Source organism: Leptosomus discolor, chromosome 9, assembly GCF_034619465.1.
Source record: "Leptosomus discolor isolate bLepDis1 chromosome 9, bLepDis1.hap2, whole genome shotgun sequence".
NCBI lineage: Eukaryota > Metazoa > Chordata > Aves > Leptosomiformes > Leptosomidae > Leptosomus > Leptosomus discolor.
In genome coordinates, this window is record NC_141399.1 from 27094943 (window position 1) to 27165499 (window position 70557).

The 70557-nt window shown below is 47.3% G+C and overlaps 2 protein-coding genes across 4 annotated transcripts; both read left to right on the top strand.

The window, feature by feature from the left end:
- Positions 1-259: 259 nt before the first annotated feature.
- Positions 260-11011, top strand: LOC104347995 (V-set and immunoglobulin domain-containing protein 4). 3 transcript variants are annotated; one of them, XM_086469857.1, is made up of 9 exons: positions 260-324; positions 2184-2540; positions 3164-3469; positions 4320-4388; positions 5070-5147; positions 5440-5508; positions 6249-6362; positions 7758-7779; positions 8876-11011. In XM_086469857.1, the coding sequence occupies exons 1-9, from the start codon at positions 270-272 to the stop codon at positions 9072-9074; spliced, it is 1269 nt and encodes a 422-aa protein (XP_086325983.1). In that variant the 5' UTR covers positions 260-269; the 3' UTR covers positions 9075-11011. The 3 variants fall into 3 exon arrangements, with proteins under 3 accessions (XP_086325983.1, XP_086325984.1, XP_086325985.1); XM_086469858.1 differs by lacking the exon at positions 4320-4388 and having other exon boundaries at positions 3164-3445; XM_086469859.1 differs by lacking the exons at positions 4320-4388; positions 5070-5147 and having other exon boundaries at positions 260-327; positions 2166-2540; positions 3164-3445.
- Positions 11012-15645: 4634 nt separating this feature from the next.
- LOC104348003 (V-set and immunoglobulin domain-containing protein 4) lies at positions 15646-22066 on the top strand. The gene is made up of 6 exons (XM_086470349.1): positions 15646-15700; positions 18319-18675; positions 19328-19620; positions 20393-20507; positions 20974-20995; positions 21837-22066. The coding sequence occupies exons 1-6, from the start codon at positions 15646-15648 to the stop codon at positions 22045-22047; spliced, it is 1053 nt and encodes a 350-aa protein (XP_086326475.1). The 3' UTR covers positions 22048-22066.
- The last annotated feature ends 48491 nt before the right edge of the window (positions 22067-70557 follow it).

Consider the following 70557-nt stretch of genomic DNA (forward strand, 5'->3'; position numbering starts at 1 on the left):
TTAAAAAACAGAAGGGGAAAAAAAGCATACTCAGCAGGAAATACAAAATAGAGTAGAAGTAATTCTTAAACTTTCCTCTTTTCACCCTCCCTTAGGACTTCTGATCTGCCCACACCTCTGACAGTCATCACTGAGACGCTTTTTTTCTGAAAAAGAGGAAGGAAAAGCCATCAGCAGGCATCCTGGGTTCTTGATGACAGGGAGTGTTCCTGGTTTGGAGAGTGGAGGTCTGCTCTACTTGAGAGGGAGAAGCTGCAGCCCTGGGAAGGATGGCTCTGCTGGTGAGAGCAGCTGTGCTCATGAGTCCTCTCCTCTTCTGCAATGGTGAGTCTATGGAAAGGTCTCCTGTGCGAGGCAGTTCCTTCCCTGGCATTGGTGTGCCTGCGTGTGGTTGTATGGGGGTGGTTCTGTTTCAGGAATAGAAATATGGCAAGAAGGCCAATGTCTTTGCTCGCTGCTGGCTTGGTGTTCAGTTGTTTCAAATCCAGTGGCTGCGGAGTACAGCAGTGTATGATGGCTGTGGAAGAACTGCCCATGTACTTAGAGTACAAAGATCCCATATACATTGTGACGGTTGTTTCAGGGAGCACAACAAGCAGCCCAGCATGAAGGGTCTGCTTAGTATATGTGTTCCCAGGAAAGGGGAGTTTTGAAAACCTGGAGAAAAGGGTAAAGAAGTGTCTACGGAAGCACAGGTTGAGCCCTACAAGTGACAAAAATGTACTGGGACAAAGGCAACAGACCTCACTTTTATAGGAAAATGTAAAGAGTTTTAGACTTCTTTGATCCATTACTTAAGTTGCTTAAATTCAGATTAGTCTGATAAAGCAGTGCCTTTCAGAAGGATAAACAGGCAGTGGAGGAGAGAAACCCATGAAAACTGTGGTTTGCTGTTAAGATGAGGTGCTTCCCAGGAAAGCCCCAAGAGTGTGTGAAGGACAGTCTGATTTATGGCCTTCAACAACTTGTCTTGCAGATCTTATGTATGTGTCTTGAACAAAAGACACATATTTTGGTTTACAGTGCAACTTTTATGTATTAGCCCTAAAAACAGCCTGCTTTGCAAAAAACCAGCCTGCTCCAAGGAGATAAAAGAGGGTGGAGCAGTGTTTCCCCTTCAGAAACTTTACTTGGGATGATCGATAAGGGGGTTTCAGTTGGAGCAGCTACCTAACCTCCCCTATCCAAACGGACAAACCCTGCAGAAGAGGGGTGTTTCTGGACTTGGGGAGGCCCACTCCTTCATCTGCAGGTGTACACTGGACTTGAGAAGGTCCACTCCCTTATCTATAGTGGACAAAACCCCCTTGGAACCCCTAAAATGTTGCATACTGCACCTGTGTCCTAATTATCACAGAAACAGAGAAGAGGAGGGGATAATGTGAACAGGACTCATGAATACTGATGAAAAGGGACAATAAAAATACCAATAATCAAGACACTGGTGTGCACCCACCCTCGAAGCACCAAAGATCAGACAGGACCTGCGAGACATTGCTGGAACCCAGGAGTGGTGATCTCTTGCACTCTCGCTCTCTTTTTCTCTCGCTCTTTCTCTCCATATTATTAGATAGAATTAGGGAAAGCCATACTTTTATCCGATCTGTGAAGTATTATTTTATCCGATCTGTGAAATACTACTACTAATAAAGCGTGTTATTGCTGCCAATTTACTGACCAAAGAGGGTTATTAACTCGCTACCTTTGCCAAGCAAAGGGTCTCTGCCGTGCAGAGAGGATACAAAGGATTCACCTACCCCAAAACCCACCAACTGGGAGGGGAAAGAGTGACATTGGGTGGTGGGGGCAGCTGCCAGCTGCGACTGGGGGGGCTGCACAACTCCACTTGAGACAAACTCCTTCCCTCAGGTCCAAGTTGTCCACTCATTCTGATCTGTGCTCTGCATGGTGTTCACTGGCTTGCAAGTATGAGAGCCAATCTGCACATGTGGCACACACTGGTGAGCTGGCAATCAGGGGCCCCCATCTGCCTTCCTCGTGCCACGTTGCTTTTCGCTTATCCCATCCCAGAACACATCATCCATCATTGTCTACGCTGACTGCCTGTGCTTTTGATTTGGTGGATTCCACTGGCTGATGTTCTCACCACTGCTTCATCACCCAGAAGCTGCCTTCACCATGATTACTTACTTTTAAATTTTCTTTCTCCATTCTTCCTGCAGCTTTTCCAGACCTGGCTGGCCCCAATGAGATCACAGGCATCTGGAGGGGGTCTACCACCTTGCCATGTACCTATGTGCCTGAGAAGGACTTTGTGCAGCAGATGGTCTCATGGACTGTGGTACGTGACCAGAACTCTGGCACCATCTTTCAGAGGGATGGCTCTGGCGACCACATTCTCCTGTCCGAATACAGGGGCAGGGTCAGTGTCCTGAAGGACACCCCAGGGAACGTGTCTCTCCACATCCTGAACCTGGAGGTCTCCGACAGGGGAACCTACACTTGTCAGGTCACCTGGAGAGCCAGCAACAACAGCCTGATAGCAAGAGAGATCACCACTGAAGTGAAGGTTGTTAAAGGTAAACCCAAAAAGGAAGCTGCACAGGAGTGGAAGGTTTGGCTTGGGAAGGCTTCTAGGAAATGAATAGACCAGGCAGGCAGTGACCACCCGCTTCTGATGCAAGAGCGGTGCCAGACCCCGGCAAGAAGCAGCAAATAGGTCAGAGAGAGGGGTTCTGCCCACAGTACTGTGCCCCACGGTTCGGGGCTGGGGGAGGATTTGTGGCGCCTCGCTTACCAGTTTGTCCCTGGCACTACTCATATCTGATGGCTCAATGTTTCCAAGGGACACACACCAGAGGGGAAGTCCCTGGGATATTGCATTGCCTTTCTTTGGCCGAACTTCAGCAGCACGTGCCCAATCTCCCTTTGCTTAGGCAGTGGTGATTTATAGAGGAATGGAGATGGTACCAACCCAGCAGAGCAGGCCTTCATGTAGGAGGTGCAACGGGTGACATAGCTGGTACAGGCACAGCTAAGCCAAGCTTAACCTGTGCAGAGCGGTGACATGAGAGCAGTGCCCCTCTTCCTCCTGGGAAAGCACTGAAAGCCAAAGCAAGAACTGCCATGGCGGGGGGGGGGGTGACCTGCCCCACCACAACCAGGACCAGCATGACCTGGGCCCATCTGCTTTGTCTTCCAGTGGCAGCGACCAAGCCCATCATCAGGGCCGGTGAGCTGGGGCTGATGGTCCCAGCAGGAGCCAGCACCAGCCTGAGCTGTGTGGCCAACGGGTCCCCCCCCATCAGCTACAGCTGGTTCAGGAGCACCCCGGGAGGGGAAGCCCGGCTCCTGAGCAGACAGGCCGAGCTGGTGTGGGACAGCCTGCGGCCCTCCGACACCGGGACGTACTACTGTGAGGCAGAAAACAGGGCCGGGGCCGGGGCCGTGCAGCAGAGCGACGCCGTGGAGCTGATGGTGAGAGGTGAGTCCCCAGAGCCACAGCTGGGTGCAAAACATCTGGAGTCGTTCCGTACAGGGACACAGCAATGGTCCTACTTCCCTTCCCTGAAAAAACAAAACACAAAAAGCCTTGGCCTTCTGCACTCTGAAGCACTTCTCACCCCTGGCTGTGGCTTCCCATTCTTTTCTATTTCCTCTATTCAATTTCCTCCCTCCTCTTTAGCAGAACTGCTCTTCTCTGGTGCAAAAGCGGTTTTTGCATTTAAAATGCATATTTATTCCTCTTTGGCTTTTTTGAAGTTCTTACTGGCTGCGTAGAGCTGCCTGTTGCAGTTTAGCAAGTTTAGATGAGGAATCAGGACTTCATTTTGAGAAGGAGGAACGTATGATTTGTAATTAAATAAGTGAAAAAATCAAACTGGCCCTTGTTCGTTACGACTGGCCACGTGTTTCAGGAAAACACACTGCACTTCACACATATGCTGTGCTCTGATGTACCCAGGCTCTGCAAGACAGTGCATGATGGATGTCTGGTGGAAGACTCGCTGCTTTCCTTGGCTGGTAACTCGGTCATCAGAGCCATGAAGCCTGTGATTGCAGAGCCAAGCACAGATACACACGGTGACCTTTGAAAAAGGCAAAGTGATGAGCTCCCAGTGGAACAAAGGTCATGGCTGAAATGTGGGGGTTTTCATAGCAATTGCATGTGAGAGCGTACACCAAGGGAACAGGAATGAATGATGGCCAACGCTGCTAGCATGCAGTCCCCCACCTCTCCTCTGCATGGTGGCTGGTTCCTCCTGGTCTTATCCCACCAGTGGAGAAGTTCTGTATTGCACCAGCATCACAAACATGGTCAAACTCCTGTGTGAGCCTCTCTTTCCTTCACCTTGCAGATCTGCCCACAATGACAGTGGCCTCTCCGAGGGATGGAGGAACCTCGGGGAGACAGTGCCCAACCACAGGTTGGGGTAATGGCAGTTACAGCTGACAGCAAGGACAAGAAGTTGGGGGAGGGTTTGACACCAGTGCTTAGCAGTGAATTTTGTTGCCAGGGAATACAGTCTTGACAACATTTTATTCTAGTCCACATGCCTCAGTTTTTAATCCAGGTGCTTCTGAACATAGAACATCTTCCTCTCAGTCTCCAGTCCACAGAGGGCTTTTAGCTTCCTCGTGGGGAGGTTGTGTCTCTGATGAGAGGCTCTGGATGTGTCTTAGGGCTGCTGGAAATACCATTTCCAAACTTGTGGACCATATAGGATGTTCTGGATTCTGTTCTTTTTTTAAAGAACTTTTTGCTTGTTTTCTGGACTTGATTGAAAGCTGCTGGAGTGAGAGGCAGAGATGGTGTCTCTAGTGGCAGATAGAAGTGATGCAAAAGCTCCTTCAGACCTGACTGGAAACAGTCTACCTTACCAAGGACGGTTGTTTTGAGGGAGTGCTTGTGATTCCCAGTTAGTTTTTGTGGCATGTGAGAATTCAGACCTGGGCTACAGCAGGTCTGCTGGTGGGAACTTTGTATTTTGGGTTTATGTTTCATTTGAAGTTTTAGTGCCCCACCAATCATACAGCTGGTTGTGGGAATCTGCATCAGTGGCCAGAAGCTAAGGGAAGATGTTGACAATTGTTGACTATTCTTACAGAAAAAAACCAAACGGAGCTGGTGTTCAGAGGTACCACAGCAATCCCTTGGACTCCATGGGTCTCCACCACTATTACAGGTGTGTATGTATATACACTGGATATATTTGTATGTCTATATACAGTTTGTGTAGACATAGTTTATATAGTGTATATACACTACATATAGTATCTCTCTGATGTGTACATATAGCACTGCATACCTGTATATTATATATATAGTACTCATTTCTAAAATTTGCCTGTTTTCACTGCCTTGTAAAGGTAATGGAGACATCTTCCTTTGATGCTACAGCTGTAATCCCAGATCTCCTCATGCTAAAATGAGGACTGGAAATGACTGTGAGCCTCTCACTCCTGTTTATTTTGCAGGTCTGCCCACAACAGCAGTGACTTCTGAGAATGGCGTGGGATATCCAGAAAAGAATTATACAACTCGGAGTAAGTGGAAAGCAAAATAAAGCAACGAATGAGATTAAAGACAGTAGTCAGTACCTTCAGCCTCAAAATCAAATTTGCCCTTTGGCTGCAAATTGTACTAATGCCTGTTCTCAAGGGACCTAGATGATTCATGGTGACTCTTCCAAGACTTCGGGTGGCATTATGGGAAGGAGGAAAAAAAAAAAGCTTTTGTAGTTGGAGCATTCAGAGTTGTTGCTGTGTTCCCAAACACTAGCCCATTTTGATCTTTCTTTTGAGTGTCAAAGCTGGAACAGCAAAAAAGCCTCAGTGTGCAACTTAAGCAGATCTTCTGTACCTCCTCTAGCTTTGCAGTGCCATGGTGGGTTTAAAAATGTTCCAAACACAACTGAACAGTATCCTCGAATGAAAAGCTGAGACCCTTTATTTCATGACACATAGTGCAACTATTCTACCCAGCTCCTGGCCTCAGCCTCAGCATGGAGACTCTGCTGGTTGACTTTATGGCCACAGTCCCTTGGTGAGGTGCATGCACAGAGTCTGGCTGGTTCACACAACTGTGCCTGTTCAGAGCCCTGTGAGCACGGTGCTGTCTGAGTGGGGACAAGCAGGGAAAGGCACATGCGGTATAACCCTGCATGCCCATGATGGGCCAGCTGCTGCTGTCCTCAGGGGAGTGGTCAGCACCATGTAGCTGCTGCTGCTACTGTGACCTGAGGGGGGGATTCTCTGTTTGAAAGCCTTCTGCTGTATTGTTCTAGATTTCCATAGGACTCACCTGTCCCTGTACCTGGTCATCCTGATTGCTGTGGTTTGCGGTGCTGTGGTTTTCCTTGTCGTTTTTCTTATCATTTGCATTAGAAAGCCCAAAGATGGTGAGTAGAATGTTCCGGGAAACTTGAATGTGGCGTGCATGCCCAGCTCAGCTTTACCTTTAAGGGTTTTAGGGAATGGGGATGGTACTGTGCTCACAGCTACTGGGAGCAGCTCTGGCACCTTGTCATGGTTTAACCCCAACCAGCAGCTCAGCCCCATGCAGCCACTCACTCACTCCCCCCATGGTGGGATGGGGGGGGAGAATCGGAAGAGTAAAAGTGAGAGAACTCGTGGGTTGAAATCAAGACAGTTTAATAAGTAAAGCAAAAGCTGCACACACCAGCAAAGCAAAACAAGGAATTCATTTCCCACTCCCCATGGGCAGGCAGGTGTGCAGCCATCCCCAGGAGAGCAGGGCTCCACTACGTGCAATGGTTACTTGGGAAGACAAGCACCATCACTCCTAACGTTCCCCGTTCCTCCCTCTTCCTCCAGTTTTATATGCTGAGCATGATGTCATATGGTCCGGGATATCCCTTTGGTCAGTTGAGGTCAGCTGTCTCAGCTGTGTCCCCCCCTGCAGCTCCTTGTGCCTCCACCAGCCCACTCACTGGTGGGGTTGGGTGAGGAGCCGAAAAGGCCTTGGCTGTGCAAGCACTGCCCAGCAGTAAACAACACAGCCCTGTGTGACCAGCGCTGTTTCCAGCACAAACACGATTCCTGGCCCTGTACCAGCTGCTATGGAGACAATTAACCCTGCCCCAGCTCAAACCAGCATGCTCCCACATCACAGGCAAAGCCCTGTCTCCTCAGGGAAAACCAGCCCCAGCAGCTGGAGTGGAGACCTGCACGCAGTGACCAAGCCCAGGCCAGGGCCGCCAGCAGCGCACACCAGGGGCAGCCGCTGCTCAGTGCCACCCTGGCCCGGCAGTGAATCCGCCTCCGCAGCGCCCATCCCCAGGCCGGTTGCGGGGGGATCTCGGTCTTTGCCCCACCAGGCCATCCCTGAGGCTGCTTCCCTCCAGTCCTCGCGGACACCTGCGGCTCCACTTACCTGCCCGATCGCAGGTGTCGATCAGCTCCACCAGGTATCTGGTGGCCAGTTACTCTTGTCCAGAATAACCTCTTCCTAAACTATTATTTACTGAACTTCTAATGAACAGGAAAATTGTTGGAACGGGGAACTTCTGGTTCCTAAACATAACTTTACCTTTGACCTTGGGCCAGCTATTTCGACCCAGTTGTGCTACAGCTGGGATATGGGTTGTTTCCATTTTCTTGGACTGAATCCTGGGAATAGTAGTCATCACCCACCCAACATGATCTCTAAGGTTCCTGGTTTTGTTCTGCCTTCAGAGGTCAATTTCTTATATCAAGAACAGACATGGTAGAAATTCTTTTTTGATAATATAAATTCAAATTATTGACATGCTTTTCTGATTATTCTTTTCCAGCTCAAGTCTATGAAGTAGAATTGTGAGTATAACCCTTTACCTAACATGTTGATGAGTCTCTGGGGACTATATCAGAGCAGAAAAAAACAAACGCAAATGGTGTTACTTGGCTGTCCAGAAGAACAACTTCTTTAACAGTGTGGATGAAGAGGTTTAAGTTAGTTCAGTAGTACATTGTACTGATGACCTATGGGCTTTCCACATCAACACACAATGGATGAACACAGATCTTCTCCTTTGCAATATTAGAATCATAAAAATGAGCGAGAGCTGTTTATTAACTCCTCAGCCCAATGAGGCCTATTGAAAATCAGTGCCAAGGATAAATTCCCAGTGTTTTTTTCAAATGCGAGGAACAGGAATTCCCCTTCTAGAGAGCTAAGGCTCCTGATGCACAGATCATGTTCTGATTTATCCCTGAAATACCCTTGGCTAAACTTGCCTCTTTCAATCATAGCTGTGGCAAGAAGTTATAGCTATTTCTAAACTCAGGCTTCAGAATCCTGATCTACTTGTAACCTATGGAAGCTATACTGAAAAGCCTAATGATCCAGTAAAAACGTACGAGGAGAACCAGTTATAAATTAAAGTGCTGATGACTTGAGTACCATGGTAGAACACGCCAGTGGTGTTTGCCTGGGCGCTGTGCCTCCCAAGCAGTTTATGAAGTAGCATGTTAGGTAACAGTTGAACTCTGAGCCACTGAACAAATGGTGATGGCATTTCTCCTCAGAGGGTTTACCTTCACTTTAAAGATACTAGATGTCATAAACCACGTGGTGGATGTGGGCTGCGTTCAGTTCGCTATTTACCGTTCCTCCACCACTTTTATCTATCTATCTATCTTGCAAAGAGAAGTTGCCTGGTTGTGCAGTTCTCAGAAATGATGGTAATCCTGTGTTGCTCACACATCTTTTGCTGCCTCTGAAACTCTCCCCAGATTGGAGGCAATGCTGCCACCTGGTAGCAACAGACAAGATTATTTCTTTCAGACTACTGTCATAATCCAATAGCCCAGGTTTACATGGGTTTGAATCACAATCTTGCTCAAAATCTTGATGGCCAGGAGATGTCTTCTTTGGTTGCAACTCTTCTTTCATATTGTATTTTGATTTCAGCCATACCTCGAGAGCAGCAGCTTCTTCAAGGTGTGAAAGTACAGCTCACTATGAGGAACCCATCTCCTCCACTGAAAACCACTATGAGATGGAGCCCTCTGAAAACAAAAGATCTGAAGAAATGGATGTGAAAAAGAATGACTATGACTGTGTTGGAAACACCCAGGAATCTGAATATGAAGTAGGGGACACTGCATGAGAACCAACAGTGCTCTACAGGTAACAGCCCTGAGGAGTACCTTCATCCAGCCAAAATTTGTCTTCCTATTCACCTTTGCCTCCTCCACAATTTGTGGAGCCTTCATGATCTCTGCAGTGAAAATGCAAACCTCTTCAGGAGCTTCAGTTACAGACTGCTGTAGAGACCTTCTGAGTTTTCTTTTCTTGGTTCTCCTTCACCACCTCTGTAGAAGGCGTATGTAGTGTATGCAGATCCCAGGCTAAGAGCACTACACTAAACTTGCTGCTTTATATGACCAAAACGATCTGTGTTCGCAGCCTTCGAGTGCTGGGAGTAGAGCCAGCACCAAGAGCTGCTCAACATCCCCATCATCTTTGGGTAAGAAGCACAGAATGAGGCTGGCCTGGGAATGGGAATTTCTCCTCCCATCTGCCAGAGTGCTGCCTAGGTGGTAAGGTGAAGAAGCCCTTCAAGAAACACTCAAAGCCAGATTAAAGCCAGGATAAAAGCAAGAACCTTACCACACTAGGAGCAGCAATACAAAAAGAATAAATGTCCTTTGCACCCACCATACTGTACTCACTATGCCTTTATGCATACACGTTTTCTATAGTTTTGGCACTGGACAGCTTGGGCCATTCTGACACTGCAGCAAGGCGTGTTCTTTCTGAATTCACCTTCTCTACTCATTCTTTAATGCATGTTTAGAATTTGAAAGAAATTATATACTCTTCCATAAGTTTGTGGATAGGATTGCTTACACATGTCTAAATTATTTTGATATTAATATTTTTGCACTACAGTCTCATCTTTAAAATGCCAGCAAGCACTCACCATTACAGCTCCTCAGTAGATACTCATGAATTACCTTCCTCCCGGCTTAGAAGGTCTGAAGTGTAAGTAGGGAGCTGAAAATCTTCGTTATTTGTAATTTCTACCTCCCTAAGTAAATCTATAACATGGACACTGCAGAGTTATGGAAGAACCTTTTTGTAACAAGTGATATGGCAATATCATGTCTGATGAAAAGCCATGCAGACAGATGTAAAACAAAAGGAGTGATCAGAGAGGCGAGGGGGATATCAGTGACACAGATACAGGACTAGTGGGCCCAAGATTTGCTGGTTGTGCTCGGGAAAGATCTGCAGCTGCAGTTCTCTGCAAGCATCAGCTCAAAATTCACCAGCATTCAAAAAGAGTATTGGGTGCTATTAGGAAAGACGTTACAATGAAATAGAAAACAGGATTGTGATACTGTCAAAACCCATGGAGTGTTTCCGTCTTACATATGTGTGTAGGTGTCACCTCCTGAAAGGGTTTAACAGAGCTAGAAAAGTGACTGAGAATGATAATAAAGGATGATTAGTGTCATGAAACTGCTTCTATGCAAATGCATTATACTTTCTCAGCTTGAAAAAGCGAGAACAAGGCAAAACAAGCAAAGTGACCAGTGCGGAGAAAATAAATAGGTATTACTGGTGTACGGTTTGTTCAAGGAGAAAATGAAGCAGACATCAGCTAAAATTATCTGGTTGTGCTTTTAAAAGAAGAGAAAAAGTACTTATGTTATGCAATACAGAAATAAGTGTAGAACACAATGCTATTCATCCAGCGCTATGAAAACCCAAAGTACACAGAGGTCCAATGAGAACTTAGAGCAATGAATGATATAAATGTTCATCAAAATTCACAAACGGCCAGGCACACTCTACAGGTACTTATCAGTGACCTTATACTTTCTCCCTGAATTTCCTGTACCACAAGTTTTATGCTTCTTTGTCAGGAACATACTTAAAATCAAGGGCTGGGAAACCTTGACTTCAAAATGGAAAGGGAACAAACAGCACCTTTTGTTGGTGATGATGTCTTGGAAAAAATTGTCGACAGTTACATGCAGCTTATTGGAAATGTGGAGAAGCAAATGAAAATCATTAAACTTCAGGACTACAAAGTTAGTAGATTTTGTTATAATTCCCTTTATTTTGCATATAAAAGTGAGTGTGCGTGAATGTCAGTGTGTGCCCAGCAGCTACACTCCTAGGAGCATGTTAGGTCCCTCTACTTGAAAGCGGAGGAATTACCGTGAATCCACTGGAGTTTGGGATATATTTTGGTGTTGCGTCAGGTGTTTGTAGGCTGTAGTCAGCCACAGTTTAGGGAACATGCAGAAGTTGAGCTTCTGAGCTTCAGAGCTAATGAAATGAGGCGTTTAGGATGTGAAAGAAAATGAGTTCTATTAGGAAGAGCATAAAAAGCCCATGAAGTCTGACAGTCTTTCTTCCTAAGCAGGAAGGTGAGGAGGGAGGAAAGCTGTTGCAACAATATTGCAAGGTACGCAATTATTCCTAAAAGGGTTTTGCGGAGAACAGAAAAATCATGACTGAATAGTGTGTTAACGTGATGACAAATTGACAGTGTTGAAATTTTCTGGGAAACTGTCATGTTTGCTCAATCTTTCAATTCTAGATGAGGTTGCAGTTTTTGGAGCCCTGCAGTCATGTTCTCATTCTTTAAAAAAGGGTTTTAAAAAAGTGTGTGTGTGTGTGTGCGTGCGCATATGTTTGGTATGAGGAGGGGTGAAAAAGGAATGTCTCTGTTACTGGAAAGCAGCCCACCTGTCTCAGCTCCATCCCAGAAATAAACTTACTGCAATAGGAATATGGGGCTTCAGTGCTACGTGGAGCAACTGGAAAGCAGAGGTACTGCGAAGTCAAGTGATAGGGTGAACATCCAAGCAAAGAGGCAGTCATGACATGTGCTGCTTGGAGCATAAGTAGAAAAGAGCTTGTCCTTTCTGTAAGTGGTGTGATGGATACAGCCATCCAGACCAGTAGACCTGGCTCCTCAAGAAAGAGCTGAACAACGGAACGGCAACGCAGCCAGCACCATGAGCTCTTCCCTCCCTGCCTGTATTCCACCACTGCTGGTCTTAACCTAGCTGGGAGAGACCCTTTGTAGTGTGGTAGGCTGAGGCAGTTATTTTAAGCAATGTCAGCCCTGCTGTCAGCTCTCTCAGGGGTTAGCTTGCTTTCCTGTCTCCCTTCATCCTTGTTTTCAGAAAGAAATTGTGGATTTTGCGCTAGATGATGAAACGCCCCTAAAGGTTCTAGGAAAGTCAAAGTGTCATCAAGTCGAACCAAGACACCCAGCGTGTCAGTAAGCATGCTGGGTTTGCAAGGTGTGTGTGCTCGGGTGGGAGCAGAGTAATGCTTGACACACACAGTGTACCTCAACATGACTGCCTTGGCTACCCGAACGGGGACTTGGCTGCCCGAGAGGACGCGCAGTGCTGTTCATCTGAGGTGGTGCAATGTGGCCAGAGGTCCAGCCTGAGAAGAAGCACTAAGGCAAGACAGAGGTATGGAGACAAAGGGCTTTCCGAGGAAGGACAGGCTGGTCACAGTGCGGTCTGTGCATATCAGGCATTCTTACTGTTGACACTCTATGGACGATGGCTGTCAGGTATCCCACAGCTGTGCCACAAAATCAAAAAATAATTCCATTCCGGTTGCATTGCAAAGCCACAGGCAGTGCAGCTGTACAAACATGGATAAATAGCTGGACAACCACAACCAGGAGCTGGTGATGTTAAGTAAAACTGTTTTTAAGGCAACCAGTAAAAGGCAAGCTCATGAAACTGGAAAGAAACCCATGAACTAGTTTGTGTGTTTTGTGTCTGCACATGCTGTGGGACAGCTGGACAATGCAAGGCAGGGCTGGGATCCTAACTCAGTGTGGGGTATCGCTGGCAAAAAGGGCAGTTGCTGTGCACCTTGTGCAGCACATCAGTGGCATACAGCAGCATGCCAGGAAGACAAACAGGTTAAGGCAGATCTTCCTAGACCAGCACTTGTGTTTAGCAAAACCAGAGCTCAACCAGCCTCCATGGAGCCACTAAAGGAGGAACTGGGAAGCTTGCAAAGGGCGAGTATTGTGATATCAGTGAGGCTACCAAAAGCACAGGCAATGTAAAATCTGTATTGTTCTAATAGCTGAATTTGTGAAGCCTGTCTGTAGCACCAAGTAGGAAACGAACACTCAGATGACACCACATAAATGGGTCCCTTTCCTAGTCCTAGGAAGTACTTACAAGGATTTGGCTGAGATAGTGGGTAACCCAGAACTGATGTAATTGGCCTGGAAATTCCTGGGAAGGGAAGCTAATTCTCAGAAAAAGCACTTGTATGTCCCATTTCTGTCACACAGGCCTTGAAGAAGATGCTTGTTTACACTAAATTTCTGCTTCTTTAGGTGGAACAAAGGTCATGTTTTCATGACTGTCTGTACGATTGTCTGGTGTATATGAAAGAATTGTGGTGTACATGGCTGTAAGGCTCATACAATTAGCTTCTGTGGGACATCCAAAAAGTACGTAGTAAACCACAGTATATTTAGTGAGATCTGTGAGTTGGTTATGGCTGGACCAAATAAGAATGTCTCAAGTCCTGCAGTAAAAATTGCCTTTTTTTTCTGAGTGCAGATGGTTCAAAAAGAGCACTTTGAGACCTTTCTTCTTCAGTTACCTACTTTTTGGTGGTTTGCTGAAAGCTTGGTACCCCCTTGCAGGCTAAAAATCATATTTCATCACCAGGAAAATTGTAGCAAACTTCTCTAGCCTCTGACAGACTATGCCAAAACATGTATGAGTATAAGATGCAGGCTCTGCAGAGCTGGTCCCTGTGAGTAGGGCCTGAGCTCCCATCTGCACTCAGCTTCAGGGAAACAGGGACTTTACTGTGCCACCTCTATTTAGCCTGAGATGTATTAGTGGAAACTGCAGAACAAAGAGTCATACTGGTCACACTGCCTGAGCTGTGATACTTGAAGAAATGATGCTTGAAAGTGTGCCATGTCCAGTTCGTGGAAGATGGGTGCCTGAGGCGGAAAAAGCTTCAGGGTGCCTTACCTGCCTGGCACTGTAAGGGAGAAAGCAACAGATTCAATCCAAAGCACTGAAATAAATACACTTCATTATAACAAATCAGGTAACTAGCCATAATGTCTGAGACATTAAAGGCTTTTTCTTCATTTGTTCAGATGCAAAACTATGAGGAGTCCCTCTATTAAGAAAGAAAGGGGCTGACCTTGTGACTCAGGGAGGAGAAAACCAGCAGCTACATCTCTGTCCCAGGGAGAGAAAGATGTCATGTACATCACATTTGAGGAACTACAGTTTTTCATGTTTGTTTTAGGTAAACAGTCATTTTTATCCTATTTTTATGTTACAGCTCCAGGAAGTCTTGCATATCAGTTCAGAAAGTAGTCATATCAGCAGTTTTAGCTTGGGTTTTCAGCTTGTTCCAGGACATGTTCCCCAAAATCCAGCTTCCTTTAAAGTCCTTTGAGTAGGAGATAGTTTGTTGGGCCCAGTTTCTATCACCAGTCACAGGCCAGGGTGTGCAATGTGCAAAAGGTTGGGTTTAAATCATCTCTCTGAAAATGGACTCATATTCACTCCTTCACTCAGCAGAAATGTGTACCAAGATAATCTGTGATGCTGTGAAAATGAGAGCACCAGGCAGTGACCATCTGATCGCCAGTAGGTGGTAAAAGCTCACGTACCACTAAGTGCTGACGACTCTGGCTTGTTAACCTTTCATTTCGCCACGCACCTTCTCCATGGCCCTGGTCGATATAACTGCATCTGTAGCTGCACTGCAACTGGGCACAGTTTCTGGGTGGGTGACAGAAAATTGAGCTTTTGCAGGGAAATTCCTATCAGACTAAAGAGCAGGATGTTGGTTTTTTAACACCTCTTCTCCACAAATCTTCTGTTAAAACAGAAAAAAGCAGTAGAAGTGGCATCCCAAGTTTTCTGGTCTAAAAGGCTCAGACTGGTGAAGAAACTAGGGCTGGTTGTCTTCCTCACTCAGGTCACAAACTGACCTACTCAGAAGGTGAGCAGGGCTGCCCATAGTCTATTACTGCAGAAGTTGGTGGAAGGACTGAGTACTGTCAGCAGGAGAAGACACTAAGGAAATGGAATTGAGCATCAACATGTTGGTCTCTGCCTCATGCTCCTGCATGGTGTTAAGTGAGTCAGCACACTCACACCTGTGCTTTTCCACTTCTGGATGCCCAGTTTTGAGCCCTCGTGGTGCGATGGAGAGAGATGCTGAGCGCTCTGATGAGCAATATCATCCCACACAAGTCAGGGGGAACTGAATTTGTGCTTCACAAGCATCCTCAAGTCTGCTTTCCCTTGCTACTGTGTGCTTGACTGTGTAGTCACCATAAAGCTCTTTCACTGTGAAGTGAAAACAAATGTGGAATGAAAGAAAAAAAAAGAAAGAAAAAAAGAAACACATAATTATGAAGAATAATTAAAAATATGCACAGTCAGAAAAGTCAATTGAATGACAAGGGTGGGGACAGGGGAATATGATACAGAATGATCCTTATAGTCTTTGTCCATCCTTTACCCTTCACCTAAGTCAGCAGTGAAACGGACTCGTGATACTTCAGAAAGAGGATCCTAGATGACAAAGGACAGAAGAAAGGGAAGTCTCACTTGCATTCTGGTCCCAGGAGCGTGGGGTGTCTCCCAAAAAGTGCAGGGAAAGGAGGACGAGCCTGCAGTTCTGGTAGAATGGGAGAAGTTGTGTGGATAGCGGTGTTTGCGACGGCTTTCATCAGCTGCAATGGTGAGTAAATGCTTCAATGTATACGAACGAAAATCAGAGTACTAAGAGGGTAAGGAAAATCTTTTGAATTACAGTGTCTTAATTTTTAAAAAATATCAAGTGTGGAAAGACTTTAGTTTCTTGTATGAAAAAATAGTGCCTGAGAATTGACAAGAGTCTCCTTTGGTATCAGATACAACAAGGTGCTTTTAAGAGTGGAGCAAACAGGTCAGTATTCGGCAAAAGGACAGCTCCCATGCTCCAAAGCAAGAACAAAACAAAACCCTTGGAGAGGACCTGCTCTGGTGTGTTAGCTTCCAAAACAGTCTTTGTGAAGCTGGATTATGCATTATTCTATAATTTAATAATGCATCAGCATTGTTCTGCTAGCATGGTCCTGGGGAGAAGAGGAGCTGTAATTGCGAGACTAGGTGCAGGCACACATGATTCCCCTTGGTCTCTCCTGAACTGCTGACTCTCTGGGTGCACTAGGAGAGGTGATACTGGAATCTGCTTCCGTTCACATGTCCATGAGACACACTCCCAGGGCACGTATGACACGGACACCAGCAGAGGAAGGTTTTGGGAAACAGGAGAGAGGTGCTTTAACAAGTTGTATACAGAGGCATAGAATTGTTCCTCACATTTAGAAAAACAGGTTGAAGAATGTTTCCCATTTCATCGTATAAGAACAGCTTTGCAGATTTCTGGGATCTGCCTCTGAAGCAACTTATTTGGAATTAATGCAGCCGCACATAACCCATGCCTTTCTGTGGAGGAGGGGAAAGGGGGAGTGGGATAAGGGAGCATGGGCAGAGGTGAGCCAAGTCCAGCTAAATTCAGGTAATTTGCTACTTACAAGAGGCACTTCCCAGAGGAGCTGTGGTTTCAGTGGGCAGACAGCTGGAGAGGCTGGGAGAATGAGCTGGGTACTACAAAATCCTCTTCTCCTGTGCCCAACTGAGTGCTTGGCACGTGCTTAACTGATTGAACCAGGTATGATCCAAGAAATCTACGTCAAATCTGAAGTTCTCTAAGGCTGAAGCAAAAAGACTGGGTTTGGTCCACCATTCCTGTTCCACCCCAGTACTTCAGAACTGATCCCTAAAGGCTCCTGCCCACATGGCACTTACATGCCACCAGGACAGCTGGTGCTGGCAGGTTAAGAAGGATGATGCTCAGCCATTTTAGAAAATGAGCCAGAACATGAGAGTTCAATACTTTTTTCCTTTATCATGCGTTATAGATAACGCAGATCCCTCTGATCAGTCTTCTAATCCCTAACATAGCCCTTCAGGTTTTTGCCTGGTCCAGCTCTACTTCCCTCCAGTGGGAGAATTCACATTGTTTGTCTGGAAGACTGCATCCCAGTTTAAGAACTGTCACTGGGAGGAAATTCTTCTTTTAAAAATGCTGTCTCAGGGATTTTCATTTTGCTGAGTTTCTCCCATGCCTTCCAGTCAGCTCTCCTTTGGAGTCATCCCTGCTAATGTTGAAATTGGTCATAGGCAGAGTGCAGCTGCTCCGCAGGGAACCAGTGGAAGCTGGCAGCTATTTCATGGCACACACCAACACAAAACAATACAAGAGAGATGTTTAAACAAAATTGTGTCCAGATGAATATGCTGGATAGCAAACATACTTGAACTTGAGTGCACCAAATGCCTTGAGGGTATTTCTGAGCAGTCTTCTAAATAGCTTCCACCCTTCTTAGTTTTTCTTGGTGAGAGTCTGTGAAAAGAGGAAGAGGAGAGATGGAAAACCTTTAAAAACTGATACATCAAGGAACTGTTTGACTGGGACGTGAGATTTGCAGAATGGAGCTGTGTCTGACCTCTCAAAGTCATCCAATAGAGGAAACCCAAAGCTCCATGTTAGAAACAAGCTTCCACTACGCTCAGCCCCAGCAGTCCCCTCTGCTGTCCCCGTGGACACAGATCCACAGATGCTTGCCTTCCCCCAGCTGGCACATCGTGCTAGCTTCAGGACAGGCTGTTGCACAGAGGAGTGCTCCTCCCCACACAGCAATACTGCTGGGTCCCGTGAGCACCAGGAATGTTGCATAAAAAGAGTGACATTAATGAATGCAAATGTGTGGCATTCATTGTTAGTTGTAGTGAAGCAGTAAACTTGCTTTGTTCATCCTTCCTCCCATATAGAAGGCAGAAGTCAACACTGCAAGTGGTGTTGTCAGAGCATCCTGTGTCAGTGGGGGGAGGCCATTGCTCTTTGACTCATCATGTGCAAGTGTAAGTGGAAAGCCAAGCAGCAGAAGCAGGGTGTAAAAGCTGGGGATAGGGAGCAGGAACAAGAGATGCTGCTTAAGGTCTTGTGAAGACTGTAGCTGTGATGCTGCCACCAGGAGCAGCATTTGTGCCCCTCTGTAGCGAGAAGGAATTGAGAACTGGCAAGTGACCAGAGAGAAACAATAAAAATAGCCATGAGGTCGAAGCAACTGTTCACTTCCCCATGCTCAGTGAGGTGGGGACAGGCCCTGGTTTAGCTGGCTGTGGTCTACAGCACATCTAAGATGTGGCCACATGCTGGCTTCCACTGCCTGGCGATTCCCGTCTATCCTAAAGATGTTCTCCTCTTCTGCTGCATTCTTATTTCTTCCCTTCAACTGTTGTTCCCTGCAGCCCTCTTGGATCTATCTGGTGTCCACCAGGTCACAGGCACATGGATGGGATCCACCATTTTACCATGTACCTACATGCCCTCAGAAGATTTCGCACAGCAAACACTCAGCTGGAGCATGGAGCGAGACTATAGCACCTCTACCATCTTTCGGAGGGATGATTCTGGTGACCACGTCCTGTTGTCTCAGTTCCGAGACCGGGTCAGTGTCCCAAAGAACAGCCCAGGGAACGCCTCGCTCCTCATCGAGAATCTTGAAATCCCCGACAGCGGACACTACACCTGTCAAGTCATCTGGAGGTCTAAAAACAACAGCTTTATAACAAGGGAGGTGACCACTACGGTTAAAGTTGTCAAGGGTAAATCCAGCAATAAAGCTAGTCTAATCCACAGAGAATGTAGGAGAAGCAGGAGCTAGTGGGAATAGTCTTTCACATGATACTGTCTACCCACATCCAGGCTGGGTGTTGAGGTATCTTCCTCCCTTGCTGTGTTAGCCCTTCTTCTCCACTCGTGAAGGTGTAAGGATGGCCTGGGGAAGGGGGATCAGTTAGCACACATCCCAGTCTGGATCTACTGATGGGCCACTTGAGATGGGGGCCATATGGTGCTTGAGATAACATCCAGGTCTGGTTTTGGTTTTGTGCAGGTAGCCAGCATCTCTGTGGTTCTTGTAGCAAGTGGGACAGCAAGTGGGGTTGTGTTAGCCAAATCCGCCTTCTCCCCTTCCCGAGCACCCTCAGCGTGTGCTAGAAAGAACTGTCTTCCTGCAATGGGGGCACCCACTCAACAGAGCAGGACTTGTATGATGTGGCATAGCTGGTGTAAACCTGGCTTTAGGCATGGGTGAACTGAGCTTAACCTGTGCAAAGTGGTGATATGAGAGCAGTGCCCCTCTTCCTCCTGGGAAAGCACTGAAAGCCAAAGCAAGAACTGCCATGGCGGGGGGGGTGACCTGCCCCACCACAACCAGGACCAGCATGACCTGGGCCCATCTGCTTTGTCTTCCAGTGGCAGCGACCAAGCCCATCATCAGGGCCGGTGAGCTGGGGCTGATGGTCCCAGCAGGAGCCAGCACCAGCCTGAGCTGTGTGGCCAACGGGTCCCCCCCCATCAGCTACCGCTGGTTCAGGAGCACCCCGGGAGGGGAAGCCCGGCTCCTGAGCAGACAGGCCGAGCTGGTGTGGGACAGCCTGCGGCCCTCCGACACCGGGACGTACTACTGTGAGGCAGAAAACAGGGCCGGGGCCGGGGCCGTGCAGCAGAGCGACGCCGTGGAGCTGGTGGTGAGAGGTGAGTCCCCAGCTCCTCATCTCCACTGCACAAGGCTGCGGCAGGCAGTTTCCTCTTTCATAGCAGGATCAGACCTGTAATGCTGAATAAGAATTGTTTAATGATTGCCACCAAGAGGCCTCCACAGGGGCTGGCATCCTCCCTGCTTCAGATCGTGCCTGATCACGGTGGGGTCAGGAAAATGCCCTCTGGGGCCAGGACTGTGCAGGATGGGAGCCTGGCTCCTGGTAGGGCTGCCAGAGACCCCCAGGATGATGGCTGGGGACCAGCCAGGCCTGCCAGGGACCCCAGGGCAATGGCTGGGGATGTGGGGATGCCCGCAAGCCTGCTGGCAGAACACACGTAGGATGACGCGTCAGGGACAATAATCCAGCTTGTCGCTCCAAGAACAGGTCCAATGGGTGCTTTCTTTCTGTCCACCTCAGACGTGCTCCCCTGAGGGAGCCAAAGCTGTGTGCTCGTCCAAGTGGGGCAGGCAGCTTCAGGGCTGGTGGCCCCGGTGCCCTGCCGGGGGCGGTCACTGCCGGGGCTTCGCGGGGCGGTCACTGCCCAGGTTTCCTTTGTGATTCTGCCCGAAAGGGGCTGGAAACGCCAAGGCTGCCCTCGGCCGCGGCCGGGCTGGAGCTGCACCCGCAGCTTTCGCTCGGTTTTAAGGCACAAGGGCGCGGTGCGGCGCTCCCCGGCCCCGGGCTGGGCGGGGCGCACCGGGCTGGTCCCTCTCCCCCCGGGCCGGTCTCCCCAGGGGCCGCTGCCGCAGCGCTCCCGCCTCCCGCAGGTCCCGAGGCGGCCGCGCCACCCCCGCACCTCTACGCGCTGGCGGCCGCGCTGGGCGGGGGGGCGCTCGGGGCGCTCCTGGCCGCGCTGCTGCGCCGGCGGCGACAGCGGCGGAACAAGGCGGGTGAGCGGCGGGGAAACGGGGCGGGGAGGCAACGGGCCGGGCGGGGTGGGCAGCCCTGGTCCGACGGCACGGGGCGGGCGGGACGGCGCGGCGCTCGCCATGGCTTCATCCCCGTCAGCCCCATTAACCCCATCATCCCCCATCATCCCCATCGCCCCCATCATCCCCCAACGCCCCCATCATCCTCCATCACGCCCATCATCCCCATCACCTCCATCACCCGCCATCATCCGCCATCATCCCCATCGCCCCCATCGTCCCCATCACCTCCATCATCCCCATCAGCCCCCATCACCCCCATCAGCCCCATTGCCCCTATCACCCCGTCAGCCCCGGCCCCAGCTGGTCCCTTCTGGGGAGAAGCAGGGTGAGAGGGGGGGCAATACCCGAGGTTTTTTCTGTAGCACGTTAATCATAAATATACATTGATGCACACCTTTGATTCCTCTTTTTTTTTTTTTCCCAGAACCTGTATATGAAGTTGCTTTGTGAGTACAATTTTTCACCCAGGCCATTGAGAAGACTTTGAGGGCACCCTTTTCAAAAAATCTCTTTGCTCAGGGAAAGGCCAAAGATGTCTTTGACTTGCGGGAGGAGGATCTGAATAGCTTGACAGTCTATTTAGTTGGTAGCATGAGGACGTTAATATTTTAGTGCAGGGAGGCAGCAAGAGTCTGTTCGTTAATATGTTGGAATAAAACAGAGATATTCTGGGTCCTTCACTCTGCCTTGCAGATGCTGTGGGAAAACTGTTCTCTGTAGTAAATTCCCACCATTATTTCACAAAGCAAAGGACAGGAATTCGCAGCTCTTCCCTTGAGATAAGTTCCTTCTGTATGTGCCTTTCTCTTTAAGAAACACATCCCAGTTCCTATCCAAGTATTATTTGGTGCAATTCCTATTTGCTTACAATTATACAAACGTATCTTCTGCCCTGTCCTAATCTCAACCTTTAATCCCTTGATGCTAGTTTCCTATACAGAGACACGCTTTAGCCATCTGTAGCCTCACACATTGCCGTTTTTCCCAATTATTACTGGTAGTTACTTTCTAAAGGCTAGACTATCTGCTGGTAACTCTTTTCAGTATAACATGATAGTGCCATGAGAGTTTATTGTACCAAGGTTAACTGTGTGTTGCTTCTTTTTGATGGGTAATTCTTTTAATGTTACTTTCTAGTGTCTTTCAGAGCCTCCCAGGCCCTCACTAGATTAATATAAATTTTGCTGTTCCACAGATTATGTGGTAGATCTCGGTTTTGCCTAATATGTAAATCAAATGACTTCTGATTTAGTCATCCTTCTCCATAATGTCTCTCTGTTGTTTCAGCCATAGCACTGCAGATGTCACGAGACTGGAGGCTGATGTGGAAGTTCCTGTTGAGTGTCTATACAAGGAGAAAAATTCTAAGACTGAAACATCCAATGACACTTTCATCATGAAGAACAACAGTCATGACAGAATATGCATCACGAAAAGTCATGAGTATGAGAACCTTGTGAATGCAATGGAATTAGAATATGAGATAGAAAGCATTTAGTAGAGTACCAGCTGCTCCACGTGAGCAACCGTGCAGGGCTGCAGATACTGAATGGTACGCTTTACCAAAGGGAACCTGTCTTCATGTATGCCTTCTGCTCTGGTAACTATACCAGGCTTACTGCTTGCTTTAACCCAGGGGATCTGCATGACCTTCTTGGGCTTTGGCAAATGAGGCTTTGCCCTTTGGTGCAGAACCCCTCAGCCAAGTGGTTATCTACCCACTTTGATGGAGCGAATAATTTCTGGGCAGTCTGAAGGGCCAAGGTGAGGAAGAGAGGATCTGAAGGAGTGGAAACACAAATGTCTTTAGCCTGCAAACCATGATGTAGCCAGGTGCAATGCTGCTAGCCAGTAACATTGGCGAGGTGTATTCTCACGTACATGTTCCCCTGTTAGGACATCTCAGACTGTGAGGAGCCAGGGATTGTGCTGGAAATGGATGTCCTCTGGCTTTTACAGCTCGACAAATACTGTTTATACATCTTGCTTGTCCTTCAGTCTTTTTTGTTAGAGCATGGTAAAGGGCCCACAGAGGGGATGTCAATGCCCAGGAATGTCATTTTTGCTATCAGACTGGAGCTCATTGCTTAGAGAAAGAGGGAATGGCCCTGTAGGTGATAAGCCTCCTGACTGCCACCCCCTAGTTTTCTCCTGGAAAAGCAGAATTGGTGTGGAAGGAAATGACAGTATTTTATTTTTACAGTGTGGGAGACAGAGGCATAATAAAATAGAGAGAATTTTGAGGCATTTGGAATAACAATTGAGCAAGGGACCTCCCCAGATGCAACAGACTGACGCTGATTCACTCTCTGGGACGCGAGTCAATCTGTCTGAGTATAACAGATATTTGTGCTGACCTATGTTATGGGGATGCTCTGAGCATTCAAGTTTGTAAAACGCCTTGAAAAATGCTTGATTAGCGCAACATATTTTCTTTCCCAGGGTAAATACAAAAGGCTTCACAGGATTTTGTTGCATATGAACTCTGACTTCCTTGGTATTTCACCAAGGGGTGTGTGCGGGGTGGGCTACCCCACCTCAGGTGCAAAGCATGAGAGACACCACCCCACCCCCCCCCCCCCCATCATTTTTCTGTTGCTTGCAAATTTATGTTTTTCTCTCGGTCTTCTGATTTAATTCTGCAGAACAGACAGGTGTACAGTCATGGCCACGGTTTGACTTGGAAGTGTGACTCGGGTTTCCCTTTTAAAGAGGAGAGGACAGGAGCGGGGCACCAAGACAGCCCACACCAGACTCCTTGCATGACTACACCTCACTGCAGCCCCCAGAGCTAGGTGTTAGTGTACCAGTGCTGCCTGCCAGGTGGCTCCTGAGCTACAAGGCCATACTTTGCATTTCCAAGGTCTTCATCTCAAGCATCAGGGCTGAACTATACTGCCTGTAACGCAAAACCCATCACTTCCATTAACCCTGGATTTTGTGCAGTCCTGATGAGGACCCCCCAGACTGTGAGCCCAGTGCTAATGGGGTACAGGCTTTGCTGTGGGGTGTGTGGTCTGTCACCACTGCTTAAACCCACCCCAGGGCATTCCTGGATCTCTGGCAAAAATAGGAGAAAAGTCTCCAGACCTAAACAGGCTGGAGAGCTGGGTGGGGAGAAATTTAATGAAACAGAACAAGGGCAAGTGTAGAGTCTTGCATTTGGGAAAGAGCAACCCCACGTACCAGTCTAGGTTGGGGACTGAGCTGTTAGAGAGTAGCGTAGGGGAAAGGGACCTGGGGGTCCTGGTGGACAGCAGGATGACCATGAGCCAGCAATGTGCCCTCGTGGCCAAGAAGGCCAATGGCATCCTGGGGTGTATTAGAAGGGGTGTGCTCAGTAGGTGAGAGAGGTTCTCCTCCTCCTCTGCTCTGCCCTGGTGAGACCGCATCTGGAATAGTGTGTCCAGTTCTAGGCCCCTCAGTTCAAGAAGGACAGGGAACTGCTTGAAAAGATCCAGCACAGAGCCACAAAGATCATGAAGGGGGTGGAACATCTCCCTTATGATGAAAGGCTGAGGAAGCTGGGTCTCTTTAGCTTGGAGAAGAGAAGACTGAGGGGTGACCTCATTGATGTTCATAAGTACGTAAAGGGCGAGTGTCAGGAGGATGGAGCCAGGCTCTTCACAGCGATGGCCAATGACAGGACAAGGGGCAACAGCTGCAAGCTGGAGCATAGGGGGTTCCACATTAACATAAGGAAAAACTTTTTCACTGTTGAGGGTGACAGAGCACTGGAACAGGCTGCCCAGAGAGGTGGTGGAGTCTCCTTCTCTGGAGACATTCAAAACCCGCCTGGACACGTTCCTGTGTGACCTACTCTAGGTGGTCCTGCTCTGGCAGAGGGGTTGGACTAGATGATCTTTCGAGGTCCCTTCCAACCCCTAACAGTCTGTGATTCGGTGAAAAGTTCTTTTTCATGAAAGCAGCAAGGCTGCGTGCTTAGCTGTTCCTGCCTTCAGCTGAAGTGCATTTCCTGCACTACGCTGTTACTCAACAGCCTGTTTTGCTTCCTCATTGTTAATCTTACATGTGCTGGTGGTGCTGGGGTGCTGCTGCAGTGATCTGCCCTCCCTGTCTGTCCAGGCAGCATTCCTCTGTCCTACAGCTTTGGCAGGCAGACCGGGGCAGGGAGGGGGGATGCCACCCGACTTTAGCAAAGTGAATTTGTAGGGGGAGTTACTGGCTTTTATCAAATAGTCAGTGCAGCTGGGGGAGCATGGGGAAGCAGATGAGCTCTGGGTCCTCCTCCTTGGCACTGACTTGGACCCACATGGTTTTTGTCTCTGCTGCTATGGATCTTCCCTTCCCAGGTCAGCAGCCTCATAGCAGGTTCATGTGGGTTTTTATGGCTGCGCGCTGGGAAGAAGAGCCTCACTTTTACCTTTAGTGCTCTGAATGACAGTGACACTTCTTCAGGACATTAGGTGATTATCAGGCAAGATCAGAGAGAAAAGTCTCCTGCCCATATGGTGAAGGTTTCATAAACAAGCAGTGGACACGCAGGGACGATTCCGGATGATTCCCAGGGGAGGCAGGCAGCAGCCCGCAGGGCCTGCCTGTCCTTGCAGGGGCTGTGGCAGTGCCAGGCCACACGCCAAGCACTGGTCTCAGTGTGCAGACCTGGCCAGGAAACCCATCTCAGCCGGAGAGGAGGGGAGCTGTGCCCTGACCAAAGGCAGGAAGTGTGGGGATGTAACGGGTCTGCGTGGCAAGGTTTTGGTAGCAGGGGGGGGGGGGGTTACAGGGGTGGCTTCTGTACGAAGCTGCTAGAAGTTTCCCCTATGTCAGATATAGCCAATGCCAGCCGGCTTTAAGATGGACCCGCCGCTGGCCAAGGCCGAGCCAAGCAGCGACAGCGTTTTTCGCCTCTGTGATAACGTATTTAAGAGAGTGAAAAAGTTGTTGCGCAGCAGTAATTGCAGCGAGAGGAGTGAGAATACGTGAGAGAAACATCCTGCAGACACCAAGGTCAGTGAAGAAGGAGCGGGAGGAGATGCTCCAGGCGCCGGAGCCGCGATTCTCCTGCGGCCTGTGGTGAAGACCATGGTGAGGCAGGCTGTGCCCCTGCAGCCCATGGGCGGTGGAGCAGATGACTGCCTACACCCCGTGGAGGGCCCCCACGCCGGAGTAGGTGGATACCTGAAGGAAGCTGTGACCCCGTGGGAAGCCTGCACCGGAGCAGGCTCCTGGCAGGACCTGTGGCCCATGGAGAGGGAGAAGCCCACGCTGGAGCAGGTTTGCTGCTAGAGACCCCATGAGGGGGGCTCACGCTGGAGCAGTCGGTTCCTGAAGGACTGCACACCATGGAGGAGACCCACGTTGGAGCAGTTCATGAAGGACTGAACCCGTGGGAAGGCTCACGCTGGAGAAGTCATGGAGGACTTTCTCCCATGAGGGGGACCCCACACTGGAGCAGGGGAAACGTGTGAGGAGTCCTCCCCCTGAGGAGGAAGAAGCAGCAGAAAAGAACAGTGATGAACTGACCCCAACCCCCATTCCCTGTTTTCCCCCCTGTGCTGCTGGGGGGGAGGAGGGAGGAAAATCAGGATCAAAGTTATGCCCGGGAAAGGAGGGAGGGGTGGAGGGAAGGTGTTTTAAGATTTGGTTTTATTTCTCATTACTCCTCTCTGAGTTAATTGGTAATAAATTACATTTCCCTTCAGTTGAGTCTGTTTTGCCCGTGACAGTAAATGCTGAGTGATCTCCCTGTCCTTATCTCAACCCCACAAGCCTGTTGTTATTTTTTTTTTTCCTCTCCTCTCTCCTGTCCAGTTAAGGAGGGGGAGTGATAGAGTGGCTTTTGTGGGCACCTGGCATTTTGGCCAGGGTCAACCCACCACAGGGAACCATTAGAAATGGAGGGGGGGGGGGGGGGGGGGGGGGGGGGTGTCTCTCATGCTTTGCACCTGAGGTGAGGTAGCCCACCCCGCACACAGCACTGTTTGCTGTGGCTAGCACATGCACGCCCAGAAGCTGGAGACACCAGGATGGAGCAGCAGCTGCTGGTGTCAGCGCCCTCAGGGGTGGTGCAGAACAAGAGAAATGAGGGGAATGGGGAGCTGCAGCCATGCTCACGCAGGGCAGAAGTGTGTGGTCTGAGGTCAATGCTGTGCTGGAAGGGAACTGAAAATTTCTCAGCTTCCCCATCCTCACCTCAGCAGATCCAGGCCCAAAACACAGGACATGGCACTCTCTTTTACCCACCAAGTGTCATCCTCATTAATTTTCAATTAGCCTAGCATTTTGTGCAAGATTTGCTGTCATTATAAGTGTCCAGCTCCAAGTTCCCTCATCAACTATGTAACACCATGATTTTTCCAGCTTTTGATTCCTCCCCACGCTGATCTGCTCCAAGGAGGTCTGGGCAGCTTCCTCAGAAGACCTGAAGCCTGGGAGAAGCTGCAGAGGAAGAAGGCGACAGGGGTAGCAGATGCCAAGCTGGAGCAGACGCTGTGTACCTCATGTTGGCACTGCCTCGAGTTTGGGCAGCAAAACAGCTTTGGCCGTATGCAGCAGAACAGTGGAAACACAAAAAGCCTCTCTCCAGTGCCGAGGTGGTTGGTTTTCCCCACACAGCAAGTGTGTGATTATTTTTTTATTTATATTTCTGTCATGTTTGGTAGTAAAACCTGTTCAAAACAGAACATTTTTCTTATGACAGTCATAGAGGGCTTTGCTGTGTTGTATCACCATCAAACAAGAAAACTTCTCCTTTCCTTGTGCTGGTCACTCACCCAGTGACATGACTCATCTGCTGAGCGCCAGCTTTGCTCCAGCACAGCAGGGAAACCTCAGCTTCCTCTCTGAAACTACACTGCCACCAAAACCCACACTATTTCTAGTGGCCAGCACAATGTCATGAGACTTGCAGCTCCCCTTGCTTCAGAGCAACTGAAGTGCACATACAATGGCAGGGATCTGTTGGCTTTCACACTTGCTGGGTTTGCCCTGGCCTTCTGAACCTGCTCTTCTCAGCAGGCAGAAGGGAGAGGAAGTCTCAGAGAAATTTGTCCCACCATAATTTTGTATTTGTTCTCGCAAGAGAGGAAGGGGTTAGCTTTCTTCCCCTTCCCCCCAGCCATGTAGAAGGGACTGGGGGCTGGGGTGGGAAGAGTTATCTGAAAAGCAGGAAGGTAAATGCTACTGAAAGCAAAAACTAGAAATGCATGAGAAAACAATGCCGAAGAGCATAAACGAACACTTGGCTAGCTGCGGTGCAGAAGAGTTTAGGTCTGTTGAAACCTTGAGGTCTGTGATGGCAGAAAGGGTTGGGGTTGACACAGCTGCCTGCTACATTAAGGCTCCACCGGGGACAACACAAACTCTGAAATAACAGACTTTGTTCTCTTTTGAAGCTGACCTCAATGATAATGATCAGGGTGATGTCTGTGAGTCATGAGTAGAGGTGCTTGAGAGAGACCTCGGGAGTATGAGTCATAGCGAGTAGGACCTTGTTTGTCCAGAAGCGCACAATAAGCCCTACTGATAGGACCTATTCAAAAAGCAGAACACAATTTGCTTAGGCAATGGCATACATTCATTGGTCCCAGCTTTGTACAAACTCCAACTTCTTCAAAATGTTTAGCAAGAAATAGTTGCAACAAAAAACCCAAAAGCTTAGTATTAAAGTTTATCAGTATGCTCAAATATTGCAAAATTTGCTAGTGGTACTGTCCTAAAACAAGTCACTAGGATCTTGTTATTAGAAATGCTTACCGATCATTACATCTTCAAGTGGCATGATTTAGAGGGATTACTTTAACTAAATGGCAGAAATGCAAGAAAAGCAATAGGCAACCTTGCTGCAAGTCCTGACTAGGAATAACCATCCGAAAACAAGGAGTCCTCCAAACAACAAGGCTTCAAGGAGAAGCAATTGACTTTGTGGCCTAATTTAAAAACAAACTGAGCAAACATGCACTTTTCACTGGCTAATGGGATAGCGGGAAGTTAATCAGCAGCCTCATTGGTTTCTACTCCAACTTCAAATAAAAACAGATTCCTACATGTCCAAAGAAAATATTCTGTATTATGGATAACACTGCCCTTACCCATGATGCTGTGATTATACTTGCCAGAATCCTTGTTAACTGAGCAGGATTATCTATTAATTAACAGCTGTCTGGTTAATGCTGTGGAAGAGAACAACATTGTCTTTGGCTGCAAAGAATAAGGAGCCAGGGCCCAATTCTCTGCCTTCACAATTAAGAGGAACTGTACCAGCCCCACTTCTGTACAGGTTTGCTGTTAGGAGGAGTACCCTGATAGGCGCTTCCTAAATCGGGGTGGAAGGGAAACTTGACAGCAGGATCAGACTCAAGCATTCAGTAATGATGGGATGTGTTGTTCAATACCTCGCTGGGTTTTCGGAGAGGAGCAGAATATGGACAGGAAGGCTCCCGCCCAAGTGGGAGGAAGGAGCTGGTCCCCTCGGTGTGCTGCCACGTTGCTCAGCAGATGCCTCACTTGGGGTATTTGACAAACTGACACTCTGCACACTGAGTGTCGAACTCAGCTTGTCAAATACACGCAGTGCTGCACTGCAGCTTTCAGTGGGGTCGCAGAGCTCTTCGCTGAGGTGCCATCCTGGGCAAAGGAGAGGGAAGAGAAGGGCTGAATCTGCTGTTAACTTCAGAGGCTTTTTTCAGTTAGCAAAAAATCACCATTATCCCTCCCATAATTCCCCCTGCAACGCTTTTCTTTGGGTGAGAGAGAACCATACATGCAGACACTGCCTTTTGCTGAGGGACATGTCCACTATATTAATTCAAAGGCTGTGGAGCTGAAAATGGTACTGAGAACTCCAGACTAACCTTCTGCCTTAGCTACACAGAAATATTGACAAAATGTCCATGCAAACACTCGGCCATGCCATTTGGGTACAACATCATGAAGACCAATGTCTCTCTAGACACACGAAGTCTAGACAAAGACCCAGAGAATATGTTGTGGGGGAGCAGTTTTGCACTGGACAGAGATAAGGGCATGATAATTTAACAGACTTTTCACAGCTTTCATTTTTAACCTCCTAAATTTAAACAAGTTGTTCAGGCTTCTTACATTTTGTTCCTTCTATTTGGGTCCCTGTGGTAACTTTGCATTTAAGTGTTCACACACACCCAAGTGTCCTTGTATCATAAGGTACTTCAGCTAAATGCCTAATTCTAGATATGTGAATATTTCACCTGTAACTAGTCTGTCAGGTCCCAAAGAACACAGGACGTGGCCTCTGTATTTAGCCCAGGTTGGTGGCTCCATGCATGCCAAAGATATTGGCAGGCACAGGCTCAGGGTTTTACCTCTTACTGTACCACTGATAGCTAAAATCAGGGGGTTTTACCTAGACCCAAGATCTGACCCAAGCCTGTCTGAAAAAAGAGGTACAACTCTGCCCCTGGGCATACATGTAGGGGCTCATCGTTGACTCTGTTGGAGGCAAGGTTAGCCACCAGCACTGGCTCAAAATCCAGTGCCATCTGTGTTCACTTTTGCAAAAAAAAAAGCAGCCATAGCAGCCTCTTGTCCCTGCAGACTTCAGTCCCCAGCTCTGCCTGTCAGCAGGAAGCTCCACTGTTAGGCAAAAATGTTCTAAGGACCATGATGCTGAACAAAAACCAAATTCCATGTAGGGAAACAATGAACTTCTTCGGGAATGAAGTGAAAGCTTTCTCTTACATTGTCAAACTAATCTCCTTCTGCTTCATTTCCAGAAGACAGAAAAAGCCTCTCCTGCAATAAATGGAGCCTTCCACCCCTATACACTGACATAATCCAGCCTTTAAGGGTGAACATATCCCTCCACACACACACAAGCTATTCTTTTGCACAAAGACCAAAAGATGCCATGGGTGCCCCTATTCTTTTAACAAGAGTGTGCATTAAATGCAGAAATGCACTTACAAGAAAATTAAATAACAAAACATACACAAGATATTGCTAAGTATTACTGTGCTGTCCTTCTCAGATGTTGACTGTTCAGAAATTCAGTCTAAAACCAGATTTGAAATTCTGATACTACACAACTGTCCCAGAAAAATTCATCATGGCTCCTAAACCACACCCATTCTGTATAACACTGTTTTAATGTCACTCATATTCCCTGTGGCCAGGCCTAGACATAGCTGAGTTTTAAGCATGGTGCTTTTAGCTTCCTTCCCAGTCCCCTGATTTTAATTTCACATGACCAGCAGCACCAGTTTGTGAGAAAGCAGCTGCACTATTTTTAGCAACAAACCGAAAAACTGAAGTGGACATGTTAATTATATTTCGGGATGTAAACCATTAAAGACAGAAAAGTAGAATTCAGCTGAAGTATATTAAGAGCATCATACAGTGGGCAATTTATTAATCCTTTTCTACCTCTAACTTCTGGGACTCTATTTTATACAGATGATCATAGGATCCGACCTAATATGACACACATAGGAATATATCTGGAAAGGGCAAAGTCTTCTCATATGAAAGCACAAAATAAAAAAAAATTATGTCAAATACACGATATTTACACATGCTCCAAAACCAGCAGAGAGCAAAATAAGATTTAACAGCAAGGGAACAGCTACAGCTTTAAAGACAAAATCAGTTTCTAAACTGGGCTACTACAAAGGCAACTCTAACATTCTACTCTCCACATTAGGCCTTCAGTGAGATGTAGATAGCGAACAGTTCTTTGTTCTGGCTCCAAATTCAGAATGAACTTCAACCACGGTAGATAAAGGAAGTATGTTGTAATGGATGAAAGAAGCATGTGTATTCCACCAGCATTAGAAAACAGTGTTAATAAGCTGATTTAAGATCAGTCTAGCAAAAGACACACTAGTGTAAGCCTAATTAAAACTGATTTCTGTTACCCCTCTCACAAGCTCTTGCACCATTGTAGTGATACTCTGCAGTATGAAATAGCCAGGCAGCAGCAGGAGAGGGGGCCAAGCTATCTTCAGGGACTTAGACCTTCCCAGTGTTTTGTCACCCTTGTGCAAATGTTTTAATGTAGCCGAGGCTCTGGGTTAACATTTCTTAATCCAAAATACTCTGATCTGTGGGTTTTAGCAACAAACCAGTCACAAAGGTGCCTGGGTCCTTGTCTCAAGTCTGTCTGTCAGTGCTGTTGGTCAAATTGCTTTCCTTCCCCATCAAACTCTGCTGTACCATGAAAAGTAAAAGTTTTTCAACAAGCTCTGAATGGTTTGCATAGTTGTTGCTGATGATAATAAAGCAGGGATGCGCTCCCTCTGAAAACAATTTGCGGTGAGAGTTAGCCACCATACACTAATGAGAGCACAGGGGCAAAAGAAAAAAACAAACTGTTGTCCCCAAAAGGACTCTCAGCTGTATTAAAGTGTGATGAGGAGGCAACATGAAGAATGACTGGGTGGGCTCTTCAGCAGGTATCAGTGGCCAGACTTCCCTCAACTTCATTGCTGATTTCTAACAGTGGAATATCTGGCCTAGAGAGGGAGGAAAAAAAAAAAAAAGAAAAAAAAAAAAAAAAAAAAGACAGCACTGTTTCTGCAATTGCAGCTTAAAATAATCCCCCTTTGTGGTTTTCTGAGGGGAAAAACAGCCACTTGAAATGTCACTGTGAGCAACAGATAAGAGGAGGGTACATAGTGGAGATAATTCTATCAGCACATGGGAATAGATCTTGCCCCCACCCCGTAATGATAGTATCTGATCTGAATGGATTTGCCATTGTCAGAGATATTGCTTTTAAGCTGAAGTGGGTTTCCAAGTAAAAGCTCAGTTACAAAACAGACTGAACAATCAACTGCATACTCTGAGGGGAAAACAGAATGAGTTCTCCTTCCTGCATTCTTCAGTTAGTCCCTTATCGAAGTCACAAAAAGACCCCCTCCAAGATGCATGTCATCCCTCAGGTATTTTTACAGGGCTGTCAGACTGCTCTGCAACTTGTGATGAAAATAAATGAAAAGTAAAGTTGTTGGATAGACTTGACTATAAACCTAATAACAGCATGCATAGAAGTGTGGCAGTTTTCACATGCCAAGTAGCAATGCCCCAAGATGCAGTCTGCAGCCATCTCAAGACCTGCACTTATTATGCAGGATTTGAACTGGAATCAAGATTATCTCTGTTTTCCACTTAGTGGAAAATCACTGCCTCAATTGAAAGCAAGAATCCCCAAAGATCTGTGGGCAACAGCGTCTGCTGAACCCCTGGCTGTTGGTAACCTTGGGGCATGCTTCTCCTAGGAGCTTTGTTATTACAAAGTCAAACTCAAATGAGGCTTTGCTCATGTCAGACTTCCACTGGATGCCATCCTGCTCCATATAGGATCTTCCTGCACTCCCAGCCCTGCAGCTGACACAGCCAGGAGCTTTACCTGACAAACATTTGAATATCTGTCTCAGTAAGGTCGATCTCATCTATCAGGCAGGCTCTAGCTAAGCCTGGAGCTGCAGCCCAAAGGGCTTGCTTCATTGCAGGCAAGCTGGGCCGTATACCCAAGCATAGTTCTCTGTAGCACATCTGCTGACTTGGATGAGACCGTTACCAATACAAAAACAGAGCAAGAGGCCAAATGGTGCAGCCAATTAATTAATAGCTCTTGTTCCTTAGCTGGCAGGTGCCAAAGCAGCTCCGTGGCTGCCTGCTCTGCTGCCAGGAGCAACTCCAGGCTAAGGATGCTATTGCTGCTGACGAGGCCATGCTCCACTTTCCAAGAGGGCTCATGTGGGCAAACAGGGAGCCTTCTCAGTGGCACACAAATCACTTGTTCCCCAGTACGAGCTGTGCAACAGAGCGCAGGGCAACAGCTTTTGTGACACCCTTATCCCTGCTCTGATTAAAACCAGGAGGTGTCAAAAGCTCCTGGAAACTGTGATCCAGCAAGTACAGCACTTGTTCTAGCTTTGGAGAGGATCTAGATGAGAAAGACCCTGAAGTGCTCCAGCGAGGTCTATCCCCAAGCAACTGCAGGAAGCATAAGACTAGCCACATGTTCCAACCACCACCATCTATGCTACCCTGTCACCCCAACAACCCTGAAGAACTGAGTATGCTGATTTTTTTCCTTGCTTTTGTCATAAGACTAAAAGCAACCCATCCTTGCTCAGCCCAAGCTGGATGTCCCCTCTGCCTAGCCCTGCTTCAAGATAAACTTCTACTCTATCTTGTCCTACAAGTCCCAACTGCCTCTTCAAATCTGCTCCAAAAAGTGAAAAACATAATTCAGCACTCTCCCTCGCAGAAAAATATGCCCTGCTTCTAACATGAAATCACACGGTTTCATACCTCACACCTTGACACGCCCCCCCCCTCCCCCCCCCCCCCATGCCCTCCCGCTCCTGGTACCTCAATGTCACCAGACGGCTTCCCCAGCACCGCCAACTGCTCACCTGCACTCCCCGCCAAACGCCACCCTCTCCACCCTGCACCATGAGCACAGAGGGTGCACGCCCCAAATCCTGGGGAGATTTCCCCAAAGCGCCCAGGAGCAAACCGTCCCCTCCTGGCAGGCAAGCTGTTCGCAGCAAAAACCTGTCCCACGCAAGGGCCCAGAGGATGGGCCAGTCCCACTGGGCGAACCTCCAGGAGCGGGTAGATGCGCCACTGAGGCTGGGGACATTCAACAGCCAGATGCAGACGCCAGGCCAGGGCTGGCTGTAAAGGACAGAAAGCCAAGGCGCCAGCCATGGTCCCGGCTGCCCCACAGCTGGGGGCACAGAGCCCGTCGCATGCACAAGGCACCATTCCGACAGCCAGCAAATGCTTCAGCGAGGAGGTTGTGGGTTTCAGCGACACCCGTGGGAACAGCTCGCAAGGCCAGGAACCAGAAACGCTGCAGCCAGTGCCTCGTGACTCACCCAAAAGCACCTGAGAAGGGCCCCCCTGTTACATGGAGGCCACCGGCCGCATTCCCTCCCAGAGCCCCCACGCTCACCTGAGTGCTGCAGCCCCCACCCTGGCGCACCAGACTCTGCCCCCATGGCTGCTTGCACCTGAGGGGAGGGAAGAGGGGCATGTGGTAAACCTTCATCTGCTGTCCTGAAGCCATCGGGACTCAGCAAGAAAAGGAGCTGAAGAGTGCACTTGTGCTCAGCTGGGACACCATCTCTCCCTTGTAAAACCCTCCTCCATCCCACAACTTCCCCTGCTCTTTGTGCCCTGCCACGTCTATGACTAATTTAGATCAAAATCTCCCTCCTGCCAGCAATTCATCAGCAGTATGTGCATGCATGCGAGCTGGGGGAGCACGCACACATGCATCCTGGTACTAAGAAGGCCTACGTACACATCACTATCGCTGTTAATTGTAATTCAGCCTCATCAATGAATCACGACAGAGAGCAGAGCTCCCTGGCTGGGACTAGTGGCATTCGCATACCCCAGCCTACCCTTACCAAAGCATCCCCAGCCCAACACCACTGCTTTTCCTCTGAAGGGAGACACCAAAAAGTTCTTCTTGCTCGGGCAGACAATGCTCCAAATGCCAAGGGGAGGCAGTCCAAACCCCAGCTGGCTTCAGTCCTCCCTCCGAAGTTTGAGGTGTAATGTGGGGTGGGAGGACAGCTTTCTGCATTGCCAGGAACATAGACACCCCCCGGGTTTCAGTATCCCAACCCCTGTGGTCCTTTGGGAACTCCTGGAGGAGAAATGAGAGGTCACTCCCGAAGGACCAATCCTCCTTGTCCCCCAGCCACCCCTTCCACCAGGCAGGACAGGGAGCTGGCACCTACCGTGCTGAGCCAGCCTGACCCAAGGCAGGCAGGACCAGCGGTGTGGGACCAGCACGGCGTGAAGCTGGCACGGCACGGGGCTGGCACCAGGGGCTGCACAGGATGAGCACGGTGGGGGCACAGCCCAGGCACACAGCTCGTTTTTGAAGGGGCTGCTCCTCCTTCGAGAGGAAGCTGCAAATGGGGAAGATAAGGCTGAGGTTAGATAACAGGAAATGTCTGGATGTGAGTGACAACACGTCCAGGTTGTGAAAGCAGCTCTCCCCATCCTGCTGCTGGGCTCAGGGCTCACGAGCAGGGCGAGAGGTGGCTGGGGGAGGGCAAGCACCTCATGCACCTCATGCCTTTGCCCCTTGCAAAGATGTCCCCTCCACGGGCCTGGGCCACATGGAGCTGGCGGCTGCCCTCCTCACACCCCAGCCAAGGCAGCGCAGGGCAGGTCACCGTGTCCAGCAGCCACACCATCTGTCCCGAGTCCGGCCACCTCACGCCCATCGGGCCTGCAGCAGTCAGGCCCTGTGTCCCTAGCTGGGGAGGACTGAAGGAGCCATGGGGAGGGCTGTGATGGAGGGCCATGGAGGCAGAAAGCACCAGAAAGGCTTTGGCTCAGGAGACAGGCTCATGCCTGTGCTCTGCCCAGAGGGATCTCTTACTCCTCCGGCTGCATAACGAGCGGGGAAGCAGGACTCTGCTTGCAGTGGAGAGCTAACTCTCCAGCCACTGCAAGCAGTTTTGCTCCAAAAGGTTCCCTGCAGGACTCATCTCCCTTTGGGATGCACAATGCGGGCTGCAATGCCTCTGATCTCTGGCACTCACCTGGGCAGACAGGCCTCTCTTTCCCAGTCACAGTGCCCGATGGAAGAGCTGGTGCTGGTCCTCCTTCTTGCTGCTGCCAGTCCCTCCACACTCATACCAGCATCAGCCGAGGTCTCTGTCTCCGGAGCAGCTCGACAGCCACAGTGCCTGTGCAGAGAAGCAAATACCAGTGTTTTGTTTAGAGTTACAACCAAAGCAAGCTCCACTGTTTCTCACCTTCTGTCCTCTCCTGGACTGCCTGCAATACGAGGTGCTCTGAGACATGCACCCCATTACCTCTTAGTGCTATGTGCATCTAAGCTGGCTGGGAGCAAGACTAGTCAATGCAGCTCTGGAAACAAAGGTCACGAGCTGTCTGTGCTCAAGCTAGCAGCACAACTAGTGATGCAAAAGCCAAACCGATTCAAGCAAACCTATGACTTTTAGAGAGATGTTCCTAGTCTCTCTAGGCTAGTATGGTGTATAGCATATTTTGTAAGGCCAAGACTCATTAAAACATGTCACTCCGTGTCTGTGTTATCCCACACATGTTTGCCATCAATCAGCTAGCCATGCCAGTGCAATTGAGACTTTGAGATCTCTCTCATAGGGTCAGTTTTCTTGCTCCCAGCACTCCACTGCTGCCCTTCCTTTCCAGTTTTTGCCTCTCAGGTTTTCCTTTCTTAGCCCCGCCACTGCTGTCCGTCTCTGCAGCCAAACCACATGGAGATGCTCTAGTGCTTGCTGCCAGGGCCTGCAGTAATCCAGCAGCTTTCAGTTACCTTATCAGCATGCTTCGGCTGCAGCCACATATTTCATTATGTTCCTGCAGCTCTGTCCAAGCCCTTGATCTGGGAAAACACTTACTTATGCTCCAAGTAACTGTGCACACTGGGAGTGCTCACAAGCTGCTCCTGAGCCTGCACATGGACAATAGTGAGGCCAGCCTTCCTGCTAAAAAACCTGGCCCTTGTGCCTGAGGGATAGTTAGATAACAAGGAATACAGTTACTATCCAGTTCCTCTTTCATCTGCCTGTGTTTTAAAATATACAATAAAAGAGGAGTGGAAAGGTATGGGTGGTTTGGTTTTGGTTTTACTTTGTTTTTAACTGGGGGAAAGAAGTAGGTTTGTTCATGTAGTTAGCACAGTTTTTTCCTAGGCTTTCTTTTTCTCTCTCTCTTTCTCTTACTTGTACCCAAAAGGCTTTGAAATGAGTGAACTTCCAGGTCAAGGTCTAAGGAAAGAAAAAAGGGCAGATGCCTTATTCCCATTCTTTGAGGGGATGCAGTGCAAAGGAAGTACTAAAACCCAAAATGTTTGGTCACTCCCATTGGAACGTAAGTCACTGCTGAACTAAAAATCATGACTGACTGAGAACAGCCAAAGCATTACGTAATTTCTAAGAGCCCAGACCTAAATTCAGACCCAAAATCCTCAGGCCACATCCATCTCTAGCAAAGATCTTCCCAATTATCTTCTTAAACAGAAGCAGCTAACTATGCATCTCCTTTCATTTTCTGCATGAAGAGAAGATTTTAACTAATTACTCCTTTTTGCTGGTTTCTACACCGTGTTTGCACCATGACAAATAAAATACCGCGGCTTATTTCTGATCTTGCTTATGTGTTGTTTACATCTATGGGACCCCCTGCACTTTACTGGGACTAGTGATGATGTACGATACTGTGGATCAGAATTGACTCAGGCCCTCAGCCAAAGAAACAAACTCAGGACTACATGTATGTATGCAAAATGCATAGACTATTCAAATGCTTTCATTAGAAGAACAAGAGCAGTGTTGACATATTCCTTCACAAATTAAATTGCTCTGAACGAACTGCAATGCTCAGAGCAAGGCTTCATCTTCGCAGCAAACATCCCCATACTGCTCTGAAGTTAACTGTTGAAATGCACTGCATTTGTTATTCAGGAGGTCAGACCAGTTAATCAAAATTATCTTTTTTGGCCACTGCATCTCAAAAATGAATTGTGAAAAGCATCAAACTTGGATGCCCAAACGTGGGGTATTAAATCTGCAGATAGGTAACAACAGCCCTCTGGGTGTGTCCCTGGCCTCGAAGCTGCAGACTCCTGCAGATCAGGTCCTTCGTATCTCAGGAGTTTAGGAGACTTTTTACAAGTTTTGTGATTTTGCTCTGCTCATTTTTGTGGCATCTGGCCACACCTGGTAGCAAGCCTTGCACATCTGGGATCCGAGTCATGTGGAAAAATGCTCTTTGGATATTTCATGCTCCCCTCGGGTGGTTGCACAAATTATTATTGACTTTACATGCCCAGGGAAAGAAACAGATTATTTTTTTAAAAAAAGACAAAACCAAAAAACAGTAATGAAACCGAATCAGTGTGAAAAGAAGCAAGATCCTTGCGCACTCAAAAAGGGCCTAAGGGCACGTCTGCAAACCTCCCATTAGAAGCTGAGATGCTTCACTGTCAACCTGCATGGAATCCCTTGCCTGTATCCCCTGGCACTATCCAAACCAGCTAGCTTAAAGCTTATTTATGTATGCCAGCATGAGCTTCAGTCAGTGAAGACTTTCTAGCCAACATGCCACCACAAACCTGAGACTCATTAATTGGGACAGCAGGAGATCAAGAGTCTCCCTCCAGCCCTGCTTTGCACTGCACCTAATTGCTGCACGGTCTTATAGGCCAATACTGATGTTCGAGGTGGATGTTTTCAGTAGCAAAGTTGATTTCCTCTATAGTTTGCAAATGTCACCACACTACCCCACTCAATGCAAGAGTCTTGAAATTGCACTCAATATTTCCTAATCGAGCTAGTTTTTTCAGTACATTTGCAGCATGCAGCTCTGTGGCTTGCTCTGGGAAGAGGAAGAAAAGAGGTAGAGAAGCTGGGGGGGGCTACAGACTGCCAGCAAATTCTGTCTCAGAGGTTTCTGCATACTGTTTCCCAAACCACAAAATTTTCTTGGAAAACAATTTGAAAAAAAGTGGCTAAAATGAGTCACACAGTCCATTCGATTAGCATGCAGCAAATTCTCTCACATTGTAGTTTCAAGTTCTTGTACTTTTTACCTGCCACAGAGTAAAGCATGAAGGATTAGCAGGTTTGTACTGGACACAGATAGATTTGGGCTCGTTCTACATCTGTGCTGCTCTGCATGGAACAATCCATACCAGCACAGCCAAGGCGAGGTGAATGCAGAGGGGTCCATTGGTCAGCATATCTTCACAGGACGCCAGGAGATTTTTCCTGGGGACAGTTCATTGCACAAATGTCTTCAAAGCCAACATACTCCTCTTGATGAATGAATTAAAGCTGTATGTTACCAAGCTAGCCCTGATTCCAGTCATCAGAGACTGTCTCTCATTTCAGTTTGCTCAGTCAGCCCAGTCCTGCCATCCAGCAGCAGCCAGAATCAAGGCCATTAGTTTTGAAGCCACATATAAAGAGATGCAAATACAAATTATTCATACATCAAACTCAAAAATACCAAACCACTCCCCCTCATGTTCCCCTCCTAGGTGAAGAATACTATTTACTCCTGCACTGGCTAACTGCTTTCAGTATAATTTTCAAATTATTTTCCTCCATCCTTGGGTCTGGGAGAGTTTTCAGACTAAATCTCAGAGAGTCAGTTGCTACCAGACTTTCTCCTGAGCTATCTCTCTGAGCAGGAGATGCTGACTTGTCCTGCAGCACAGTGTCAGTGCCCTGGGCTCCAAAGAAGCCAACAGCAAATCCTCCAGCAGTCAGCTCTGAACACCATCCTTGGCAATTTGTCCAGATGTTGCTGAACTCTGACACTTCTCAGCATTACAGGTCCTGTTTGGGCAAAGCTGAGGGGTCCAGTGGGAGCTTAGCATGAATGCACACAGGGGAAAAACAGTACTAAGAGAGTCTTTCACATGAGTGACCATAGCAGAGTGAGGGGAGCGGAGAAGAAAACAGGAGACCAGGAGCAGTCCCAAGCCTTACATCTGGAAACACTCATGGTGCTGGATTCTCCAGGGAGGAAGATGGGGTGAGTGTTGTCACAGTTCCTTCCCTCCAGAAGATGGTTGATGAAGCCACAGCTTAGCTCTAGGCACTTAAAAAAATCTACAATGATACAGGAAAAAATGACAACTATTCCTTGAAGGCTGAGCTGAGCATGGAGAGCTGTGCTCTCACTGGGGAGATCCTCCTGCAACCCTGGCCTTTAACCCCTGCAGCTAGGCCCTGGGGAGGAATCTCTTCAGTCAGAAAGCTAGGTTAGAGACATTGCATCCTCACCACCAATCTGTCCGTGGGCACAAGACTGCATCACTAGTCTCCCTGCTTGCTAGTTTCTTCAGCAAAACACACGCTCAGCTGAACCCTGCCTCACGTTAAGTCATGTGAACACCTTGTTTCTGTTTCCATTCTTTACCTTATTTGGAAAAGAAAAAACAAATCAACACATCACGTGGACCTTCCAGTTTTGCTGTAAGTGGTATCTCCTTCCCTTCCTGCCCCCTTTTCAGGCGGGTGCACAGTGGTGAGAGTCAGAGGTGGACTACAGCAAACGGAGGATGTTTCTGTTCGTGGCTGATTATGCATTTGTCACTTTTATTTCAGACCTCTGGTTAAAAAAAAACAGAGTGAGAGAAAAAGACAGACACAAACCAGGAGGTTCAAAGCTGTTTTTCAGATGGACAGTGACAGATAAGAACACTCCATTAACGGTCACACCATTGAAGGACCCAAAACACCCTGTACAGCATACACTACCTCTACTAACAGTATACAATGAAAAATAGTAGTGTTAAGACTGTGATTGTAAAGAAGCAGAAAAATAGCACCAACCAGAGGTGAAGTGGGTTCAGGTTGCTTGGGTTCATTCTTACTCCATCTTAATTAGCGAATCTAGATTTTTATACAAGTGGAGGAAAACCAGGCTTCCTTTTGTTTTCCCCAAGCCTGCCATTCCTGTTCAGTCGAGACCAGTTCTCCATTCACAGGTGCCAAGTAAGAATCACAACCTTGCCTAGAGGTTTTGCCTCAAAAACAGCTCATATTGCAGCCATCTATCTCCTTAATTTCAGCACATCATTGAAAAATAAAGCCATATTTTCCCATATTTACTCCCTCAAAGGACTATCTTTTCTCCTGCAGTAATCTTTTTACATGGCTAGGTGAAAAGTAAAGTCTTACTATGGGTGTGAAAGATTGATAGACTTTATCTCTTGAAGAAATTAGGAGCTATGGAGCTGCACTTAATTCACTGCTGATGTCAATACAGTTATTCCATACACATTATCCCTGAGAATAGTATCCAGCCCTGGAATACTAGAAAGACAGTCATGGATTCACTTTTTTTTTAACATCAAAAAATTTACAAGCATTTAAGTTGTCAAAGACAGGATTGTGATGATTCTTTTTCACTGACAGTGGAGGCAGAGAGCGACTGTGCTTCTGTCGCTGACTGTTGTCTTTTACTGAACATGCTAAATTAGTTTTTTCTGTGTATTACTTTCAGAAACCACATATTAGCCAAGTTTCTCTGCTGCCAGTTTCTGGAGATCTTATCAAATTAACATCCTGGGTACAAAGCACTGCTCATTACTACATGGCATAGCAAGCAAAGGCCTACATTAAACTCACACACTCCTACTCCACAACTACAGTCTCTGAACTATACCAGCCTCTCTCCTGCATGGGAGTGCATCAGGAAAACCAGCTTTGCAGAGTGGCCTTCTGAGGTGGTGGTCTCAGACTCTCCCACTGCTCAAGGGGCTATTGCTAGCAAAAGCAGTTGTCAAAGCCAGGGAAGAAAAACAGATCAGGACATTTAAGTTCAGAGATACCACTTCTGAAAGGCTCCCGAATCACAGATAACTGGAAACTGGGACTGCACTAGAGAGATACTAGTTGCCCTGCTCTTACATTCTTTCCTTGGCATCTGCTGCTGGCAAAGCCCAAGCGATAGGGTGCTGGGTTGGCCAGCCCCTTGTCTGACACAGGGCAGATGTTCTGCTCTTCGGTTAAGCCTCAGAAACGACTGCAGAAACAACATGGGACCAACAGTACCAGGAATACCTATAATACCAAAATGGTGTGTTTATCAGTCCTGCACTCCCACAGGCAGTCACCACAGCATCGCCAAGACGTTAGCATTTGCTGTTCTTGGACCCGTCACTTTGGGCTTCCGGCAGGAGGCAGATGTGCAGCTTATCGCTCACCCCGCTTTTAGCACACAGAGGGCATTTCAACACTGCTGTCTTTCCTTGCAGAGTCATTGTCGTAGGGAAGTATGTGACCACTGGGCTCCAGCTCGCAGCTAGCATGCTGTGTTGCTCAACAGCGACAGTTGGGTTTACATCAGCCATCACCCTCTGTGGCAATGAAGTGCTTCCCCAAGACCAGAGCTTCTCTTCAGCTGTAGAAACCATTGTAACAGAACAAAACGGGGTTTTGCTGTACAGCATACATCTGCCTCTCAGTCCATGAGGTACCATGCTGCTGGGCCTCCCTGCAACCATTGCATCAAACCTCTCCTGTTTGGACACAGAAGATCTTTGTAGTTGTTGTCTCCAAAACTCACCTCTCACAGCAGGATCACCTGCTTCATCAGACCCCTCCACAGTGGGACAAGAAAAGCCCAAACTGTGTTTTGGTTAAATTGCCAACAAGTTGTAAAATTTGGAACCCTGTTTTTCGTAAGCATTGTTTTGACTGCCTACAATTTTTCTCACCCTTCCCAAGAGGAAAATTACACTTTGAAAGAAGATTGCAGTCCTCATAACCTGGGCAGCCCTTTCTCTTCTGCCAAGACTCTGAAGAGAGTAGTCATTAAATCACATGCCTCCACGCTATAGTTGAACTAGGACAGACCCACCAAACAGACCAGAGTATCTCCAACACCCAGTACCTATTTCCAGCACATCTACCCTCTTGCGATGGAGCTCTTGAAACATTCCAGGTCATACTCCACTCCAGTGAAATTCCATCAGCACACCTCTTCCCACTGCAACACTTCACGTGATACTGCTTAGAGCAGTGATGTGGGCTGAAATGCCAGCATGTAGTAGTTAGGGATTTCTCCCCCTTTCCCAGAGCAGCTGAGTAGCTTGACATCCTTCACTCAGTCAGGTATGAATCAGACTCCTTCAGGCAAGAGCACAGAAAAATAAGAAAGGGAAGAGGTTTTATTGCACCTGATGGCTTAATGTTATCCCAGGATGCGAATGTCAATGAGCTTTGAAAACCCTCAGTCTGAAGAGTTCAAATATCCTTTAAAAGCAGCTTATGGAACATTGCACAAATCCAACGAGGCACATAAAAAGTGTATTTTAATCAGGACCCCAGCCTTATCCAGACAATGAACCTACACTTGGCACCAAGAAGGGCAAGAAATCTCCCATCAGAGCACATTGCCTGAGCAAGGTATTAGTGTCAGAGCACTGATGACCCTGCTGAGCAGGTTAAAATGCCAGCCATTCTCAGAGCTTCCTGTCAAAGACTGAGTAAATATGAATGTTGAATCGAAAAACTGGAGCAGACAGAGTAACTGTAAGGCCGAGTAATTTTTCTAAGCAGGTAAACTTCAAGCCTGATGGGTAAAAGCAGATGTGGTGTTCTCAAGCAAGGACAAAGCTGCTCTAGCAGTGTTGTACAGGGAAAACCTCAGTGTAGAATTCAGCAGGGCCCAGAGACAGGCACGAATATTTTAAAAATTGTTCTGCTGTGTATCACTTTTATATGTTATACTAAGGTTTTACCTAAGGATTTGCAACTTTTTAGTAGATACAAAGCCAAATGTAGGGCAATTGATGCAAGGAAGGGGAGAGGAACGGGGCAGGGAACACGCTTTGCACCCAAAGCTGCTGCTCTGTGCTCACATTACTCGTTGCTCTAGCCTTGTCTCCTCTAGGATTGTGTTTGCATAGTCCTCCCTCTCCACACCCAAACCAACCTGCTCACTTCACATCCGGGTAATATGGCTGCTAAAACACGCGGGGTTCTCAACAGCCCGGCTTTAGCTGTGATCTGGCTCTTAGAGGCGGTCAGCAGAGGTCCCAGGGGAAACATACACCCGCTTTAGCCAAGACTAAAGGTCCTGGAGCAGTGGCCAGACCTGACCAGAGCCCACGGAACAGCTAAGCCAGAGGAGGCCCAAGGTGAGCACGTTCCTTGAAAGCTGGAGGAAGAGTTTGAAGCGAGCAGACCCGCTCCAAGGGCTCAGGCTCTGTGCCCAGCTCCTGCAAGGCTCTGACTTGCTCCAAGCCTTGCCGCTACATCCCCGCGGCCCAGGCAAACGGCTCCGTTTGCAGAAGGACAGAGTCACACCGGGGACACAGACTCCAGGGGCTGCGGGGGAAAGCAAACGGGGGCTGCAGCCGCCCCTCGCTCCCGGCGGACGCCGCTCCTCTCCGGGGCTGGCCCGGGCCCTGCGGGCAGTGGCAGCCGCGGGCGCCCGGCCCGGCCCCCGCGGGCCCCGTCGTCCCTCCCATCGCCGCCGGGTGCCGCTGCCGCCTCGCTCCCAGCCCGCTGCACCGCCGTGGCTGCGGCTGTCCTGGCGCTCGCCCGGGGTGCTGCCCCGGCCCGCAGGCCCGGCAGGGCTCCCGCCCGGCGCCCCAGCGGCCGGAGCCGAGGCGGGGGAGCCGGTCCCCGCTCTCCGGTGCGGCTGGCCGGCGTGCCAGGGGGACCCCGGCTGCCCCCGCCGCTTCCCTGCCGGCCCGGTCGCTGGCAGCGGCCCGGTTTCCATGACGGGTGGTGCTGCGGAGCAGCATGGGAACATTCCTTGCGATCCGGGGCTTCGAGACTCTCCAGGGAAAGAGCTGCTGGACAGAAAAATACAAGGACAAGGTTTCAATCTGGGGGATGAATTTTATTTTTAAAGTCCATGTAAAAATAACGCAAATAAAGATTTGTGCCCGCTTATGGGCCCAGAAGACGGAGCGGTGGAGACATTTTCCCAGGCAGCTTCGAGCAGTCCTGCCGCATAACTGCAACTGAAGTAACAGCAGCGCTGCTGAATTCTTTGCCCTGGGAATCACAGTCTTGCCAGCTAAAACGTGGCCTTTGGTATCCTTATGTCAGCTACAGTATTCTACTAGGACCCAATTACGAAAAGAAAACAAGGAAGGGTCTGCTAATTACAGAAAATGCAAGAACTTGTTTCTTGTCGACCTCCAAAGCAAGCAATGATCAAAACCATCTCAGCTGCTGCCTGCCTCATCCCTCCTCGCCCCAGCACTTCTCCCCAAAGCACAATGTGCTTCCAGAGACCATCAGCAACAGTGTTCCCTGGGAGTGTCTGTGAGCAGAGATGCTGACAGCCACCCTGATGGGGCTGAGGCCTGGTCAGAGGACACGTTGTGCATCTGCACGGGATTGCCTTGCTGAGCTCCTGCCACCTTGCTGAGCCCCTGCACAGAGGTGAGCAGCCAGTGGCTTTCCCAGGCAGGCAGGCAGGCAGGCAGCAGCTGCCTCCCTTGGCACAAAAGTGGGGACACCAAGAAAACAATTTGGCCGAAGTGAACTGCCTGTGCTTTTTTGTGTCTCTGGCTCACATGGGCAGGAGCGATGAATTGCTTTCTTTAGGGTCTGGAGACAGAGAAATTGGGAGGGCAGCAGGGGAGGAAACAAACATTTTTGCTTCTAGAAAGCAGGTAAATGCAGGCACTGCAGCCAGGGAAAGTAACCAGAGGTGGTCTTGCCTTACCAGCTTCTTGGTTAAACACCTCTGTGCTGCCACATTTGCTGTCCCTTATGGCATAAGGCTGGTGGGAGAGCCTCGCAAAGCTCCAACAGGGAGCAGGCAAGGGAGAATACAGATACCGGGAGATTAGGGCTTTCTCCGACTCATTCTCCAGTGCTGTTTTCAGCCATGTCTGTTCTTAATGGCAATTATAAGTGAAAATCTTTGAATCCTACAGCTGCCTGTCATACCCCAAACATTTAGAATACCTGCCCTGAACAGGACTGCAGCACCCTCTCCTGCATGTCCTTCCTCCAGACTTCCAGCTGTTATGCTACCTGATTAGAGGCAGGCAGTTTTAATTGACTTTAATACTGTCACTGGACAGACCCACAATGTGGATTCATTTCACATTAGACGTTATACCTTGAAAGCAATGCCTTCCCCTTGCTCTTAGCAGTTCATCCACCTTGTGTTTCAAACTCTTCAAGGCAGGGGTAGTATTTATCACAATCACCCTGCTGAACTGTAATGCGATACAATTGTATTTATATATATTTGTATGAGAGGTCAGGGCCTGACTCTACCAGGGCATATAAACAGACAGGGGGGAGGCACTCCCTGCCCCAGAGGACTTGCAGACTGTGGATCACAGACAAAACTGGTGGATTACCATGACTGAAGAACCGGGTGTAGGATCACATGAGTGATCCTCAGGTTCAACCCCTGAACTGTTGATGACAGCTCCAGGCCTCCATGGCAAAGTGCATCTTAAATATTGTGGTGATTTAAAATTTCTCAGCTTGTAATTAACACACCTAAAACTTATTACTCCTACTGTTGCCACAGTCTGATGCCAGGCACCTAATTTAACTTCACAAGCTCAGAGCCTGCCTCCCTTGCTATGCACACCATTGATGTACTAATGTAGACCCCGTTTTGTCCACAATGCCTAGAAGGGCCTCTGGAAGATGCACCATAACTGCTGCCTGTCCTGAGTTGGCCTCTGGAAAGACCTTCCCTTCTGCATGGACCACAGAGAGCATCAAGGCTTCCAACTTTGGCTCTGTTGGAGATGCCTGCATTATGCAGTATAACTACTCTCCTTTTGATTCCTCTTTAAAAGTTTCCAAACTGCCTATATTGTATTTGGGTGGATCCTTCTTGGGCCCTCTTAGGAGCTCATGCAAAACTTGTCTAGAATTAGACTTTGTGCAACATCCAAAGGTGGTCTGTACTCCCCACCATTGCCTTGATGGAAGACACGTGCGGGAATCCCTGCATGATTTTTACACCTGAAGACCTGGACATGCACACTCAACCTAGGAGTCAGAAGCAAGTGACAGCAAATAGACAGTCTTCACAAGGACAGGTCCAGGATCCTCTCTGCAGTGGCAAAGCAGACTTCCAGCACACAGAGGCAGAGCAGCTTTGACTGCCAAAGCACAGTAATCAGCTCTACTATCTTTCCCCATTGACGCAGCTTTGCATCCTTCAGCCCGACCTGCAAATTCCTTCTCACTCTCTGGTAGTTACAGCCCCACAAGTTTTGCAGGTGTTTCCAGTTGGGATACGTACCGTAACAAGTTTTATGCTACTAATGCTTTGAGACAGGAGAAACTTGAGGAACAAAAGGCATAGGTGAATGAAAGACCATGCCGTGCAGCCAGCACTGGGCACAGGGATGCGGAGTCACCCACACGGTGCAAGTGAGTACTCACCTCTGGAATGTCCAGCAGGAAAGGAGCCAGTGATAGCACCAGGGCCAAGAGGATGCGAAAAGAGGCAAGGAACTGAGCTGACCCAGGGGTTGCTAACATCCCAAAGGAGGGGAGCCAGCCCAGGGCAGAGGAGGGCTGGCATTTGGCTCTGTAAGTAAGTGCAAACAGATGGGTTTGGCTGGGCTGTGGGGTGACAGCAGCTGCAAATCACAGTGGAGCAGAGGCAAAAAAAGAGATGCTATCACTCTGCAAGGCCACCTGAGCTGAATCATTATGAGTATCTGCACTTCCTGGTAGGGATCAGAGTTCCCATGAGCAGAGAGGGATGGGAGGGAGAGCAAAGGATAATGCAGAGGAGATGGCAGTGCCTGCTCTGTGCACTGTGCAGCTGTGCCGATGCACCTCGCTCCTGCAGCAGACCTGGAGCTCCCCTGACGATCTATGCAGGGCTCTGGCTCCCGTTCCTGGGTGCCACAAGCTTTCCTACTCACAGCTACCCAGACATCATTCATCCCCTTTGAGCAGCTCCCAAGCCATGCTGTCACTGGTCCAATTTGTCAATGACAATGTGTTTTGCGATGTCATTTTCCCAGGGACTGAAACATTTTGTTTCTCTATTCAGGGCCACATTTTTTCACTTTAATCAATCTTTTGGAGATCAATAAAAATATAGATGCATACCGAGTGAGGCATTGTCCTCCTCAAATTTCCTTTCATTTATTTGATAAAGTGAAAGGGTTCTCTGGTTTCTTTACATATGTAACATTTTTCACTTGCAAAAACATCGGAGGAATAAAATAAATGCATATTTCAGATATTTTTTTCTTTCAGCTATTGGTTCTTAGCCTTTTGCATCATGTTCCCATGAGAAAAATAAAAAACATTTCTTACTTCACATGAACTGAGAGTTTGGGGTTTTTTTTTGTCTTTTGAACCTTTTCTCATTTTATGCAGACACACACACGCGCGCACAGACACACACACACACACACAGTGTGACCATAGCTTGAAAGCAAGTTTGTTTTCCCCTATTGTTTTACCCACATGAAAAAGACTGGAAGCCTTTCACTTCTGACAAAATCCTGGCTTTAGCATCTCTTTTGAGCTTGCCACACACTGAAAATGTTTGACCAATTAGACCATACCTCCCCCCAGAGCTGCCAGTTTCGGTGGGTACCTGCCAGGCAGAACTTGGTGCTAAGCACAGCTCTCCTCTCCCTCCCTCTGTGCAGCGTGTCTGAAAGGGGCTTGAGTCCCCCAGGACCCAAGAGGCCGAGGACAGGGCAGGAGCCGTGGGAGCTGCTGTGGGGTGGCTGGGGCAGCTCTGCCCCGCTGCCCAGAGCCCAGCCTGCTGCCACTGCCAGCAAGCTGTTCTTCCACATATCCAGTTACAAAAGAGGTCCTGGGGACCGCTATGGTGAAAATTCTTTCTGGCAGGGAGAACGTGAAGGACAAATGCCCCTAAAACCCTCTGCATTTCAGTTGTAGGCCTGATTTAGATGTATTAGCACAGAGTCTGACAAGGTCCAGTGGCACAATGGGCCTGCTTCCCATTTTCTGTCATTCCTGGCTGGCCCTTATCAGGCTTTAAAGGAGGGGTCTTCTTCCAAAAGAAAAGCTTCCTCCCTCCTAACCTGTAGCCCATAGCATGGTGCAGCAGTGCCCTGGGGAGCTCCAGGTCACACAGAGTCGACCGGACAGCCTGAGTGCCTGCAGTCAGACACGGTCCAGCCGGCACAGCCTGGCACCAAGGGTGGGACCTGATGTGCCAGACGTCCAGCCTCACAGCCAGGAGAAGAGGAGAGGAAGGCAGCACCTCCCCACCCAGCAGCTGTGTGTGTCCATCCGCAGCACAGGCTGCTGACACAGAGCAGGGCACAGCCCTTCCCATCACATTGCTTTCACTAGGACCAAACTCAGTTTCTGTGAGGAGCACCAAGCTCTGCTGACCACACTGAACAGAACAGGCCATTCCTGAGCCCTGGGGTCAAACAGCGTGGATTTGGTTGTGTCTGCGTTATGAAGCTCTTGGTCCTTGGTCTCAATCATGTGAAGGCCTTGTGGTCCTCATGCATAAGCCTTCATTTTTCATGCTGGTTTTTTTTTTTTTTCAGTTCAAAGCACATGAAAGAACACTCATCCTATGCTGCAATCCATCAGAGCAATGTTTTCCTAGCATGAAACTGTACGCTTGCCCATGCTGCCTGTTGGCAATGGTTCCTGATTTATGATATTGTCCAAACAATGTTCAGGCATCATTTTGGAAAGTATTATTAGCAAAGACTAAAATTGTGCCAAGTTGTGAGCTAATAATTAAGCAGGACAGATGATCACTGGTCCAGTGCTTAAGCTCTCAAGCTGGCAATATTTTGTTCAGCAGTATAGACATAGCCTGGGAATCAACTGGAGCTGGAGGGATGTGATCTGGGAAGTATGTAGTTTATACGCTGCTCTGCCAACCGAGACATCCCGGAGCATCAGGAAACCTTGGGCCTTCCTACACTGCTCTTTGTTTTTTCTTTTTCAGTGACCATCAACTGCTATACCATGATTCAAGCACTGTAATATTTATATCCTTGTCTAAATCATCACAAAATCAGTTCTACTACAGTTCAGGTTGTTTCAATACAAAAGAGCAAGACTATGAGTCATGAAGTGTTGCACATTGTGTGAGGAGTTCAAGCAGGAATGGGATGTGGTGGACAGGCTAGGTCTGTGCAGCAAGAAGAGGATTGCCACCTGGAGAACAGGAGGAGGCTTTTCTCCAAGGAGAGTGACAGTATTTGAGCATCACAGGTAGCATCAGTGGTGCCATGCTCAGATATTGCGGATACTAAAGCAATTGCTGCATGCAATGATTAAATGGTTTTGAAGGGCTGCCTTGGTTGTTCTTCAAATGCCCAGCAAGCTACTTTGCTGCCACTGTCAGCAGGGAACACAAATACCACAGGAGCAGTGTTGGGACTGGGAAGGAATCATTGCTGATTATTCCTAAAATCCAGGGTGGTCCACGTTTGGTGGAAAAGTAGTTAAAAACATTTCAGGGTCACTAAGCTAAAAGAAAAAGCATTTAAGAACAAAGACTTTTAATGTGTTTTGAAGGACATTAGAATCTTTTAAACAGCTCATTTTCTTCTCTTGAGCACAGCAGGAATTACTCATAGTCAGTAATTTATTCAATACAGTTCACCCACCGCAAGTTTTCTGTTCTGACACTGCCCCCATTATTTTCTCTATTTGGCTCACTATTTAAAACTATTTGCTTGCTCCAGTCTGAGGACACATCCTCTGGTGTGCAGTCACTTCACAGGCAGCTCCCAGCTCAGATGCGTTAGTCAGAACCTGACCTTCCTGGTGAATACACCTGGCTCATACAGAGTGAGTCTGTTCCCAGTGAGATGGCCATTACCAAGGGACTGCCTTTTCTGCTGCCATTCCCTAATTTATTATTTGTTCTCAGCAAGCTTTGACATTAGTTCATCTTTTCTTAGATGTTTCTACCAGTCAGTTCTTCCAGGGACTGTTCATGAAAAGCAAGGGCAGAAGAAAATCAAATTCTGTTTTATTTTCAAAAAGGGAGACTACAAAGAGATGTCTGCCCTCCATGGCATCTGTTTCAAGCCTCACATCTGGGATGGGAAGATTCATACGAGTTGGAAAGGCACTTTGGCCCAGCATGAGTTGGTTCCCTGCAGCGCATTCCCAAGCTGCATACTGGGCCTAGATTAACATGATTTCAGTGGCAGGGCTTCCAGCCCCTCACCTTGGGAAGTGCTGCCAAGGTTTTACAGATCTTGCTGCTAGGACATTTTTCTAACTGGGTTTCAATCTCAAATGTCCTTTTGCACAGTTTCATCCCATTGGTTTCAGATACAAGCTAAAATTAAAAAGAACGACATGAAATGAAGCCAAGGGAAATGCATTAAGTCATGTTTGCAGAGCACATTGAGAGAACAGGACAAAATGTCCTTGGGAGGACAAAGAAATAATAATATATCTCATGGTGCAGACACCAAAGAAGCTTTGCAGCCGCTGTGAAGTCAGTGTGTATTAACCTCGTACTGCAGACCTGCGAAGTGAGCATAGAGATCAAGGTAGCCCAAGCGAGACTATAGAGTGTGTGTCTAGATCTTATAGAATCATAGAATAATGAGGTTGGAATCGACCTCTGAGATCAAGTCCAACCGTTGACCCAACACCACCATGCCCACTAACCATGTCCCGAACTGCCACATCAACACAGGTTTTGAACACCTCCGGGGATGGTGCCTCCATGACCTCCCTGGGCAGCCTGTTCCAATGTTTGACCACTGTTTCAGTAAAGAAAATTTTCCTAATGTCCAATCTAAACTTCCCCTGGCGCAGCTTGGGGCCATTTCCTCTTGTCCTATCACTTGTTACTTGGGAGAAGAGACCAACACCCACCTCACTACAACCTCCTTTCAGGTAGTTGTGGACAGCAATTAGATCTCCCCTCAGCCTCCTTTTCTCCAGACTAAACAACCCCAGTTCCCTCAGCCGCTCCTCATAAGACCTCTTCTCCAGACCCCTCACCAGCTTTGTTACCCTTCTCTGGACACACTCCAGCACCTCAATGTCTTTCTTGTAGTGAGGGGCCCAAAACCATGCACAGCATTCGAGGTGCGGCCTCACCAGTGCCGAGTACAGGGGCACGATCACCTCCCTACTCCTGTCGGCCACACTATTGCTGATACAGGCCAGGATGCTGTTGGCCTTCTTGGCCACCTGGGCACACTGCTGGCTCATGTTCAGCGGGCTGTCAACCAGCACCCCCAGGGCCTTTTCCACCAGGCAGCTTTTCAGCCACTCACCCCCAAGCCTGTAGCGCTGCATGGGGTTGTTGTGACCCAAGTGCAGGACCCGGCACTTGGCCTTGTTAAACCTCATAGCATTGGCCTCAGCCCATCGATCCAGCCTGTCCAGGTCCCTCTGCAGAGCCTTCCTACCCTCAAGCAGATCAACACTCCCACCCAATTTAGTGTCATCTGCAAACTCACTGAGGCAGCACTCAATCCCCTCATCCAGATCATCAATAAAGTTGTTACACAAGGCCGGTCCCAACACTGAGCCGTGGGGGACACCGCTTGTGACCGGCTGCCAGCTGGATTTAACTCCATTCACCACAACTCTCTGTGCTTGGCCATCCAGCCAGTTTTTAACCCAGCTTAGTGTGCAGCTGTCTAGGCCATGAGCCGCCAGTTTTCCTAGGAGATTGCTGTGGGAGACAGTGTCAAAGGCTTTACTGAAGTCCAGGTAGATGACATCCACAGCCTTCCGCTCATCCACTAGGCAGGTCACCTGGTCATAGAAGGAGACCAGGTTGGTTAAGCAGGACCTGCCCTTCATGAACCCATGCTGGCTGGGCCTGAGTCCCTGGGTGTCCTGCACCTGCCATGTGAGGGCCCTCAAGATGAACCATTCCAAAACCTTCCCTGGCACCTAGGTCAGGCTGACAGGCCTGTAGTTCCCCGAATCCTCCTTCCGGCCCTTCTTGTAGGTGTCACATTGGCAAGTCTCCAGTCATCTGGGACCTCCCCTGTTGACCAGGACTTCTGATAAATGATGGATAATGGTTTGGCCAGCTCCTCTGCCAGCTTCCTCAGAACTCTCGGGTGGATCCCACCCAGCCCCATAGACTTGTGGATGTCCAGGTGGCAAAGCAGGTCTTTAACTGCTTCCTCCTGAATTACAGGGGATTTATTCTGCTCTCGGACCCTGTCTTCTAGGTCAGGGGTCTGATTACCTTGAGGATTGCTTGTCTGACTATTAAAGACTGAGGCAAAGAAGGCATTAAGTACCTCAGCCTTTTCCTCATCCTCGGTGATATTCCCCTCCGCATCCAATAGAGGATGGAGATTCTCTTTGGTTTTCTTTTTGTTGTTAATGTATTTATAGAAACATTTTTTGTTGTCTTTCACAACAGTGTCCGGCTTGAGTTCTAGTTGGGCTTTTGCCTCTCTAATTTTCCCTCTGCATGACCTAACAAGCTCCCTGTACTCTTCTTGAGTTACCTGCCCCTTCTTTCAAGAGTGGTAAACCCTCCTTTTTTCCCTGAGTTCCAGCAAAACCTCTCTGTTCAACCAGGCTGGTCATCTTCCCTGCCAGTTTGTCTTCTGGCACACAGGGACAGCCTGCTCCTGCGACCTTAAGATGTCCTCCTTGAAGAATGTCCAGCCTTCCTGGACCTCCTTGCCCTTCAGGACTGCCTCCCACTTGTGAAGCATCATGTGAAGCATCGAGCAGCCCTGAGTCCTGCCACCGCAGTCAGAAGGTCTTCTCCAGCGCTGAGCTCCCACACAGGAATCTTCTGGACCTGCTGCCTTGCTGGATGCACACAGCAAGTGGGGAACTTCTATGAGCAGGGCTCAAACTCAAGAAAAGTGCACTAATTCGACTCTTAAGTATCTGACAGACCTTGTTTAATCATATGAGAGTTAAACAGTGTAGAGGGAATTGTAGTGGTCACTTCATTGAAAATGGATTACTATTGTAAACCCTGGGTAGAGATCTGAGTCCATCAACCTCTGACAGTAGCTGCGAGCATGCCACATATATTTGGAAAACAAAAGAGAGTTTTAAACTGATTTAATCTTACCTGCCTTTTGTAATAATCAAGTTCAGATGAGAGACATGCTGTGGACAGAAGGAACAGTCCAGGTCAGCAGACCCAGTATCTGTAAGGAGGGAGAAGTAAGAAGATGGACAAAGAAGAGAGATTTAACCAGGGTGATGAAAGATGACAAAAAAGTGAACACCAAAACTCAACAAAGACAAATTAAACAAAGCGGGGATTCCTCAGTGAGTGGAGCAGCAGCAAAGCAAAGTCTAAACATGCTTGGACATTGGACCATCTGAATCACTGCCAGTAGTTTTCCTTTCACAGCTTCAGCTGCCAAAGGGGAAGAACTGGGCAGCAATTGCAGATGAGGAGATCCAGATGTCCTCACACCAGGTACAGCACAGATATCTACGAGCTCCGTATCTTTTAGGTAACACATTGGAGTCCTAATGGCAGCAACATGCATAACAAATGAGGTCACCAGGACTAATATTATTACAACAAATTCCACAGGAATTGATCATGTTTGAGCCATAATGATAACAGAGTGTTGGTTAGTCTGTTATCTCTCAAGCCTCCCATCCTTCTGGCACTTGCTCATAAGCCAGTTTCTTGGGATGGGGCATGGACTGTTTTCTTTCAAAAGAAGGGAAGCTTTCCTTTCAAAAGAAGCAGATTCATTTAGTCTGATTGAGGTTTATTCTCAGGTAGGTCAGGCTTTTGTAGTGTAAGCCATTCCAAAACAGTATAATATATTTTTGTGAGGTTTTGTGTGGTGGGTTTTTTCCCTTCTTTCTATGCAAAATACTGTCAGGGCCCTGGGAAAGTTCCCCCACCAGCCTTCTAATTTTGAGATAAAGGTAATCTCTTTATAAAAACACACACTTCCATAGCTTACACCAGCCTGGTGCTGGATATAGTGTTTGCCATAAGTCACACCACCTCACTGCCATGTCATGTCTAAAACACAATGAAAGAAACATCTTGGTGGATGTCCATCTTAATTTTTGTTCTTCAACATCAGGAAACTCAAGTGAAAGGTTTTTATTAGTCCTCGCACCAAAAAAATCTTGGCAGATCTCCAGATAAATGTTTTCCTGAATTAATAGACTACATAGATCAACATATATCAATAAACAGAAACTCTTATGACCATGAGAGGGAAAACCCAACGCAGGAAGAGCTGCTTGTGTGCATGTGTGTGATATCAGTAGGGCTGGTAATGGCGCTGACTTCCAGCATGCATATCCTCCCTGATGCTGCATGGCTGACAGGCTTTTACCAAAGGAATGAGAGAAATAAAAAGAATGAGAACTTTGACCAAACTCCTGGAAATCAGAGCAGTTGTTAGCTGAATCGTGCATCACAACGAAGGCTGAAATCAGGTTAGTGGCAGTGGGTTATCCACTGGCTGTTTTTTTCAATCTGGTATCAGAATAGCTGCTGTGTTTCAGTTTCCAATACAAAAGCTGTCTCTGTTGCTCACATGTAGTAAGCAGGAAATCAGCAGGAAAGAGTGAAGATCCCACAAAAATTCCATCTTTTCCTGTATTACCGGCTGTGCTCATGCTTTCTCTGCTCAGCTCTTGTTTGACTCCTGGGCACCCATCCAGATTCACCCTCTGGCAGGAGACAAAAAGTGCCCTTGATAGACTGAAAATTGGAGCTTCAGTCATGAGAGACCATTTGGCTGACAGATGTTTCTGCTCCTCTGTCTCCATCATAATTTTTTTCTCCTACTAATGCCTATCCTAGGAAGTGCGTGGCACTAGTGCAAAGACAGGAGGGGAAAAACCCACCAAAAAAAACCCCAACAACTATTTAAAAAGCCTTGGGACATGAATTCTTAATCAAACACTGTAGGTCCAGTTATGCCTGGAGGGGTGCGCCTGTACCTCTGTGTCTGGGTGAGAGTCTGCCTGCAATGAATATTTCATGCAAATCAAAGGGCAGTTGTTACACAATGTCTCTCAACTCCCATTCAACAGAAGAGGGAACGTCAGCAGTCCAAGGCTTCACAGAAATGTCATCTTACAGAATTTGCAAAGTTGAGCCCCAGTCCTGCAATGAGCAGGGACACCTCTGTCTGTGCAGAGCTCATCGCCAGCATCAAGGCCTTTGACTTGAGACCAGCAATCTTAATGAGGAAAGCGTTAGAGCAGGAAGTCAGTAAAGTATTGGGTAAAGCTCAGGAGGAATTCTGCTTTCTTAGTTCCTTGAAAGGATCAGATCTCGTCCTATTTTTGCCTCCTTCAGTGAGTCCCCAATGGTTTAAATGAGCCCATAAAAAGGGAGCACAAAGCTCAGTACGTTTTGTTTCTTGAAACCACCTTCACACACACCCTCACCAAACCAACTTAGGTCCTGACAACTCTTTGGCTGCTTTTCTGCACCCAGTAATGGATGTTGGCACGCATCCTCTTGCTGGCTGTGCGCGCTGTCCTCCACTGCTGCTCCCTGCCTCTAACCAAGTACACCCTCCTGGAGGAAAGACTGACCATATCACTGCTGGGATAAAGGGAGCTGCTTGCGAGGGATCTGAAACAGCTCCCGAAGCTGCACTCATGAAGAAGCTAAGGAACGAAGGTGGTGTGTCAATAGTGAAGGTGTATCCCTTGCAATCCTGTGCTGGGATGAGCATATCAAGAAGTGACATTTTACTTTCTCTGGAAGACTTTTCACTGCACCTACAGCTTTGACGCAGTCCATCACCTGCTCAAGTCAAGTCAAAGTCAGCATAATCAGCCCATATCTGCTTCACTGATTATATAAAATAGATGAATGCTTGTCAGGTCCTCCTCTGCTGCACACCTATAACCATGTGCCTATACTACAGCTAAGCAACCTTGTTGCCATGACAAATTAATTGAAACTTATTGACTAAGGAAATAAGTTCTGGTTTAGGCAGCTATAGTAATTGGTAGCTATAGTAATCTTATGTGATAGTGATTGTGTTTTAAGTTTAACCATAGCAATACCATAGCAATATTATGTATTAACTATTGTGTTTAAGTTTGTTTTAAGAAACCGAGGAAACTCGTTATAGAAACCATTTATGCTGCTTGGAAACCCCTTACCTATCCCACTTTGATTTGAATATTAGTGATTCCCATCAGTAGCAGTAAGCAGAAATAACCAATGATTACCTTAGAATAGGAATATTGATGATGTTATACAACTAAGAGAACCAATAGTTGTAAAGGTTAAATTTAATAGTGAGAATAATATGCATTTTTATGTAAAACATGCTATGTAACCATGGATAGACAACAAAAAAGGATATAAAATATGACCGATGTAATGTGAAATTGAACGCATTTGGGCAGAGTAATTCCCTGTATTCCCAGCACTGATTAAGAGTGTCTGCTTATCTACATCAAATTGGTGTCAATAAGTTTTGTTTTCGTTGCATTTGATGACAACCTTCCACAGTTTATGGAGACCCTTTTTATCAGCACTAAATACATCCACCGAAGCTAGACTGTGACCTATTCGGCCTTCCCTGTCAACATGAAAGATTAACTCCAGGATGTAGCCATGCTTCAAAATTTGCTGCTGCAATTTACTGGTAGTAAAGCAAGAGAGAGAGGCTTAGGATACAGAATTGCCTTCATCAAGGGATACTAAAAGCTTGGAAGATGAGCAGGTCCTCTGAGCCTTTGATACTGAGTAAATTCAGAAGCAGGTTAGGTAAGTGCAATTGCTCATCTCAGCAAACAGTAGAAACTATTTCATTGTTTAGAATAAGAGATAATTCATGAAGAGCTGTATTATAGCTTTGCCTTCTTAGAGAGATGTACTCTTTCACTTTTTTTGTGTATGACTGTATCACTTTTTTTGTGTATTACATGAGACATGAGGCTAGAGTCTTGACCAGGGCAGAACAAGGTGTGGAATGTGTTTGGATGGAGCAGAGCATGAAAATGAGAGGTTGTAGTTTGCCAAGCCGTGCTTCTAGGCCCTGAGGACCTCCTCCAGATCATAGAATAGTTTGGGTTGGAAGGGATCTTTAGAGGTCATCTAGTCCAACCCCCCTGCAGTGGGCTGGGACATCTTGATCTACATCAGGTTGCTCAGAGCCCTGTCCAACCTGACCTTGAATGTTTCCAGGGATGGGGCTTCTACCACCTGTCTGGGCAGCCTGTGCCAGTGTTTCATCACCATCATTGTAAAAACTTTCTTCCTTATGGTCCCCCCCATAGCTCTGCCACACACCAAGGCCCAAAGCTCTGCAAAGAGCACTGGGATATGTAGGACTTCTCAAGAGAAAGTGAATACTTTGAACTGTTGTTTTTCTTCTTTCCTCCCCAAGCAGTGGCACAGGATGGGGGTCCTCCAACTTCTGCAAGAATCAAGATAATTTTCAATGGCATTTCAAAACAATGCCTTTTAAGGAGAAGAAACCCATGCCAGCAAGTGGTGTACATGCATCAGCCACCCAACAGCCTGAAGTGGTTTACACTGTGCAGATCTACAAAGCCACTGTGGAGCTGTCGCAGAAGGCAATGCTAGCAAGCCTGGGGCAATGAGAGCAGAAACCCAGCAGAGCTCACTGACACCTAAACCTACACAAATCTCTGTCTGAATGTGTGAGTGGTGCCACCACCCAGCTCCATGTAAGACACCCACTGCAAAAAACAGACAAGATGCGAGAGGGGCATCTTTACGCTTTTGCAAAGGTTCAATGATCTAAATAAAAGTGTGAGGAAAGAAAGAAAAGAGAAGTCTGCATCTGCAGTGTGATATCGGTGCTGCGCTGTGCCTGTGACCCATCGAGGCCCCCTTTCCCCTCCAGGTCCCCAACAAGCCTCCCTGGCAGGCTGTGATAGGCATGCCTCAATGCAAACAGCACCTTTTATTTGAGATAGTAAAACTGTAGCCCCTCACACAAATGGCCAGAAATGTTGGGGTTTGCTACAATTCCCAAAGTGAGCATGGCTACTCAAACGAACAGAGAGGGTGACAGAGACAGAGGTCACCTCTTCCTCTCACCAGGGTGCCTGGTGGCTGGCTTCCCTCAGCTCCCCTCTGCCCTTGCAGCAAAATCCGGGGAGGGCCAAACCAGCAAGGCACTGGGAATCTGCAGCAGGGTCGAAGCAAAGCTCAGGAAGCCCCCTGAGCGCACATCTCTGCCTGGATAAAGAGGGGGAAGGGAAGAGGAAGGAGGAAGAGGCTAGGACGGTTTACAGTCACTGGGCAGCCCCACGAGGTTTCAGACCTGCTGATCCATGCCAGGATCCTGCGAAGGGGAAGGAGATGAGCAGTGGAAATGGGATATATTCACAGCAGCAAATTCCCCTGCTGTGGGACAGGGAAATCGCTCCATTTAGGGCTTGTCATTTATTTTTAACATGGGCTCTCGGACTCACACACTGTTGTTACTGGTCTTAGAAAAGGAGGGCGGAGGGGTTTCCTTGCAGCAAGGCATCTGTGTCCCACTGGGCACAGGATGGGCTTGGGAGGTTCCTGATTCCAGGAATGTGACTTTTTATAGATCCTAATCCAGGAAATAAAATGACGTGGCTGACTTCTGCACTGAGATATACACCATGCAGCCCTTTCACACTAGGCAAAGAGTAACCAGAGAAGCACAGAGACAGCACAGGCACACACTTGGAGGTATGAAGACTGGGAAGGAATTACGTATTTTGGTTGGAAGTCTGAGAGGAATGAAAATTGTGCAAAGGGGGCATTAAGCTAACTAGTAAACTAACAGGTAAAACATCCTTATAGTGAGATATAAGCTCCCAAGAGAAATAGCAAAAGCCTTTGTATTTTACCTGTGCATTTTTTACACCATTGCAACCCCTAATCATTTTTAAATCCATCTCTCAAGCCCTTCAACCCTATGCTAGATAAGTCCCTGGAGCTTCTTCTTAGAGACTACTGTAATTATTCTGAAATTGATTAAAACACCAACGGAGGCAAAAAGATGAAAATACACGTGTAATGTACAATTTTTTTCAGGATCAGAAATAGTGGCCTTAGAGAAGTGATACATGCTCGTGCTTATACACACACACATCCCCAACATGAAGGGAAAACACATAAAAAGACAAAAATAGTGCAGAAGGCTTTAGATTGGTCTGGGATGGCCACACAGCTCCACTCCACCTTCTCTTGAGCTTATATGCAAATTGTTGAAGCAGCTTATCAGCTTTAATATGCTCAGGGAGTTTGACAGAATCAGACCGCTCTCATCATTACCCTCTTTCAGCCTACTTTAATGATGAGTTAATTGCCCATGATGAGACTTTGATTTTCTTGGAATGCTTTAGCCCTTTGTAATTTTCAGGTTCTGACTTATTCACAGGCATTTTCATGAATAACTGCAGTCCTTCTTGAGTAATAAAGGAAGGCGGTCCCACAAGGGAAACTGAGCTACATATTTTCTATGTGTGCATGAGGTACCTGTCAATTTTCTTCTTTCAGCCTTTAACCAGATTTCATCTGCCCCTGTGGAAGTCAATCCAACAAGGCCAACACCCATTTTCTCTCCAAACTGTACCTCTACATGGGATTTTTGACTTAAGCAATGATGCAGCTGAATGGAAAATACTCACGGAGCCAACAGTTTTCAACACTGAGCAAAGCCTATGCTGCTGCTGGAATCTAAATTGGACAGCTTGAGGCTTTGGGGTTTTGCAGCAGGGACTCTTTAAATTAGGAATGTGTAAAGACTTTCCTGTGGTTTGGCATATGGATAGCATTCCACAAATGCATCATAGAAATTAAACATAGAAAAGACCTGCTGATAGGTCTAAACCATTTTGCTTGGATAGCACAGAATTGGTTCCTATGGGACACTTTGTATTGTTTGCTTGAGAAAAGTTTAAAATTTCCTAGGTGATGAAGCTTCCACCAGTTCTTTTGAGGAAACAATTAACAGCCAAACACATCGCAGTTTCAAGAAGTTTTTCTGAGATTCTTCCTACTTTTTTTTTTTTTTCTTTTTTTCAACATACAGCTCCCAGATATGTCCTTCTGGGCTGCTATAAATAATTTCCTTCCCATCTGAGCGCTTACACTTCCAAATTTTTCTGGTGTGCTGCATGAACCAGGCAGAGGACAGGATTACACATATTGTGATCTCCCAGTTCAATCCTTTTTTATTCTTTCACATAAGCTTTTCCGTTAAAATCCCCAATCAGCAAATTTTTCTTTTCTATATTCTCCCTGGTTAGATCAATGCTTTTTCAGCAAAATGGTGGAATGGATGGATGGATGAAAGTCTCACAAGCCCAGGACACAGCATACACTATTCAGCATTTTGGCTTCCTTAGAATGAGTGTGCTGTAGGAGTTTTTCATGGACTGTAATACCCTATATGTTCCTTGGCTGTCAGTCATTTTGGCATTTGTTTTATCTTCTACCACAAGTACAGTTCTTAGCATTGGAAAGTATGCCAAGGCTTTAGCAACCAGAGCACAAGCCCCTCTTCAGTACTTGTTTTGTTCAAGTTCAATGCATAATGTAGGTCTCATCTTGGTGTTTGTGCAAAGCTTACTCACGGTATTTAGCCACTCTTTAATTTGGCACGGTGGGTAAGAGTTAGCACTGTAGCTCTGGAACAAGGTGTGTTGGCAGAAGTACTGGGTCTGGATCTAGAAATGGAGCAGCAGTTAAGTGCCACAGTTGAAGAGGGCAAGTAAGCCAGGACCAGAGAGCACGTTTGCCAGTCCGGCTTACAGCTCAGATACCGTGGCACCGCTTAGACACGGCTGTGTGAGCAGTCAGCACTGCAGTCAGAACAGGAATGAGTTAAGAATGGCTCTGGAGGAGAAAGGCGCTGGTCGAGAGAACTTGGAATTTTTTACCTCTCCGGGGAAGACTTTCTGAGACCTCAAAGACACTCTCATTCATCTTTTTTTTCAAGACGGGGCACTCACCCAGCCTTTCACCTGTACAATGCAGACTGAGATGTACTCCATTCTTTGTTAAGTGCTGTGATCTGCAAATGAAAAGTGCTATTTAATTTGGACGATCAAATACTATTTGCATGTGTGTAAATAAAACATAAAAATAATTTTAAGATTAAAAACAGCACTAAAGGAAAGTCTGTTGCCTTTTAGCCCCTCTCCAAACAGGAGCGGAACAGTGAAAGTGACTATTCAGTTCCACTCGAGTCTGCTGCTGCTGCATATCATGGCGGGTGCTAAACGCTCTACAGTGTAGTGAGATGAATCTGCCTGATGGGGGTAGTTTTTTTATCTTCTGAGACTAAACTTTGTCCTCTCCCAAATGCTTCATGTCTGGCACCCCCTTCCACGGACAGTTTGCAGGAAGAAGCAGGAATAAAGCAGCACTCCTGGGACTGCAGTTCAGTGCAGCCCTGACACCCAAATACTCAGGTGCGTGGGAAGTGATAAACAAGCCCAAGACTGGCTGAAGTCAGGAACGTATGTATTGAGTCTGTTCAACATTTTCTGTGCCCTCTTTACTGATTTGTTTAGCTTAACATATCTTTATTACGTGTACAGGAGAATCTGAGGCTTCTCCAGCAGGATCCATGTCACTTCACTAGAAGTTTATAAACGTTTTGACAGTTCTCATACAACTAAAGTTGTTTCTATATTAATGCAGTGAACCACACTTGTATGTACTTTCACATGCTAAAGATTTATTCATTCTTCTTTGTACTTCCTAGAAATGCAGTAGCAATTCCTAATCTGGTCAGATTTCTTGGAACAAAGTTTTTCTTTTTGACAGACGTGCTAAAACTGGATCAGCCCTAAGATAGAAACCCATACACTCAACTTCTACCTTGATCTGTTAACACAAGCCTTTCTGTCAGGAAGACAGTCCAAAATCATGGCTGCTACTGCATTCCCTCATTTCTGATGGGTTTTTGTTATCTTTTTCTATTTATTTATGTTTTTGATGAATGGAATAGTTGAAAATGATGGATTCAGCTGAAGAAGAAACTGTAGCCTCTGCAGACTTCATTTTTTTCCTGTCACTCCTAGGGAGGCTCCCACCATGCTCCAAGCTCAGAAAACCTTGCTGGGGCTTTCATAGAAAAGATCAGTACTGAGTGCTTCCCAGTAGGAAAGTCTGCAGGGTAAATGGTAGACAATGGATGTGCTGTCTGCCCCCAGACTGGTGGGCATAGTTCCTTCTTCCAGATAAAGCAGTGAATAACCTCCTATCTCGTTATTTTTTGAGACTGACAGTGATGGGAATCATCCTTTGAGCAGGCAAGTGAGTGCCATTTACTCCAAGTGGCAGGTGATGAAACAGGCAGACGAGTGCATTCCCCAAGGTCAGGTGCAAACCATGGGCAGGAGCTGGAGAAGAACCCGGGACGTCTGTCTCTCAGGCAGCAGTGAGGACAAGGCAGTGCAATGTGCACCGTGTGCCTTTGCTGCCTGAAGCCTTGCCCTCCCAGGCTGTGTGCCATCGTTAACACAAACACACTGTCAGCAGGCCCAGGCAGCCTGGAAACGGATCGTTTCTTCAGGAGGGCTTCGCAGAACTGGCTCCAGTAAAACACTTTTTTTCATGCATGTTTTGGAGCACATGAGAAACTGCTCTCTGTTGCAGAGAGTGGGTACCTTGTCCTCAGAGGCATGTCAATGCTGACAGCATAACTGAGGGACAGTTCAGCAGGGATGGGATCATGAATAAGCCACTCCGGGAGCTCTCTCCTGGGAGAGGGCCTGGATATGGCCCTTTCTGGAGGTTGTCAAGAGAGCAAAACCGGGAGGCAGAAAACTGGGTCCAGCAGCAGTATTCTCTTTCTCACATCCACTCCCCCAACACCGTCCTGCTCACATCCTCTTGCCACAACCCCTTGCCTGTGTCGTTCTCCAAGTCCGTATTCCCTTCCATGTTCCCCAGCAACTCCTTAGGCAATACTGTCTCCCTTCCCAGCCTCGCAGGCAGTCTTGGCCATCCAGCGTGAACCAATGGGTGGGCTTTAAACAACACAACAGAATAAACGTTTGCTTCTCCTCAGAAGTTTCCCTCTCCCCAGTGCCCCCACACCCATGAACACGCTGCAGTTGGATGTCTGTCTTCTCACGCCCATTGACACAGGAATGGAGGGTGGGAGGGTTTCAGAGAGATTCTCGTGTCATCTTGTCCATTGAACTAATTGTGCTTCTGTTAGAGATGCCAGCACAGCCCAGCTCAGCACTGAGCATCTGGGCTCTACTGTCCCCCTCCTCACCCTTTCTTTCTGTGCACTAGATGTAAGCTGTATTGGCCAAGGTGCTGAGCATCTCCAGCCAAAGTCCTAAAGGCCAAATGGAAGCCAAAGTCCTTGGAGTTCATTTATCTTTTCTCCTGTTTTCCTCCTTTATCAGCAAACATCAGTGAAGACAGGCAGAAGGAATTGGTAATCCTGAGCAAACTAGAAACCCTTGTTCAGACAAAATGCCCCAAATATTTCCAGCAACCAAAGCCATCTGTATCCAATTTATTTATCCAGAAAACTTGAAAGACTGTGAGAAGTCAAAAGATGGTAATTTTTTTTTTAATAGTTTAATTTCAAGCTACGTAAGGTTAGTTTGAAAAAAATAGAAGCATACGATAGGGGGGGGTTGTTTGTTTTTAACTGTAAACAAGCAAGAAGAAAAAGAAATATGGCTTCATTTGGTTTGATTTCATTTTGTTTCATTTCTGAAATGATTTGGCCTTGATGCAAAAAAGTAAGAAAACAGAAACAAGTATGTTACTGTTTTTGTTAATTTGTCATGGGAGCCAAAAAAAATCCATTGCTGAGATTGTTTTATTCCTAACTAAAGTCTATTAACTCTACAGTGTCCCACAATGATCCCATAAAATCCCTGGGAATATGGACAGCAGAAGAGCTACTCATTCTATCCAAATGCTGATGTGATGAGGAAGGGTGTCAACACGACCATCCTGCCACAATCTGGGTTACGCTGGTCATTAGCCCTGATGCTCTTACCCCACTGGTAAGCATACTCTGTGCCTCATGATCCCCCAAGACTTGCTCAGGGATGGACTTTTATTTTCTAATAGTGCAATGAGCCTCGTTGTGCAAGGAGGGATAATGGCAATTATATGTACGTAGGCATTTCTGCATCTTGTAGAAACCTTCTGGGGATTTCTGGCTTCCTGGAGAGCTCTCGGAGCTGCTCCCCCTTTGGAAGCCTGCAGGACGATGGTGTTAGAGGGCGAGATTAAAATCTTGGAACTCTTCCAAGCTCTTTTACAAGTGAGTGAGATCATAGGCAAATTAGCAGGTTGTTGGAACCGGACTGTTTCTAAACACCTATCATTTTCCTACCAGGGGTTTTTACCACCCCAATAAGTGACTGTCCAAGGCAGGAGCCAGTTGAGGGAAACACTTTGATCACGCTGTCCAATCTGGCCCCAAGGATGCTTCTAAAGGTTAGACAGCTTTGCAAAACTCCTCCACCCAGTTCAAAGCACTCTCCTGCATACAGCACATTTCCTCAAAACAGCAATCACAGGCTGCAGACAGCACACAAAACCTTCCAACAGGAGACTGGTCATGCCTGAGTGATGTCCTCAATACAACCAGTTCAGTGCAGCATGGTGGGAGGAGCGTTAACATGGGTATGATACCCTGCTGAGGACTTCCAGTGTCACTAAGTAATTATTGTAATAACTCAGAGTTACTCAGAGTAACAATTTCCATATGTAGGACCCAAAACCAAGAACTACAGGTCAGGAGATGCCTTCTCCATCTTGTTAGATGACAGCAGGATTTCCATCTCCTCTAAAATAAGATCTATCCTGTTTTCTATTTTGGTCTCCATCACCCCACCAAAATAAAATCAGCTGAAGACAGATATGCCAATGAGCAGAGCTGGAATTTTTGCTAAAGGTTTCGGGTGGGGAGGGTTGGCATGGACTGAACTCCCAACACCATGATCATATTTTACTGATTAAGGAGCCTGGACAGATGCAGCTTTCACTTCCAGTTTAGATGACAACCTTGATTTTCTCCTCCAGGATGGCGAGTTGGGTGTTCGGGCTTTTTCAGGACTGTCCAGAATATGGAAATTCACGAACAGAGTGAAACCAGGGGGCAGACACAAATTAAGAAAGTGGGAGCGAGAGCTTACTAAGAACTTCCATCCAAAGAGGTTTGTGTGTTTCCCTGCACGGAGGAATGGGATTTTCCCTTACCCATCCCTCAGAGAGCTCCTTTGTTCAGCTGGGCAGAAAAATCCGGGAAACTGAGGGTTAATGCCAACTGGGTTATTTAGCTGAATGATGTCCTTTTTTTCTCCTCCCCCCCCCCCCCCCCCCCCCCCCCAAAGCAGACGCCCCCTGAAGCCGGCGGAGGGGATACCGGTGCAGCCGGACGGCGGGAACCGCCGGAGCCGCGGCTGGCACCGCGCGCCTCCGCCCCCCCCGCCACGCGCAGACGCCCGGACCGGTCGCCGGGACCCCGCAGCAGCGCTCCGCTGCTCCCGGGCCGCAGCGGCACCCCAGAGGGCCCCCAGCCGGGCCGCAGGGGCGGTTTTTCCCCGTCCGTCTGCCAAAGCAAACTGACTTCTGACACCTTCCCTCGTGTTTGCGTGCTTTAAAGGGTGGAAGCTGAAAGCCTGGCCTTGCTGTGTTCCCTTCGACGCCTTCCCTGTGCTCTGCCTGGACGTTAAATGAGCCCTTCTGGGGGGACCAGGCACCTGCACGCAGGGCAGCACACAGCATGCACATGCACACGTGTGCCTGCGTGCGAGGACCGCGGCTGCACGTGTGTCCTGGTGCCTTCCCTGCAGCCCAAGAAGAGCAGCGCTGCCCTGGGAGCGCACCCCTGCCTGCCTTTGCGGCCGCCCCCCAGCATTTCATCTTCCTGGGCCTCAGCTACCCTGCTCAAGGGGAACGCAGGTAACAGTTCTTGCTTACTTGAATGTTTGGTGAAAAGTACTGTTTTGGGCCTAGGTGTTACAGGCTGTGCCTAAATAAGCAGGTCTACATAAACTGACAATAAGCATCAGTTTATGTAGACCTGTGTTTCATGGTAGCAGCAAGAACTAGAAGCCAGGTAGAAGGTGACTTAAATCTGCATATTCTGTCTTTCCACCAGGGTTTGAATGTTTTCCGGTTCTTGTGCTTGTGTTTTTTGTGGCAACCCAGCTATGACGGGCATGAATATAGACCCTGACTGACAAAGCCACATTGGCAATAATTATAGAACCAATTGCACTCGCAAAGATGCATCAGTTTCACCATGCCAGCAATATGCTGTGGTATAGCCTATATAGTATCTGCTTTTGGAGCACTTAGGCAGTAAAGAAGATCAGGCTTCTCATGGAGATTAAATGCTCTGAAATTGTAGCAGATCATAAAACATGGCCAAGAACTATAAATTGAATATTCTCCATGGGTCTTACTCCTAGGGAAACTTCAATAAGACCCAGATGAAGGAAACCAGCAGAGAACTATTTCACGCAGAGACACCTAACTGACATCCCGCAGAGCTTGTCTTTTTTGAGTGGCAAAGGGGATCTAGTCCATTGCTCCTCAGAGAGAGACCTCGAATGTATTCTTAGCTTTGTTTTGTAGTAAAACAAAGGTTTTACTATAAACCCAAATATGTTAATTTTTTCTTAAGCTTTGGAAAAGTTTCACCGAGCCTTTTCTAGCGTTTTGTCATTTTAAGGTAATGAGGTTTCTACAGATTTTGAAAACAAGGACCTGGGTTGAACAGAAAGGGTTATAATCTAGTTCAGCCCTTGTTTGACATAATAGAAAACATAGCACATTGTGACTGAAAGACAAACAAGAATTCTCTTGCCCTGTGGATCATGGATCTTAGTGTCTTCTTAAAAAAAATACAAGTGTTTATAACAATACTTTACAATCTCAGACAAGACCTTGTGCTGACAAGTGGATACCACCTACTTCCTTCACATTAGCAGAAATGTAATCGACTTTATATACTGCAGCCAAATTCATGTTCTTGATCATATACAGTTTGCAGCTATTTTTCAAAAAAGAAAAAGGAAAAGGAAAAGGAAAATGAAAAGGAAAAGGAAAAGGAAAAGGAAAAGGAAAAGAAGAGGAAAAAGAAAAAAGAAAAAGAAAAAGAAAAAGAAAAAGAAAAAGAAAAAGAAAAAGAAAAAGAAAAAGAAAAAAAAGAAAGGGAAGGGAAGGGAAGGGAAGGGAAGGGAAGGGAAGGGAAGGGAAGGGAAGGGAAGGGAAGGGAAGGGAAGGGAAGGGAAGGGAAGGGAAGGGAAGGGAAGGGAAGGGAGAGGGAAGGGAGAGGGAAGGGAGAGGGAAGGGAGAGGGAAGGGAGAGGGAAGGGAGAGGGAAGGGAGAGGGAAGGGAGAGGGAAGGGAGAGGGAAGGGAGAGGGAAGGGAGAGGGAAGGGAGAGGGAAGGGAGAGGGAAGGGAGAGGGAAGGGAGAGGGAAGGGAGAGGGAAGGGAGAGGGAAGGGAGAGGGAAGGGAGAGGGAAGGGAGAGGGAAAGGAGAGGCACGAGGTGAGGCGAGGCAAGGCAAGGCAAGGAAAGGAAAAGAAAAAAGAAAAGGAAAAGAAAAAAGAAAAGGAAAAGAAAAAAGAGAAGGAAAAGAAAAAAAGAAAAGGAAAAGAAAAGGAAAGAAAATCAAAGAAAAGCAAAGTGAAAAGAAAAGCGAAGCAAAGTGAAGAGAAAGAAAAAAGAAAAGAAAAGAAAAGAAAAGAAAAGAAAAGAAAAGAAAAGAAAAGAAAAGAAAAGAAAAGAAAAGAAAAGAAAAGAAAAGAAAAGAAAAGAAAAGAAAAGAAAAGAAAAGAAAAGAAAAGAAAAGAAAAGAAAAGAAAAGAAAAGAAAAGAAAAGAAAAGAAAAGAAAAGAGAAAAGAAAAGAGGAAAGGAATGTCCATGAACTGAATGGGCTCTGCCTCTTCTACTCCTCCTCTTTGTCCTGCAGGAGATTGTGAGGGACCACCTCTTGCTTTGTGCTGATGTAAAATTTAACACTGTAGTATTATACCAATCCAATTAGTAACAAACTGATTAATAATAAAGGTGATGTCAAAACCAGATGGGATCCTCTGACAATTTGTTTAACTAACAAGGGCACAAAAGACCAAGTCCAATATCCAGTGGAAGGTAGCTGTGAACATACATGCAGTCCAATGAACCTGACCTTAACCAGCAAATCCATTAGTTTTGCCATAACTGGAACCAAGATGCATATTACCAGATCTAACACACAGATGACTAGGAAAGCACTCTGACAGATGAGCGCAAGAAAATTGCCTTACCAGAATCTGTTCTTCCTTTGTTTCTGGTGCAACTTGTTCTATTACCAAAGCAGTAGCTAATACAACATTCCTTAGCTGCACACTGTTGTGGTGAGGACATCTCACCCCAGTTTGAAACAAGTTCAGGGCCTAGAGGTAAAAGTGCCACAAAACATCAGAATGTGCCATCTGGAAATGAGGAAACAAAGAGCTTATAAATATGCAGGGGCCTCCATGTGTTTCTGGGACCACATAGCAGGAAGACAGAGACACTCAAACATTTATGAAGAGGAATGTCTCCCCTCCTCCCTTTGCATGTGCTTCAGTCAGGATGTTTGTATAAGAAGAAAGTCAGTTGAACAATAAAACCCATATGTCAGATGTTGAAGGGAAGTCTGGAGTTGAACACTCCAAAAGAAAAGATTGAGACCAGTTCATCCTTATGATAAGATTACCCGCTCAAATATGCACATCACAGCATCCTTGTTAGGGGACCAAACTGATAATAGCAGCAGCGGGGTACTTGGTACTTCAAACTTTTCACTCAAGAATCACAACACACTTTACAATGAAGCCTAAATATATCTTTATGCGAGATGGGAGGGGCTGTAAAGAGATAGCTTTGTTTATTTTGAGCACAAAAAAATTCCATTATAACACAAACCAGAAAGCTCTAATTCACCTAGAAATGGTGCTTTTAACGAATTTTAATGGATTATACCCAGTCAGAGTCCAAAGCCAGTGGACTTGCATGTCTTCACATTTAAAAAGAGAGTTCCTATGACCTTTTGTAGTTACATTTTTAATACTAAAGATGATATAAAAAAATGGACACAAGAGTCCCCAGTTTAATAAGCATTTCATTATTTATTCAAAGTGGAACAGCTCTCAACAAAGGTAAGAGATCCTTCTAGGTAAGGGACAAACCAATAGCCCCAGAGAGGGCTTTAGAAGGCTCAGTTGAATCCCAGGGCCAGAGACAGCTTTATCTGAAGATGGAGCTACTCCATGGCCAACTCCAGACTTTCACAAAGATGTGAGTGTGAAGAACTGGACAAAAAAGCTCATGAGAGTCAAAAGGTCTGCCGTGAGTTCTTGAAGTTGTCCTGCTGTTACTATGGCCAGAAATGCTGCAAGAGCAACTTTTCTTAACACTGTCTTTGTTCAGGGCTACATTTATTCACCCTGCAAATAATGGCACAGGAAGGAAACTGTTGTGACCAAGTTGTGGGCAAGCCATAAATTGAAATAAGGTCTAGGCGCTGGGAGGTTTTCCATCTGAGTACTTGAAAACTTCATCAAATTTTCATCAGATTCATTATTTTGACTGGACAAATGTTGGCCTCTCATCTGTCTGTGTGGGAAAAGTCCTTGCTAATGGGGTTTCTTTTAA

What these genes read in the sequence shown, in the direction of transcription:
- LOC104347995 (XM_086469857.1), top strand. Translation starts at nt 270, where the DNA reads ATGGCTCTGCTGGTGAGAGCAGCTGTGCTCATGAGTCCTCTCCTCTTC. An exon ending in TGAAGTGAAGGTTGTTAAAG is followed by an intron (nt 2,541 to 3,163) that starts GTAAACCCAAAA and finishes TTTGTCTTCCAG; the next exon opens with TGGCAGCGACCAAGCCCATC. An exon ending in GTCCCCAGAGCCACAGCTGG is followed by an intron (nt 3,470 to 4,319) that starts GTGCAAAACATC and finishes TTCACCTTGCAG; the next exon opens with ATCTGCCCACAATGACAGTG.
- LOC104348003 (XM_086470349.1), top strand. Translation starts at nt 15,646, where the DNA reads ATGGGAGAAGTTGTGTGGATAGCGGTGTTTGCGACGGCTTTCATCAGC. An exon ending in TACGGTTAAAGTTGTCAAGG is followed by an intron (nt 18,676 to 19,327) that starts GTAAATCCAGCA and finishes TTTGTCTTCCAG; the next exon opens with TGGCAGCGACCAAGCCCATC. An exon ending in TGGTGAGAGGTGAGTCCCCA is followed by an intron (nt 19,621 to 20,392) that starts GCTCCTCATCTC and finishes GCAGGTCCCGAG; the next exon opens with GCGGCCGCGCCACCCCCGCA.